The following is a 72,089-nucleotide window of genomic DNA, read 5'->3' as shown; positions in this document are numbered from 1 at the left end:
AGGATTAGGGCACGCTTGCAGCCGAATAAGCTTTCTTCTTCAGCAAGCCATCTTCCGGATCCGGTTCGCTCGGGAGAGAGTCGGATCTCTCCGTCTCGACCGGGGTCGAGGGTCGGACCAGGTATGAACCCTGTCTGATCATAATCTCTCCATATCACGAGCCCCCCAGACCAAGCGTTCGGTCGATCCCGAGGGCTTGGTTTTTAACTGGGTTCGTCGTCAGGTGATAATCTCTGCGTGCTTCATTAAATGTCATATCACATTTAATGCGGTGGTCACTTTTCCTCGAGCGTTGTGAGTGTAAGGCCACATATCTCCTTGCAGTTGATCTGTCGTGGCTCACGTCATCCAAGCGACGGTTTCCGAACGCCTATTTCGGATTCGTGAGTTCAAACTTTCAAAACGTCTTTCAATCTTGATCGCTGATTTTGAATCAATCTCGATCGTTCAGATTCCCGAACACTCGTGTGGGAGTTTTAAAAGCGATTCGTTGTCTTCGTAGGTTTCATTCTTCCTGTCTGGAATTTGAACCTTTGTTGTCTGCTTCTCGCCTTCCTGCTCTCAAGCTTCCGCCTCACTGAATCAGTAAGTTTACTGGTCTTTTTCTCTGTAGTTTACTGAAACAAGTAATGGTGGACGATAGGGCTTCTCTGGTACCCAGTGTTGGTAATAGCAGTGAGGCTTTTGCTTCTCCTGCTCTCGAACAGTCGGATAGTGATAACAAAACCCTAACTGTCCTTTGGCGCGAGTTTGCTGAAGTTTCTCAAAAAGGTTTAGAAAGAAAAACCGAAACTTCTCCTGTCTTTCTCGAGTCTGGATCTTCCAAGATTGTCGAGTCTTCTAGGCAGCCTCAAACTTCCAGGTCCGATGGTGGACCTGGCTCTGTTCCCTCCATTTATAATGAGGAAACCCTTCTTTCAGCTATCCAAGATTTTGATTTTCCTTCCTCATATCAGGTTAGGGCTCCCCACCCTGATGAGAGGGTTGATTCCACCCTTTCGGGTGAATTTTCTCTGTATATAGATGCACTGGAAAGCGGGGTTCGCTTTCCCTTTTTTAATCCTTTGTTCCCCGCAGTTCTGAATCATTGGGACATTTGTCCCGGAATGCTCCTCCCCAATAGCTGGCGTCTCATCGTCGGCTTCTTGGGTTTGTGTTTCGAACTTGGCATTACGCCATCTCTTTCTCTCTTTGTACATTTTCATGTTCTTTCCAAACGCAATAAGGCCGGACTTGATTGGAGGGGCAGTATCCTTATCAAAGGAACTTGCCCTTCTAACCACAAAAGATGGCGCGAACGATACTTTTTCTGTCGAGCGCCTCCATCAGATCTTAACTTCCCAACCACCTGGAGGAGGTGTACTTCTTCTTCCGAGAATAATCGAGGCCTTCCCTTATCCAGAGAAGACGAGGCGGCCATCAGGAAGATCAAATCCATTCCGTGGTATCAAGAGATACATGGACTTGAAGTGGAGTATAACTCCATCCTTCAGTACTGGGGCTTGGCTCATTGTGAGCTTCTAACCACCATCCTTTAATTTGACTGAAGTGATATGTTTTTAATTCCGACTCTTGTCCTTCTTCTTTGCAAGTGCCTCCAAGAATGAACCCCGAAAGCCTCGCGGGTGAAGGCCGCTAGGGCCGTTGTGACAGCCGAGCAACGATCGCCCGAGCCTTGACCGTAGATCAAGAGGCTTCTATTCCCTCTCCCGACCCCTCTTATAGGGGTATCAGGGAATATCGGGCCCCGTGGCTGATGCTTCGGGTAAAGGGAAGAAACCGATGGTGGAGAGGTCTAATGTCTCTTCCTCCGCCCGAACCAAGAGGGAGGCATGACACAATTGATGCTCCCTCCAATAAAAAATCCAAAGCTTCAACGGATGGTGAGGAGGTCTTCACCCCCGGTGGACCCCGAAGCTGATCGACAGGGGTGACTTGGGATCCCGAGAAAGCTGCGAATGGAGCTCCCTCGCTCTTGCTCCTTCGATCGCCAGGAATTTGAAGCACTTGGATGACACCTCCCTTGTTAGTCAATCTACAAGGTACCGGTCTTCTTGCTTAGTTATTTTTTCATAATTCCTTATGACTTCTTCTGATATTTTCCGCCTTCCCAGGAATGCTGTGTTGAGCTTTTATCAACACATGGAAGCATTGAGCCGGGTTGGTCGCACTAGCTCCTTGCTGCAAACTTGTGAAGAGAATTTGGCGAAAGCCAATTCTGAAATAGACCAGCTGACTGCAAATGCCGTGGAGCTGCAGAAAAAGCATGAGGAAGAAGTGATCTCCCTCAAGGAGGCCCTCGAAGGGTCAAAGATTCGTGCCGCTGCTGCCGAGCGCGAGGCCAAGAAGCAAAAAGCAGCTGCCACGTTGTTTGGTGACAGGCTTGAATTCAAAAGTAGGGAGCTCGAAGAACATCTGAAGTTGGCGATCCCTAGCAAGCCCGAGCATATAAAGCCAGAGCTTCGGAAGGAGTGTGTTCGGAAATACCTGAACAGCGTACCTTTCTCCGAGCTGCTAGGTATCTACAACCTTCAAGCTTATCGCTTGGGGCAGAACGACGTTTGGGAGCAAATCCTCGGATCAATCCCTGCCTTCGACACTGCTCCTTTTCGTGAGGTGTGCCACAAAGAGGTATTCGGAAAAGTTGGTATGGATCTCCCGGACTGGGCTCAGGAAGAAGATGATCCTTTTCCAGCTGACCCTCAATATGAGGCATACCTGGCTGACGAGCCGGCACTTCCAGAGGAGAAATCACAAGCCGAGTCTCAAGTTGCTGCTGTAGAGGACTCAGCCGATGCCATTCTTGAGGAAGGCTCTTCTCATGATCTTGAGAAAAGTCCTCCCGACCAAGGTCCCTCGGGCAACAATGAAGAAAAGGCTTAGGGAGTTATCTTTTTGTACAGATTTACCCTCTATTTAATGAATAGACATTTCTTTCTCATGTTGGCCTTTATATTTCCCCGTCTCCTACCAAAATCTTGCCTTGAATATCAAAGTATTAATGATAAAACTCATCACTTAACTTTACATTCCTCGCCGAATAATAATCTTGTAGAAATATTGTGAAGATGCGTTTCGGGAAGATGCATTAATCTTCTCCACTACTTCATTTATTGCAAAGTCCGCACGTTTCCCTTCTGCGAAGTTCAAACGTTTTCTTGCCTTTGTATACCATTCACTATTTTCAATGAATCGGAAATACATCCATTATTTTAATGGCGGTGCGACGATTGGAGGTATCTCTGCATCAGGTGCTCGCTTCCACATGTTTCCATGTGGCATCCCTCCGACCGTTGATCTTGCTTTCTGCGGATTTCGAAGCGTCATTTCGATCTAGGTCGTCGGTTGTCCTTAGCCTTCAACCGTCGTCTTAATACATGAGGCTATTTAAAGCCTTCGTGGGTACTCTCCATCTATCCTGTCTTCTGCAAGTTAGATTTGCTAAAGTGTTAAAGCGACCTTTCGTCCTTCGGCCTGCTTCCGTATTCCTCGTACTCCAACAATAGCTCTATCATCTTCTGAACAAGTGAGTTTCTTGATTACTCATCTCTTTCCCCACTTCCCCCCTGAGTAAACTGCACAGTAGTTATACTTGGGGTTTAGTTATTTGGGTTTGTTGGAAGTAATAAAAAACTAGGGTTTTCCCTCTTGTTGTTGTCGTTTATTTCTGTATCGATACGGCTTGTTTGTTTGCATAGTGGCTCCCAAGATCAACCCGAACTTTATCAGAGCAAAATTTTGCAAGAAAATCGTTCCGTCGGTGGTGGTTGGGGCCAGTGCGGTGGTTTCAGCTAGTGAATCCTCCAAGCGTAAGGCGACTGCTGCCGGTGAATCTTCAAGTCAGATTCCCACAGTTTCTATTGATGTCGTCCCTGCGCCTCCTTTGCCCGAAGTGATCGCTCGTCTTTCCCAGGAAGATCTTGATCACTCTGTTGCCGATGGTGCTGCCGACGCCCCTGCTGGTGAGACTGTTGGTGCACCCCCGAAAGAGACTCTTCGGGCATCTGAGGCAACTATGTTGGCGTCTGATGAAGGTGTGGTCCCAGCAGGTGCTGCTCCTATTTCCAACTCCAGTGCTTGTTTGGCATCCTCCTCCTCTCCTTCCGAGTTGGAGGATTTTGCCACTAGGAAGCGCCGTCGGGTGACAAGTGATGCAGCTCATCCTTCTCTTGGTGAGCTCATCCTTCTCATCCTTCGCCGAATAGTGTCAAACGAGTTGCGGCGGGAATGGGCGCGCTCGAATGACTCGAGCGCGTCTTCCAAACTTCCGGATAGTCTCGGTCGGTGAGAAGTCTTTCTTCTTATCCTCGATTCGAATTCTTCGCCCTCGTACTCGGGTTGTTGCGAGCTTGGTACTTCCCCCAGTGGAGCGTTACTGGCTCGGTTGGCATGGTTTCGGCCGGAATCTCCGGCTAGTGTTGTTTGCTCGCCTTGTCTGCTTGGGGTGGCGGAGATTGTGTTGGTCGTCTTCGGTCGACTTGGTGTGCCGGGGGAGTCCGGGCGCGTGGGTCGGCCGGTCCTGTTACCGGGCGCCGTTCCTTGCCCGTCCCTCCGTGTCGCGGCCCGTTTTCCGCCTTTGTTGTTCTGTGCTTTCTTGCGTCGGGTGGTGGCGGTTGGTCGTTTGGGGTCCTCTTTTGTCGCTCCCCGTCTTTGCCTCCTGTCGCTTGGGTTTCCTCCTCCGTGGCCGGTGTTGTCCTCCACCTTCCGTCCGGTTTTGCTTTCGGGTTCTCCTGTTTTTCTCCCTGGAGAGTCAATTATGACGCTTGTCTTGAATGCGAGTTTGGTCGAGGACCATGCTTCTCCTGGACAAAGAGTATGAAATTGCGGAGGATTTTATGCATACCGAAATATCTTTGTAATCCTCATTTCTTCTCTTCTTTTCCTTGAATCCCCACCAATGGTTGACTCATATGTTTGTTCTAGCAAAGTCGCGTTGATCTTGTATAACTTCTCAATAGTCACCTATGATGACTTTCTTTTTTGACTGAAGATTGTATCCAGCTCTTGTAATTGTTTTGATACTGGCCTCTTTGGATCTTTTGAAGAAATAAGAAATTAACTTTATCTTGAACTTTGCTAGCCACTTGAATCGCTGTTGCATTAGGTCTTAGTTGTTTGAAACAATGCCTTTACTTAAGGATTTCCGGAGAAATACAATAAGTCTGAGAAGGAACTCACTCGGGTTTTAAACCGATGCCTTTACTTAAGGATTTCCGGAGAAATACAATAAGTCTGAGAAGGAACTCACTCGGGTTTTAAACCAATGCCTTTACTTAAGGATTTCCGGAGAAATACTTTAAGTCTGAGAAGGAACTCACTCGGGTTTTAAACCGATGCCTTTACTTAAGGATAATTCAAAAATTCAATAAGTCTTGAAGGAACTTACTCGGGTTTTAAACCGGTGCCTTGCAAAAGGAACTCACTCGGATTTTCATCCGATGCCTCGACTTAAGAAAGTCCAAAAATTTCCATAAGTGTTGAAGGACCCACACGAATTTTCATCCGATGCCTTATAGTTGGATCTTGTTCTTGAATGTGGTGTATGATGCCCCCCAATCAAAAGATAGTTTGTTGAAAGCCAAAAATTGCATTGATTCAGTTGAAGTCATAGTTTCCGCCGGGCGCTTCGATACTGTAGCATGAATTTGACAGTTACCACATCGACGAACGTACTCCATAGCAGCCTCTTGGACCTTAGGCCAATATAACCCAAGTCTCAGAATTTTGTGAGCCAGGGCTCGTCCACCCATGTGAGCTCCACAAATTCCTTCATGAACCTCAGCCAAAGTTGATTTTGCTCCTTTGGGGCCTATACATCTCATAAGGGGTCCAGCATAAGATCTTTTGTATAGTCTCCCATTCTGAATGACAAATCTAGCTGATCGAATCTTGATCAACCTTGCCTCTGCTGGATCCTCAGGTAATTTGTCATCCCTTAGATACTCGATTATTGGATCCATCCAAAGAACGTTCGCTTCAATATAAGAAATTTCTTTCTCATGATAACTTGGAAAAGTTATCTCTTCAATGTAGACCGAAGGGTCTAGATTCTTTTCCTTGGCATTGGCTAGTCGGGATAACTCATCTGCCACTGAATTTTCATTCCTCGAAATCTGAGATATCTTCAAATTCCGAAATTGGTTTTGAAATGCCCGCACTATCTCTTGATATTTCGCAAGCGTGGTTCTTTAATACCATACTCCCCCTGGACTTGGTTGACTATAAGTTGAGAGTCACTATAAATAGTAACATCTGCAATAGATAATGCTTTTGACAACCGAAGTCCTGCTATCAGAGCCTCATATTCTGCTTCGTTATTACTTGCGTCAAATGCGAATCTCAAAGCATATCGAATAATAAATCCTCGCTGGACTTTTTAATAGAATTCCAGCTCTGCTCCATCTTTATTACTCGAACCATCCACATATACCTCCCAAGTGGTTGGTATAATGGGATCCTCAATGGTGGGTTCCACTTGGTGCAGTAGTTTCTACTACAAAGTCGGCTAATGCCTCGAGCCATGATTGCGGTTCTAGGCTTAAAGCTCACTTGGAACTCGCTGAGTTCAACCGAGCAGGACACCATCCTTCCGGACAAATCAGGTTTGTTAAGAACTTTACTAAGAGGAAAAGTTGTAAATACCTCAATTGGATGAGCTCGAAAATATGGCCTTAGCTTCTGGCGGCCATCATGAGAGCCGAGCCTTGCTTCTCAATTTGTGAATATCTTGTCTCCACAACTAGCAACACGTGGCTTACATAGTAAATCGGCCACTATTTTTTATCTTTTTCCCGAACAAGTACTGCACTGACCGCCGAAAGGGACGTCGCTAAATATAGCTGTAATATTTCCCCCTTCTCTCCGGTCTGGGACAGGATCGGTGGTTGTCCAAGTGCTTCTTTTAATTCCTCGAAAGCTTTCCGGCACTCTTCATCCACTTTGCTTCCTTACTGCCCTTCAGGTCTTTAAGCGCCTTGAAGAAAGGCAAACATTTTTCTCCGGACTTGGAGATGAATCGATTTAAAGCAAAGAACTCTCCCCGTTAAACACTGTACATCCCGAACGGTTTTGGGAGCCTCCATATCAATCGAGCTTGTATTTTGGCAGGATTAGCCTCAATTCCCCTCTCGTGATACCATGAAGCCCAAAAATTTGCTCGAGGAGACTCCAAAGGCACATTTTTCTGGGGTTTAGCTTCATTTGATGTTTCCGCAAGATCGAGAATACCTCAGTCAAATCTGCAATATGATTTGCTTTTGTAAAGCTTTTCACTAGCATGTCGTCAACATAAGCTTCAACATTCTTTCCTATCAGCTCTTTGAAAATCTTGTTGACGGCCCTCTCGATATGTTGCTCCCGCATTCATCGTGCCAAAAGGCATGACCTTGTAATAATAGCTCTCACGATCAGTCATGAAAGCCGTATACTTTCTCATCCTCCTTATTCATAAGGATCCGATTATACTCCGAGTAGGCATCCATGAAACTTAAAGTTTCATATCCTGCAGTCGCATCTATCAAGAGGTCAATCCGAGGCAACGGGTAGCAATCTTTTGGGCAAGCTTTGTTAAGATCTGTGTGTAGTCCGTACACATCCTCCACTTCCCATTCGCCTTTTTTACCATTACCACGTTGGCCAACCAAGTTGGGCACTCAATTGGTTCTATGAAACCAGAATTCTTAAGTTTTTCAACTTCGCTTCGAATGGCTTCATACTTTTCAATGGAGAAATTTCTTCTTTTACCGTATCACTTGGTTTCGCCTTAGGGTCTATCTAGAGTTTGTGCTCTGCAATGGCCCGATCGATTCCGGGCATGTCCTCAGCAGACCATGCAAATACATCTTTATTCTGTTGAAGAAAAAACTTCAACTCATCTTTAAATTCTTCCAGCTGTTCAGACCCGATATAAGTAATCTTTTTCTCATCCTCGATACACAACTGGATTTGTTCCAGACTTCTCCACCGGTTCGGGTCTTTGCATCTCTGTCTCTTCCCGATCATCTCGAACTTCTATGGGGAGGGCAGTTACCTTCCTCGGGCCCTCCTTGTCTTTTAAATAGGCAACATAACACTGCCGAGAGATCTTCTGGTCAAAGGAGACTTGACCAATTCCCATATCGATCGGGAATTTTATCTTCAGGTGCTTTGTCGAAACAATAGCACCTATCTTGGATAAAGATGGTCGCCCGAGGATCATATTATAAGTGGCAGTTCCCGAACCACCAAAAAATTGATTCGGACAGTTGTTTCCTTAGGAAAACTTCCAATGGATAAATCCAACTGGACCGATCCTTCCGCCACTGCAGATGACCCTGCAAAACCATATAGATGTGTGGATGAAGGTTTCATCAAGTCCTGATCCACCTTCAATTTTTGATACACTTCGTAGGAAATTAGGTCAGCTGCAGACCCTGTATCAATCAAAACTCTATGCACTTCCCGTCGTGCAATCTCTACCTTGATGACTATAGCATCATCATGAGGTAAGCAAACATCTCTTTCGTCTTCTTCGCTAAAGGTGATAGAATCTTCACCATTCAGCTTCTTCCGCTTCTAGCGTCTCTCCGGTTCCAACGAATTTGAATTTTGTTTTCAGACTCCGGAGTGATTCGGGCTCTGGTCCACCGAAGATGGTAAGGATCGGTGACCGAGTAGCTTCAATCACCTCCTTGCCTTTCTTAGACTTCGGGGCCTCCCTTGATCGTTCCGAACTAACCGAACGATTCCTTTTAGGAGCAGCCGCACGTGGCTCACGTGGCTCCTCCCTTCTTCTGCTAACGAAACTGGACAGATGTCCCTGAGATATCAATCTCTCAATATCTGCCTTCAGATGATGACAGTCATTAGTATAATGACCATAGTCCTTGTGGAATCGGCAATACTTTTCTCGATCCTGCTGCTCTCCGGGTTTCAAAAGAATTTTAGGCGGCCACTTTAAAATATTTTTTTCTTTTGAGGATATTTAAAATATCAGCCCCAGGAGCATTCAATGGAGTGTACTCACTTTTACCGGGGGACCTTTGGCGCCAAGGCTGAGATTTTCCAACCCGATCACGAACATTTTTCTTTGGCTTCTCGCTCGTCAGAGCCTTTTGTTCCTTATTGGAGACTTTATTATCTCCTTGGCGCGCATCTAGAATCTCCATGACTTCAGCCTACTTCCCGCATCTCTCGTACCAACTCAAGCATAAGTCGCAGGCATATCCCGTAGTAATAACTCCAGGAGTTTCCGATTAGTGAGTCCCGTGAATAGAGCAGCTTTTGGCTACTTGTTCATCCAAATTTTCTATCTCCATCGTCACTTTGTTGAATCTTTTCTGAAACTCTCTCGATTGATTCGCTCTTTCCTTGTTTGACAAGAAACAAGGTTTCTTCCATTTTCTTGACCCGTATTCCACTCCGGGAATCGCCCTATGAATTGGCGCGCCAATTCATCAAAGTTTACGATCCTCCCGCAGGGGAGGTTCGAAAACCACTTTGTGTGCTGCTCCAGTAAGTGATGAACCAAAACCCCGCATAAAATTTCATCGAATTACCCGAAACTACCATGGTCTCGTTGGTAATAGCCGATGTGAGCTGTTGGATCTCCGGAGCCATCGAATGTTGAAAAGGTAGGCAAACGGAAGTTACGGGGAAACCGATATCCCGCAATTGGCTCGGCAAAGGGAGTCTTCCGAATGACTCGAGTAAATATCCTCGCTTATTCTTCCCTTAGCCAACCGCCCTAATTTCTCATTGATGTTGGCCAATTTCGACCAATCTGGTCGGGTGATCTTCAGCAATATGATCACGACCTCGATTAACACGATCATCCCGTGCTACTCGATCATCACGAACAGCCCGTCCTTCCCGAGCATTCCTCTCGTCGCGAACCGCTCGATCATCACGAATGGTTCTTCCGACGGTGGGTGAGTGAGTTCTTACCCCCGTATCCAACCTTGTGTTTGAATCGGTTGTACTCTCTTGCGGTCTGTGGAGCCGAAAATCTCGCCTCGGTTGATCATCGATCCTCCTAAGTCCTCGGTCTCCTTCACGGAAATTCTGATCGATATTCCGGTCTTCAGCCAATCTCTGGTCACGTGGCAATGCACGTCTCCCTGAATCACGCTGATCAGGCTCTTGTGGTAAAACCACTCGTCTAGTGAGCATGCAGAGTGCTTGGCTCACCTCCAAGAGTTGAATCTTTACCTGATCCAATTGATCTTGGATTGAATCAGGAGGAGGATTACGTCCTCCCTGGCCACCATCTACCTCGATAGGATTTTGGCTTTCCGGGGAATATCTCGGATTATTCACTCCGGGGATCCGAACACTGGAATTGCGTTGTGCAGCGGCTACTGCGGCTGCTGATCTAGTCACCATGGCTTTTCAAGTTGTTTCCCACAGACGGAGCCAATTGATGCGTCCAAAATCTGCTCAGCCCTTAGATCTCCTCGTGATGTCCTGCAAAACGAAAGAGCCAGATGTGGCCCGACCGCTGGGGTCGGGAGTCCACCTCCGAAGGCTAAGTCGCTTGATGAACTTAATCACAAACGGCTCTGCTAGAAGCGCGAGCTTAAGGAATGAAGAACTCGGGAAGGGTGATCTAGATAGTAGATCGCCGATAGTTTAGGTCTATCGGATGTATCTGAACCTGAGTCTCAGATAGTATTCTTTTTTTTGATCCCCTCACCTTGTATGGTAGTGAGGTTTATATAGAGTGTACCTTCAAATCTCCTTCGTTGGATGCACTTGAGCCTTCTTCAGGTGGTCGTTGGATCTTATCAGTTAGATCCGTTGAGCAATAGACTTCTACTAGTTTGGGCTAGTAGAGGACTCCTGAGATAACCTTTAGGTTATGCGATGATTATCCCTTCGATAATGATTATCCGCAGCCGTCAATTCGAGTCTGCCATCATTAGGGTGATTACCCTAATCCATAAGTAGGATTAGGGCACGCTTGCAGCCGAATAAGCTTTCTTCTTCAGCAAGCCATCTTTCGGATCCGGTTCGCTCGGGAGCGAGTCGGATCTCTCCGTCTCGACCGAGGTATGAACCCGGTCTGATCATAATCTCTCCATATCACCAGGTCATCTTGCTAAGTTTTGCTATCAGAGGAATGCTAATAGTTCCTCTCATCCTGCTGTTCATCCTTCTACTACACATTGGACTCCTCAAGCTAATATGGCTCAGACTTCTCATTCTATGATGAATTGGTTACCAAATTCAGGGGCCTCTCATCATATTACATCAAATTTAGATGCTATCAGTTCTCCTTCAGAATATCTTAGTGCTGATACTGTTAGAATTGAGAACGGATTAGGTTTGTGCATCCAGAACATTGGTGACTCTAATTTCTCTGTTTCTGATAATTCATTCAAGCTTTGTGATGTGGTACATGTTCCCTCGGCTTCCCACAATTTATTGTCTGTTAATAAATTTGCCTCTGACAATAATGTGTCTGTTAAGGATCCTTGCTCAGGTCATGTCCTCCTCACAGGACCTGTTAAGCAAGGTATTTACACACTTCCAGTGGTGATGAATTCTCCTACTACTGTAATGGCTTTGTCTGCTATTTCTACTTCTCCTAAATTGTGGCATATTAGACTTGGTCATGTGAATTTTCCTACTATGCACAAAGTCATTAAGCAATACCAATTACCTTCTGTTGGTGCTAAATTTTCTGGTGTTTGTGCTCCCTGTCAACTTGGAAAGTCACATAGACTTCCTTTTCATCTATGTGATTTGCATAACACAACCCCTCTTCGATTAATACACTTGGATCTTTGGGGACCCTCTCATGTTCTTTCAAATGAGGGTCACCGCTTTTATGTGTCATTTGTTGATGATTTCACAAGATTTACATGGATATATACTATAGCCCACAAACTTGATGCTTTGCGTGTTTTTCAACTCTTTAAAGCCCTTGTTGAAAAGCAGTTTTCTACATCCATTAAGAGTTTTCAGTCTGATTGGGGGGGGGGGGGAGTTTAGAAGTTTCTCTACTTTTCTTCAAACTTGTGGTATTAGTCATAGACACCCCTGCCCTCACACTTCAGCTCAAAATGGCAAAGTAGAACGTAAACATCGCCATATTGTTGACATGGGGCTCTCCTTGTTGGCTCAGTCAGGCTTACCTCTACGTTTTTGGGGAGATGCTTTTACTACTGCTGTTTTTATCATAAATAGATTTCATCTGTTGTTCTTCATTTTGAGTCACCTTTCTCAAAAGTTTTTCATCATGCCCTTGATTACAAGTTCCTTCGAGCTTTTGGTTGTTCATGTTATCCTTTTCTTCGCCCATTTAATAGACATAAAATGGATTTTCGATCTACTCCATGTGATTTTGTTGGATATAGTCCTCAACATCATGGTTATCGGTGTTTGAATCTTTCAACTGGGAAAATCATTATATCTAGATATGTTATTTTTTATGAGTCCTCTTTTCCTTTTCATTCTATCACACCCTCTACAGTTCAACCTACTTCCTCCACTTCCCTAGTGATCCCATCTTCAGTGTCCTCTCCTTTTTCACCTATGCATTCTACTTCTCCCATAGTTTCTTCTTTAGCTCTTAATGAGATTCATAGTTCTTTGAGCATTGGGCCATGTACCGTTTCACATAATGGGCTGCATGATTATTCTAATTTTGGGCTGCATAATGTTCTACCTAATGAGTTGTCTAATGTTACACATGATGGGCCATCTACTATTCAACATACTGGACTGCATGTTATGTCAAATAATGGGCTGCTTATGTCTTCTCATGGGCCACTTGGTGAGATTCAAATTAATTATGTTACTCCTACTGGTCTAACCAATGTTTCTGCTGAGTTACAAGGCGGTGCTACTGATGGTTATAGTCATGGAGCTGAAATACAAGATGGTGTTGCTTCTCTTCACTCGGGTGATGATAGAAATGGTTTTCCTTGTGATGCTGCTGCTGTTGGGCTTCCTATTGGGCCTGCTGTTGTTGATTCCACTGTTGCTAGTCCTTCATTTTATGCTCATGGGCCTTCTACTGATTCTATTATTTTTGATGGGTCTGTAAATAATATTGATGGGACTGTTCCAGAGACTGTTGATTCACATTTACTTTTGGATAACTCTTTACGTAAAGATGGTGTACCTTCTGTTGTTTCTTTTGGGCCTACTACTAATGATGGTGTCCCTTCCCCTTCACACTTGGCCCATAGTACAACTTCTTTGGTTGGTTCTCGGGTTCATCCAATGATAACCCGATCTCAAGATGGGACTCGCAAACCCAAAGTCCCCAAGAGCTATTTTGCAACACTTCATCCATTGCCCCTTGCTCTTCTCGCCACTAGTTCTCACGATGTTGAACCTACATGTTATAGTCAAACTACCAAGTCTATTGTGTGGCGTCAAGCCATGGACAATGAATTTAATGCTTTATTAGCCAACCAAACTTGTATGCTTACTCCACCACAAGATCGACGTATTAACGGTTGCAAGTGGCTTTTTCGCATCAAGCGAAAATCTGATGGTACAATTGGTCATAAGGCTCGTTTAGTAGCTAAAGGATATAATCAAGAGTATGGGTTGGACTATGATGAGACGTTCAATCCATATGTCAAGCCCACTACTATTCGTCTCATTCTTGCCTTAGCTGTTTCACACAATTGGGTAGTTCAGAAACTTGTTTGAAGATGTTTATATGCATCAACCACCTGGATACATAGACTCTCGGTTTCCTTCATACGTTTGCAAATTGCAACGTTCCTTATATGGTCTCAAGCAAGCTCCAAGGGCTTGGTTTCAACGTCTCAATTCTTATCTTACTCATCTTGGTTTTGCAGGGTCCAAGACAAATTTTTCTTTGTTCATTCGACATCATAGCACTGCGACTCTCTATGTGTTGGTTTATGTTGACGACATACTTATCACCGGACCATCTTCTCATGCTATTGACACCTTGATATCTTCCCTTTCTTCTGAGTTTGCACTAAAAGATCTTGGTGTTGCAAGATATTTTTTAGGCATTGAGTCTATTCCCTTACCCACGGGTATGATGTTATCTCAACAAAAGTATATCTTTGGATTACTTGATCCGGCCGGTTAACTTGATGCGAAACTCATCTCGACTCCAATGGCTCCTTCTTTTCATCTTTCTTCCACTCATGGGAAACTATTGGATGATCCGACTATATATCGAAGCTTGGTTGGTGGTTTGCAAAATATTACGCTCACTAGGCCTAACTTGTTGTATTCCGTCAACAAGCTCTGTCAATACTTTGCTCATCCTACCATGGATCATTGGGTTGCTCTTAAACACCTTTTGAGATATTTGAGGGGTACTATTCTTTTTGGGCTCCATCTCACTCCATCATCCTCTTCATCCTTGGAAGCCTATTCCGATGCTAATTGGGTTGGGTGCCTTGATGACAGAATGTCTTATGGTGGCTATCTCATTTATTTTGGCTCCAATCAAGTTTCATGACAATCTCGCAAACAGACTACTGTTGCCCGCTCTAGTACAGAGAGTGAGTATCGAGCTCTTGCACTTGCTACTACTGAGTTGACATGGCTTCAGTCTCTTCTCACTGAGTTAGGGGTTTCTCAGTCCTCACCCCCACTACTTTGGTGTGACAACATTGGCACCACTTATTTATCGGCCAATCCAATGTTTCATGCTCGGACAAAGCACATTGAGGTTGATTTTCATTTTGTGCGTGACAAAGTGGCTAAGAAGGATCTTCTGGTTTGTTATATCTCTACTAGTGATCAACTTGCTGACATCCTCACAAAGGGTCTCTCCTCTACCCTTTTTAAGTACCTTCGTTCCAAACTCAAGCTCCTTGAAGGACCCTTGACTTTGAGGGAGGATATTAGAGAATAGAGTTTCTCTTTATTATGTAAACCCATATGCCCTTATTTGTAATTTCATATGTTCCCTGATCTATGATGTATGATCTTATAGCTATAAATATATTGACTGGTCAATACATGTGACTAGTGATTTCAGCAAATCTAACATATATGCTGAGCTCTCCCGTTTGACACTTTTTAACAAATTAGTACTGGTTTTTACCTATCTGTTCATTCTTTTCTTGCTCAATTAACAAATTTTGTATTAACCTCTGGATTTTCCCCTTCTTCTGTTTCTCCCTTGTTTGGGGTTTTGGCCGTTTTGCTATGGCTTAATTTTCTGTCAATCAGTAAAAGAAAGAATTTTAGTTCCAGAAAAGTACCCTTTCCTATTGCTTACTTTGCTTCTGTGTATCGTTTGGCTTCTCCACCCAAATGCTAAACTCTCTGATATCCATTGCTAGGGCCATGGTCTGCTTTGGATAGGTAGCTTATTCATAAACCACATGCATTTCAAGTTGTATTATTGTCTCTCCAAACTGGTTGCTGTCCCTTTGCTAGAGTCAAATCCCCATGGTTGCAATTTTCTCTCTTCCAAGCTGCAGATGCATACATCAGAATCCTTTGTAGGAGGACCAGTATTCTCATTCACTCTTCCATTGTACCATTGTGCCTATCCGAGTGATAGTCAGTCACCACATTTCTTCTGAGGCTTAACACTACACCTTGACTCCATCTTCAACTACAATGGAAGCTCAACTCTCCACCTAGTCACCCATGAATGTGTATATGTGGCCAGTGAGTGAGTCTCATTACTCAATCAGTACAACACATTTTACATGAAAAAAGGATAATTCAGTTCGGTTCTTGGACTGAGATTCTTTTAGCTACTGATCTGTGAAGCAAAATATGTATTTTCTTTCTCCAGATAGAAATATGTGCCATCCTTATTAGACCCATTACTTTGTTTGGCTTCAATTGCTACTTTAAGCTCTAGGGTCTCTCATGATAGAGCTCTGTTTGCATCTGAATTGTGATGTTCTTACATGCCGACAACTTTTGTAGCATGGACCTTGTTGAAGAAAGCATGCTGGAGAACTGGTGTGATGATATCTATTCTCGTTAGTTTCGTGTCATCAATGGAGATTCAGTGGAGACTACTTAATGCAGCTTACAACCTTTCTAAATTAATTGGGATGCAACATTGACAGGAAGACTACAACAGAGAACTTTACCAGGTTTAGCTGTATAACAAAGCTCTTCTAGTATCTTCGTTGTTTATCACATCCAAGTATAGATCTCACTTTCCAGCAAGTGATGATATTATATACATTTATAACAATGGAACTATGGATTATATTTTTCCTGCAGAGGAGCTCATATGAGTGTAATTCTTTATTAGGCTACTCTGTTTTCTGCTGATAATCATAGCCTCCGTTAGGAATTAATGGAGTTACGACAAAGATTGGTTCTAAGTCAGCCAAGAATTATTCAATCGAAAAAAGAAAAAGAAAAAAAGGCAGCGATGAATTTCATGTTATGCAGGGATTTATGATGCTCAAGAGAAAACCAAGTTGAATGAAATTGTGAAAGACCTGTCCTATATATATAAACAATACGCAAGTAGTCCTTCAATATCCATGAATTTAATATTCTACAAAATGCAGAAAACAAAATCAAAGACAACCCATTTACAAAAGAAGATAATCTAAAAACACACATAAATTCAAAAGAACCAAGCCGCCAGGGAAACTATAAATGCAACAATGGCTGGTGCTGACAGGGCAACTCCAACACTCTCCATAGCGGGTGATGGTGCAATCCTTTCAAAATCTTCTACTGCAGTTGTGGCTCCGAAAAGACCCATCAAAACCAAAATGCAGGTGGTGAAGACAATGGCCAACCTGAAATTCTCCATATCTTGCTAAAACCTGAAATTCTTAGAATGGAAGAACTAGATAGACGCCTAGAGAACAAGTGCTCTATAGAAGTGGATTTTGAATTCTGAGAAGAGGAATGGGGAGGTTCTAAGTTTTTAAAAGAGAGTTTGTGGAGAAAAAAGGAATCTGTAGTTCTTTGAAGGTTGCTTAACAACAAAAGCAATCATTCAAGAAGGTGGCCTGTCCAATTGTATTTTACACTTCTCAGGCTTTAATTGCCATCTCTTACCAGGCTGGACCAAGAATATAAACAACACAAGCAAAGCCATTGGATTCTGTACATCGATCTGTCCCTTATCACTTCTGCAGTGAGTCAGAGATTTTGCAGATTTCAAGGTGCCAATGATTTGATGCTATTATTCAGTAAGTGCCAATGATTTGTTCATATTATATAATTGATTGCTATTTCCAGGTAATCTCTACTTTACGAAATTATAGGTGTCAGTGCTGATCAGTTAGCTGAATCGATTGCCTTGTAGACATGGCTATTGGTTTGGGAATCATACCTTTCAAGGTACATGTGAGTATGGGACCCAATCTTCCTTTATATGGCAGTTCTAATTTCATACCTATCCGTGTAGATCTCAAGTCTTACAAACCTAGGAACAACACATCGGCGAATTTCGCTTCGGCAAGTTCGTCGGTGGGCGAAATAAAAAAGGCATTGAAATCGAAATTTCAAGATTTCGTTGTCGATTTTCTGGCTAAACTATGATTTTCCAGCAAAATTTCATAACTTCGCCGGAAAATCGTCTATTTTCCGGCACTTTTTTATTTATTTATTACTTTACTGCATTAAAACCCTTTTACCTTCGTCACTGCCGGATCATTGAAGTAGAAGACAAGCAGTAGCAGCCGCAGCCGCAGCTACTTTCACCGGAATGGAGAAGAAGAAGAAGAGAGAAAGAGAAAGAAACATAAGCCATTACAACGAACAAGACCTATCACAGAAGTCGTCATCGTCCCTATCTCTTCGAACTGCAACCACGAAATGGGTGAGGAGAAAGAGGAAGACTGAAGACAAGTTGAATGGAACCATCGAGAAGACAACAGTCTTGGCTCTAAAGTTCTCGCCAGTTCGGTGATATTCGGTGAAATTTCGCTGGGTATCGCCGGTTCGCTAGGTAGTGAACCGGCAATACCCAACGAAATGTCGTTCCTTGTTACAAACATAGAACTATATTTCGCGAATTTCCCCAAAATATCGACGAAATTTGCTTGTTTCACCCCTTGGCGAAACGAAACCAGGGGGCGAAACGACTTAAACAATATATCGCCGAGATATCGCCGATAACTCGGTGATATTCAACGATAAAGGGCGGGTTCGGTGGATTTTTTCATTATTTATCATTTGATTATCTCTCTCCTCACCCACACCATTCCTGAGCTTTTCTCTCCTAATTCTAGGTGTTTTTGCCATATTTTTGTCCGATCCTCGACATAAAACTGCAGTACTCACTTCATTCTTGACGGGTATAGCATTATTCATGACGATCAAGCGAAATTTCACACAAATCTCGGTGTTTTTCATCTGAGAGGTAAATTGTTCTTCACTAAACTGTTTTTTTTTTAAATGCATGCCATAATATTGTTGGATGGGTATGAGATTAATATATGTTGAATACAGTAGGCTGATCTACAAACTCACGGAATCGAATTTTTTTTCACTAAGTAATTTATTTATTTATTTTCGAGCGTAAAAAATTGTATTTTTATACATTTTAAATGCTTGCTTTTTGCATGATATATGTGTTGCATTGTGATTGAAAAAATATGTGTGGATCCCCATAGGTCGATCTACAGACTCACGGAGTCGGAATAATTTTCGACCCAATAAATAATTATTTGATTTTTTGAAATTTATTAAAATATGAATATAAAATATAAATAATTATGAAAAAAGAGAAAAAATTAGGAATAAATAAGGAAAATGATTTTGAAAATTAGAGAAAATTATAGAATACCTATATAATTATTTTCAAGTGCTTCTCGTATGGTTTCATTGTCGGTTTTGATATGGTAGCCTTTTCTTTTGTCGGAAAAAATTTAAATATTGTTTAAAATATTATATTGGTATCGTTTAATTGTTTATGAAATCATTTTTGTTGCAACAGACCAACAATTATCATGTCTAGCGGTGGGAGAGGAGCAGGTTCACAGGGCCAAGGATAGGGACAGACACAGGGAGCGGCATCTGTAGGGAGGGGGAGGGCTGATCCTGCATGGCACTGCATGGCAGTATTGTATTGCAATTGATGGCAACAAAAGTAAAACAAGATGCAACTTCTGTGGTAAGGACTTGAATTCAGGTGGCATAAGTAGGTTTAAGGCTCACATCACTGGTAGTTCAAAGGATGTGGCCACCTGCACTGAGGTGAATGCGGATATCATAAAGGCAGTTAGAGAGATGGAGAAAGACAAGGGGAAGAGGAAACAAGAGAGGAGAAAGGTAAATGATGCATTGGATGAGGCGGTGCGGGCACCACCATCATCTTACAGAGTTGATTCAGATTCTGATCAGGAGGTTGATCCCGTTGATTTGAGAGAGCGGGAGGAGAGGGATGTTAGACGGACGATGGCTGAGAGTAGGGCGATGTAGTACCAGGAGGAGGAGAGGGCCAGAGCTAGATTTACAGGAGTTGGTACCTCTAGGCCTGTAGGGGCTGGAGCATCTGGATCTAGGGATAAGGGTGGTATACGTGGTATGTTCAGCTGATCACAAAGTCAGAGGGTCCCTTCTACGGCTGATGTACGGGGATCATGTCCACGTGACTATCCATAGAGGTCAGATCCTATCCTAGAGCAGGATCCTGATATTTTTAGAAATAAGGGGGCCAAGCAGCCCAAGATCACAGGTGCATGGAAAGGGATGGCGAAGAAAGTGAAGAAGGCAGTGTCGAAGTGGATGTACTACAGTTCGGTTTCAGCACATACGGCACAGGGTCCTTATTATAGTAATATGGTTGACACTATTTGTAAAATCCAGCTTTTACCTAACCTTGACCCGACCCGAAAATTGTTGTGTTTGTAGGTCCAAAGACCCGAAGTGGTGGTAGAAGGGACTTGTGGACCCTACTAGTTGATGACATAGTGTCGGAACTCCATTCTATGGACATTGATGATGTTGCTCCTTCCTTGAGCACATTATCAGTGTTAAGTTAGAATCTGCGCACTGATGAAGAGTGAGACAATTGAAATATCAAACGGACTCCTGCGCACAACCTGAAGGTATTCCCCAAAACTAGACTTCTTGAGTGAACTATAGGAGAAAACCCCATGCAATTTGACCTTGTATAGCCCTCCAAGTCCATACCTTAAGTTGTTGAACTATTCTGAAAGAAATTTTGCTGAAACATGTTTGGGTCGATACCATCGACCCAATGTATCGACCAACACATGCTGGCCCTAGATTTAAAGATTCTCTGGAATATTCTTCACTCTATTTAATCATCCTTCGTGGTTGGAGCCCTATTCCAATGATTGCAACTCATGAGAACATGGAAGAGCCTTTCAAGAACACCTCCTTGGTAATGGTGAAGCATCTTCCCCATTATTCATTGCCAACTACTCACTTCCACTCTCTTGCTCTACTCTCAAGGTATGACTCTCTCTCCTAGTCTCTTTCTCACTCATCTTTACTCTCATTTCTGATGTTGGGACCATGGCCAAGGTGCTGCAACCTTGCAAACACCTTGCCATGAGTCTTCTTTACCTCGTACATTAATGTTTTCAACCATCTTGCTATGTTCCACTTACCTCTTGATCAATTAATATACATTTCCATGATTTGTTACTTACCAACTTACTTTATTTACCAAAACTGAGATGAAGCCTATGATTAACCTAATCTATACCTTGCATATGATTTCAATATTGCTCCTAAGTTATTCCCTACCTAATCCACTATGTTTTCCCCCAATTTGCATTAAGAAATAGCCAATGCCATGATTAACAACTCTTAAACTTGATATGCCAATTTGGGGATTTCTAATTTGACCATTGGATGATGTAAATTCTTTGATAATTAGTGTCTCTATATTGTGTTTAAGCTGCTCCCAAGTTTCATATCTATCCGAGACCTGGAAGACCAACTTTGAGCCAAAAACCCAACTTGCTGTCCAAGACCCTTTGGGTTGATACAGTGGGTCGATACCATCAACCCAAGGTATCGACCAACAGTGTTGCTATCAGCAACTTTTTCCTAGTTTTGATTCGTTCGATCTCCGATTGTTCTGATTTCTTCTCTAATCCTTCATATATGTTTGTTTAGGGTTTTAAGACTAATTGGGCCACTTGCTTGTGATCTTGGACCATCTTCTTCTCCAACTCAAGGTAAGGATAGTTATCACCATAATTACATAGGATGTGTGATTTTGGCCTGATGTTCCTAATCTAATGAACATAGTCTCTATCTCATATTTTTACTAGTTTAGAATTGCTGCATATGTCTTACGACAATAACAACATGTTTACGTTAGTTCCATTACAATGCCTTATTATGTTTATCAATTTCAATATATGATGAACTATGTCCATGTTATGAATTTGATTTCCACTTTGATGATGTATCTTGTAATTGATATGATGGACTTGGGCATGTGATTGCCTAAGTATAACTTTGGATTGAGGAGTGCCCTACTAGTGCTTCTGTCCTTGGACATCGGAGGGAATAGTATGGGATGTTCTCTGAAGATGCCCATCGACGCTTTCCCGGGTTATTGGATGACATATTTAGGACTTGTCTAGTGGTGTTGGCTAGGATGTCCTTGTCATGTCAGATCCGAATCGAAAGGGCATTGAGACCGAACGACCAGTGGTAGTGTATGATTTGATGGGATCTCGAGACCGGTGAGATGATCTGTGAGAGTACATAAATCATGCTACGGATACCCGAAAGGGGCCATTTATTGGTAGGGTTGCATATGGATAGACTTGGGCTCATGGGCGCTTAAGACCAGTAACCAACCCGTGAGAGGACATGAGAGGGGAGGAATGAAGGTATCTGAACCTGACTTGGCATGACTAAGTAGATGACTTGCATTGGGCTAGGCTTCACCCTGACATGCGCCAATACTTAGACCAAACGGTGATGAGAGAAACTGGTGACCAAATCCCCTACCATGGTTTGAGAGGACTTTACCTAATTACCCTGGCAGACCCAAGATATCTTGTATGATTGAGGGGGAGTGACAGACGACCTAAAGAAGTATGGTGCTATGACTTAAAGCATGTCTACCCTAGATGACAAGCAAACTTAGAGTTAGAATCATATTGCATTCATATGTCTCATATCATCTGCATTATTTTATTATTGTTATCATTTGGCTTATGTGTAGTGGAATAACTACCTTGCTGAGTTCTTTTGAACTCATTCCTTTTCTGTTGCAATGTTTTGTTAGACTACTCTACAGGTGATTATTCAGATGATATGTTCCCCGAGGCGGACCCGGATACCCCATACCACTATCCGGAGGCTAGCTACAATGAAGACTTTGGTGACGGTACCGAAGAAGATCCTTCGGCGTATGAGGGTTAGCCCTTGGATAGTTTGGGAGCAGCCATGTTGGATCTCTATGGTCTTCATTTTTAAAAAGAACTTACATTGTTGTAGAGGAGACTTATGAGTAGATGCCTACCCCCTTTCTTTTGTGTCTGTTAAACTTGGAGAATTTGTAATAACTTTTGATTTATCCTTATAACTTGGGATTGTAATTAACTAGATTTGACCACACTTTCCGCTTGATTGAAGGAGTGGATTCCGCCACTTGCCTTTTTATCTTATCTGATAAGATATTTATTTCGGCACTCTGATTATCTTTGGTATCTCATTTCTGAATTCTATTATTATCAATTGCTTAGCTTGATATTGATTGTTCATGATTGTGTTATTGTTGATGTGGGTGGTATGGTCCCTGGACTGAGGATCTTTGGGGCTGTGGATCACATCCCGGTTTGCCCAGATAGGGTACCGGTTGGGTGGATGTGACACTATTGCAAAGGCAGGTCCTGGATATCGTGGTCCTACCCCTAACGAGGTGTTGACCACTTTCCTGGCTGAGGCGAAGGAGGAGCTGCAAGAGTACATCAGTGGTTTGAGAATATTTTGGGAGACATATGGATGCACCATTATGTGTGATGGATGGACCGGTCCAACAAGAAAGTCTATCATCAACTTTATGGTGTATTGTGATCGGAAGACTGTGTTTTGAAATCTGCGGATGCTACTGGGCATACAAAAGACCATAGGTATATTCTTGGACTTTTGCAGGATGTGATTGATGAAGTTGGGAAGGAGAATGTGGTGCAGATTGTCACCGATAATGGCGCCAACTTCAAGAAATCCGGTGAGGTACTAATGAATACAGCTGGATATAACCTATATTGGACACCCTGCACAGCTCATTGTATCGACCTCATGTTAAAGGACATCGGAAAGATCAATATTATCTAGAGCACAGTGGAGAGGTAACAAATTTCATCTACAATCATACTGTTGCTCTGCATATGATGAGGCAAGCATGCGGTGGTGAGCTAGTGCGACCAGGTCCTACGAGATTCGCCACGAATTTGTCGCCCTCAACAGTATTCAAGAAAGGAAGGCGGGCTTGAGATCCATGTTTTCATCAGAGGAGTGGTTCTCATGGGTTGGATCAAAGTAATTATTATTATTATTTTTTTTATCTCTAGTCTCTACTATTTGATTTAACAATTTGTTAACTTCTTATACATTTATACTATGAAATATGAATATCTAGTATGTAGTATTTATTACTAACTTAATGTGTTTGTGATAATTCAGTACTAGTAGTGGGCGCACCTCACAGACGACAATCTCGTTTGATGAGTTTTGGAGGAATGTGAGAATTGTGCTGGAGACCTTAGATCCTATAATAAAGGTCTTACGTATGGTTGATTCCTCCCTCGGGGGCCCACTATGCCGCACATATATGCAGCCCTGGAGCGAATGAAAATACCAATCCAAAGAGCTAACCCTAGAGGTTTTGTTGCATACTTGAACATTGTTGATGCTAGATGGACTGCTCATCTAATACATCCGATGCATAAGGCGGGTAAGTAGTTATTGTGGGTCACTACTTATTATTAATAATTTGTAACTTGTAGTAAATATTAATTCTTTGACTGTGAGTTTGTGAATTGTGCAGCCTATTATCTCAATCCAAAATATCAATACACTGAAAAATTGGGATTGCGGTTAGACCTGCTCGGTGCCATTATGGAGGTTATTGGGAAGTTTGAGCCAAACGCAACGGTCCAATCAAATTGCCATATGGAAGTTAGAACTTAGAAACTTAGAACTTAGTACTTGCTTTTTATTTGTGAAAGAATTTATCTAACCATCAATACAAATTATTGCAGATAAAATACTTTAGGGATGCACTGGGGACCTTTGGTTCAGTTGCTGCTGCTCAAAACCGACAAAATTATGATCTAGGTTAGATGTATGATTACATTTTACATATAACTATATAAGTATATAATTATATAAGTAGGATTTTTGTTAAGAATTAAAGTATTAACTTAATTTATTTGTGATAATGCAACTGAGTGGGGGATTCTATATGGGGGCGATGCAGAGAACCTCCGGAGAGTGGCAGTGCGGATCCTCTCCCAGACTTGCTCTGCCTCTGGGTGTGAGAGGAATTGGAGTACATTTGGGATGATTCACTCCCAGAGGAGGAATAGGTTGGGAAGTCAACACCTGATTGGCCTCGTGTTTTGTCACTACAACATTAGGCTGAAGTTAGAGAATACCTGTATAAAAGCTAACAGTGGGACAAACAGGGACATCCAGCTCGATGATATCTTCGAGCTCACTGCAGATGACCAACATCCACTCACGGATTGGTTGTTGGATAGGGGTGAGCCAGTGTTAGACCAGCCTGGAAGTAGGTCAGACCCAATCATTGCTGAAGCTGCGGGAGTTGATGTAGATGAGTACATGGCTTCTCAAGAGGGGCAGGTACATCAGGCGGCTGCTGCCACAGTGGATGAGGGTTGGATGATGCAACCTGGCACGCAAGATGATGATCCAGATGACACCCTTGCTCCCAGTCCCAGTCATACTCGGAGGGATGATGATGACGACGGTGGTGGTGGAGGAGGAGTACAGGAGCGATATCATGTTCCATTATCAGAGGCACAGGATCCCCCCAGAGATACACTGGAGAGATTCAGTACATACATGCTACCCAGGATGATGATCATGGTGGTGAGCTTTATCGTGGTCTTCCTACGAGCTACAATCGGCCAGAGAGGGGGGAGTTTCGGGGGGGGGCAGCAGCATATGCATGGCCAGCATGGGTATGGGTCGTATGGCTTTGGGTATAGTGACGATACTCGATCATATGGCTCATACGGCCATTTCGATCCGATGGACAAGTTGTCAGGAGTGATGGGGTCCATGACCTTGGAGGAGTCTGTAGGCTCCACACCTGCTTATGGCTATGGTGTCCCTTCTGCTTATGGACACAATGATATGTCTTCTAGGAGTTCGCACTACCATGGATATAATGATGGATCTTCCATGAGCTTGGGTTCGCAGGAAGGCAACACGTATGGTGGTTGGGGTAATGATGTTTGGGGTTATCAGCATCAGGGTGTCCCACTTATGCCTCCATTTGGCTCACAGAGAACTGCTATGTTGGAGGCAACATACATATATCATTTCGATGCTACGATGTCAATTGAATAGCTCCGTTCACGTTACCCCCCCTGAGGGGAGTAGTTTTACAATCATGGATGATGAAAATTACAGAGGCCTGGTTTCCTTGTATGTCAACAACCATCAGCATGACATGTCTTGGAGTGACTTCAAGAAAATTATGGAGCGTAAGTTTAATGTTGTAGCCTATGGGCCTTGTACCCAACTATCAACGGAGACAGAGCTGGAGGACATGGATCCACCAAGGCAATGTACTTGTATTTGTATTATTGTATGTTTGTATTTTTCTTACTAATATAATAGTTTTGTGCATATTTATGTTAGTTTAATTGTTTAAAATAAGGTTGTAAAATTACAGTTTTACCGGTATATACAATCGATTATATGCCGATCAAGAACACCAATTTGGGTGAGTTTTTAGGCAAAATCAGCCATTCCATTGTGTTTATTAGCATCACATTAGGCTACCCACTAAATTTCAACTCATTTGGACCAAAATAATCCATCGAAACAAGGGGGCGAAATCGGCCGAACTGGGTGGCGAAATATCGCCGAAATTTTGGCGATATTTCTCCATTTCGCCTAGTTCGCCGCCTGGTGAACCGGGCGAAACGAACAAAAAATCGTTCCTTGCTTACACCTTGAGAAAAAGTGAAGTTTTTTTCCCAAAAAAAAAAAAAAAAAAGGAAAAAGAATCGGTAATAGTTTATAAAGTCAATGGTGTGCTTGTGTGTCCCTTTGAAGACTCTCATTGCACTGATGTTGTTGGTGATTAGTAATATAGTATTAAAAAAATCAGTATTATGGTAGAGTATGAATGGAGGGATCGGGGGTTAAAGTGGTCGAAGTCCACTTTAATATTGTTTGTTCAAGTATAAAATTTTAAAAGTGCCATGCATTGGAACAGGTAGCCATTGTGGAACTGATAGATAACCGGCATAATGCTAAGAACAAAAACATCTTATACTAATTATATTTTGAGTTCATTTATAACTCTAATGAGTTAATTTATAACTCCTTTTTTGCTAGTAAGTTCATTAAAAAACATACTTCCCTATCATTTCAGCTTTTCCTATCAATTGGAATCAAATACTCTGACTCCGCAAAAGAAAAAAAGAAAAAAACTCGAATACTTTTGTTCATAAGACAAACCAAAACCCGAGTTGACTCAAACTCAGGCCTAGCTTGGTTCAAAAATCAAGATCATCAGTTGGAACAGATACAACAGGGAAATGAACTTCAATCTTATGAACATCATTGTTTCAAACTATTATATTCATTCCAGCTCAAGTCACTGAACCAGGGCGAACCATTTGAATCAAACAAAGTGCATAAATCTGGTCCAAGATGGTTCACCCGATGCTTCTCAGATTAGGCACTTCTTGGAGGAGATGTCTGCTGAGAAGCTGAGAAGTGAGCATTGTGGTGATACCCAACTGTCATCGTGTGACTTCCGGGCAAAAGTAGCACTCATAGGAGATTCGACGTATCTCTATCCAGACGTCAATCACAACATTAATTTCAGCATTGAATGCACTGAGAATCATTAAATGCTCATTGCTGGTGGGGATGCTTCTCATTCGTCCAAGACCAGCCTCGAGTACTGCGTCATCACATTTTGTCTCCCCAATTGGGGATTGATGTCACATTAAGGACAACCTAATGTTGACCACTTGATTCTGCAATGAGATCTCCAGCTGTCCAGCAAATCACGCGGTTGGCTTGCTGATCAAATCTCTCCAAGAAGCCATTTCCACCCTCCATCCAAGCAAATGATTATCAAAGGGTTGTGAAGCGTCCAAACTCACTTGAGGTATGGACCAGCTGTATATATATATATATATATATCACTATATATATATATATATATATATATATATATATATATATTATATATATATATATATATATATATTTTTTTAATCACTATGCCGGTAAGGGTAAGACTTTTCTCCTGCCATTACTCTCCCTCAAAGAACATTCCCCTCTTCATCTTCTTGAGCATTTACTTTTCAAGAGGGAGACCCTGGATTCCTCGCCTAAACTGACTTAATCATTGGAGGTGGCTTCCTGTCCCCAGAGGCGGCCCACTCTCACTCTTGTTTTTGCCTTCAAGAACTAGGTCTGGACCAAGAACGAACCAAGGAGCTCCCAACACATTTTTACAACAACATTTGGTGCTATCTGTGGGAAATGCTAAAAAAGAGCCATCAATAGCTTTTCCATAAATAAATATATATATATGGGATAATTACTATTGTCCCCCGACTAAGCAATACTAATGTACCCCGACTTTTGAATACTAATTCAACCTTCAACTTTGCTTGAATACTATTGTCCCCCACTATTAACTCCGTGTTAATGTGATATGCATATTTTTTATTTAAAATCCCAAATTAACCCTAGGCTTATATATTTATTTACACTTTATATTAATTACATTACTATCCCGAATAATTAGGGAAAACTTAAACCTATTTAAACAATCTTCTCCTAGTCTAAAAAAGAGAGAAAATCAGGGATACACATTTTCAAATTTCGTTGTCTTTTCAATTTGATAATAAAAATAGTAATTCCTAATTTTTGTGTTATATTTAATTTTGTTTTTACTTTCTGTTTAATGTTATTAGTTTAGGTTTCTACTTCAATAGATTATTATTTATTTATCTATTTGCGTTGCTTTTTAAGGCCCTACTACCAATTGGTGCCTTTTTCTTTTATTCAAGATGATAAAAATACACTGTATTATTTCTTGATTTTTTTCTAAATGAGGATAATATTTATTTTGCTTCTTTTTGTGGGCATAGACATTAAACTTCAACCTTCGGCGCTCCCTGTGGGGGGCCGTTTCTGGGTGGTTCTTTTGTAATGCTTTCGGGGGCTGTTTTCCTATATATATATATATTGAAAAATAAAAGATGGTTGGAGAAAACTCAGGAGATCGTGGTTCTAAGTCACATGAAAACCCTCATGCCAAGAAGAAGGGGGCTAACCGCAAGGGAGGGACCTCAAAAGATACACAGGCCCTTGTGGGATGAGAGCATCAGCAAAATACTGTTGACCTCCCCCCCAAGGTGTCACTCCCACTTCCACCCCAGATCTTGTGCAGTTAATGGATCTACAACAAAAGACGTTTGAAATAATGGGTTCCTTCTAGACAATGGTGAACCAAAGGAGTCAGCTCCTACCTTCTTTCTCTCCAGCTACTATTTTTCCTGGAACCGTAAATCCTTCCCCTGTCAATTACAATGACAGGGCCCAAAGAGATGGAGCAAACACGCTTCACACTTAGCAAGCAAAATGAAAAGGCAAGGGAGAGGCCAAAGCAGCGGATGAAGGTGGAAACAGATCTGTCTTTGACAAATTAGGAACCCATGCAAACAAACACTCTTTTCCTGGAGCTGCGACAAAGCTACCTCAAACTTCAAAGCCTCGGCAACCATTGAAGGAGCGTGTGGCTAAGTCCAAGGTTCCATTACTTGATGATAAGGTTTCTAAGGCTTCTGCATCTGCTCGTGATGAGAGTTTGTATCGTCAGGTCTAGGAAATGAACAAACGTCTATTTCAACTAGACAAAAAGGTTCTTGATGAAGTTCAACTGGTGCTGAGCCAAGATCCCTTTGTATCATGGCAACACCTTTACCGGTAGGTTTCCGTACCCCACTTTTACATCCTATAATGGGACAACAGATCCCATGGCACACATCAATCACTTCACATCTAATCACTTCCCAGCTTTATTAATCAAACCAGCAACCACGTGATTCTCCCGGCTACCCAGACACTCCATTCACAACTTTACGGAACTATGGTAAGCCTTTGTGGCTAGATTCAAGAGTGGAATCAAGAAGGATAAGTTAGAGGACAAATTGCTAGCCCTTAAGCAAGGACTTTCAAAGTCTATCCGAAACCTCATCTCTCGTTTCAACAACATCTCCATCATGATCAAAGACCTTGATGACAAGGTAGCTTTTACTGCTTTTAAAAGAGCTGTGACCAATGAAAGTTAGTCACCTCTATAATGGAAAAGAAGCCCAAGACTTTAGCTGAGTTGTTAAACTTGGGGTATGAGATTGCCATGGTAGAAGAAATTCTGGAAGCAAATCCTAGCCACTACAAAGATTAGGACAGGCATTCCATCTGAAAGACTCCTGAATCAAGTTCTAAGACATGCTTCCCAAAGAGGGATCCAAAGCCCAGGCAGGAATGGCGTTGCAAGCAGGTGGTAGAGGAGGATGAAGAAGCATTCACACCTTTGAATAAGTCACGATTTGTAGTCCTGATGCGGATCCAAGACTCAAAAGATTCAGGGTTGTTGAAAACCCCTGGAAGATTACATGCGCACCCTCAAAATAGGGCTGACATGTCAAAATACTGTCAATACCACATGGACAGAGGGCATCATACCAATGACTGCCATATGTTAAAGGTGGAGATTGAGAAGCTGATTGCCAAAGGGCATCTAAATCAGCTTGTGAAGGCCACTCACCATAGCGAGGTCTTGCTTTCTCTAAGAAGGGGTAGTAGAACTCCCCCCAAAGACAGGGTTGAGTCAAGAGGGAAAGCTCCAATGGCACCTAGGGATCTGTCACATCCTCCCAGCCGATACCCTATCTGGCATACCCGAGAGTGTGATCCACAGCCCGAAGATAAGGTATCGAGTAATCAACCTCCCACATAAACAATAACATAATCATGAACAATCATAATAAAAGTGCGGAAGATAAACCATAGATCCATTAAGGAAAGAATGAATCATAAATAAATCAGAATACTAGATATAATCAGAGTGTCAAAACAGATAAGTAAAGTGAGGCAAAAATCCCACTCTACAACCAGCGGAAAAGTAGCTCTACAAGAGAATAAACTAGACAAAATCTAATCCCAGTAGCAAGTACAATGGGTAACTAAATTGTTCTCCACTTTATAGACAACATCCTTATAAGTGTAAATCTCATAAATGGCACAAGGACGCTTCCACTCAATGGTCGGACTAAGCATCGTACGGAGCATAACCACTCGCGGGATCTTCAGTGTAATTGTGGTAACCGCAATCACCTTCCTGGAGATATGCCTCTTCGCCTTGCGCTTCTTCGTAGGGACTGTCATAATACTCGGATTACCTGCAGAATAGTCTAACAAACATTGTACAATAAAGGAATGAGTTTCAAAGAAACTCAGTAAGGCAGTTAAATCCATAATAACATAAATGGCTGGATTTCAGAACAAACATAAATGCAATATGATATGAGACAAGCAATGAATGAATGAATCTAACTCTATGTATGCTGGTCTCTATTGGCAGACATGCTTTAAGTCATAGCACCGTACTTCTTTAGGAAGGTCTCAATCACTCATCATCAGTTGGTAATGGGTCCGGCACCCCTCGTGACATTCCATGGCTGGGGGTTAAGTCACCACTCTCTCACATCACCATTGGTCTAAGTACCGGCACATGTCAGGGTAAAACCTAGCCAAATGCAAGTCTTCTACTTAGTTACATCAAGTCAGATCCAGATACGTCCATTCCTCGTCCCTGACGATCCTTTCCGGTATCCTTCACACTAGAGTCCTCATAGTCCCTGACTACGGACTCATCAACCCTATTGATCATCCACATATGGTAAACGGGAAGCTCTCACGTCCTCTCACGGGTTGGTTACCGGTCTTAAGCGCCCGTGAGCCCAAGTCTAACCATATGCAACCCTACCAATAAATGGCCCCCACAATGTGATTCCTGTCCTCTCACGGGTTGGTTACCGGTCTTGAGCGCCCATGAATCCCCATTGCTACCACGGGTCGTTCGGTCTCAATACCACTCCGATTAGGGTCTGACATAACGGCACATCCTAGCCAAACACTACTAGACAATCCTAGATATGTCATCCAACAGTTTAGGAAGGTGTCCGGAGGGCATCTTCGGAAACATCCCATAATATTCCCGTAGTAGTCCAAGGACAGAAGTGTCAAAAGGACACCTCTCCTTTCCAAACCATACTTAAGCACACACAAGCATCAATTCATAACATCACATATATGGTAATTTCATATATGGAAAGAAATCAATAATTACAATCAACTTGTATATAACTGGTAAGTAAATCATACATGAGTCAATTCAATATAAATAAGTAATGCTACTGATATCAAGACAGTACCACAGTAGTATAACATTATAAGAATCTAATTAAAGAAATAAATTAACAAGATTCAAATATAGAAACTAAGATATGCAATTTATGTTGTTAAAGAAGTAACCATCCTTACCTTTTATAACTCGCAAAGGAATCCTAAGAAATCAAGTAAGATCTTGGCAAACTTGAGAAGAAGGTCCTAAACAAGTGTATACAACATATTAGGAAAGATCCCTAACAGAAAAGATACCAAAACATCCAACACAGACCAATTCTGGAGTTGTTGTACTCATTGGTCGAGTGGATTGGTCGACTGGTCCAGTCGACCAATCAATCGACCAATGCAGACAGTAGCCTAAAAAAACTGAGTTTTAAGATATGAAATCCGAATTTGGTGGTTCAAAAGGGTACTAATCAAGGGGTAAACTACATCAGTAGTATCCTAGCATATAGGGGACCTCAAAACATTAATCCAAACAAGACATCAAGATCCAAATTAGGAAACAAAAAGTTACCATAATTAGATCAACCATGGATCTTGATGAATTCAAAATAGAAATCAAAGACAAGAACAATAGGAGGATGGATCATTGCTTCAGGTAAAGGTATCATGAAAAGCATACTTAGATCCTCAAGGAAATAGGCTTAAAAGCATAAATCTAAATAAGGAAACAAAACCTACCATATATGTAACTATCATGATTCATGAAGAACACATAGTATGGTAGAAGAGAACAACTAGAGATTGATAGATCATGGATCATGAAAAGAAAACACAGCAATTAACTACTAACATGATCAATATAGAAGATCCAAGGAGATCAGAATTCAAATCAGAAGTTTAACAAAGATTAGATCATGGTTTGATCATGATTCCTTCAAAAGCTTGCAATGATCATGGTTAAGATCATTGTTCTAGCCTTTAATCCTTAGGATGATCATGAGAGACAAGTCTACAGAGATGTTTGCAACAGAGAATGCAGCATCTCCTCTCTCGTCTCAACTCAAAAAGGAAAGAAAATAAGAGATAGAGGAGAAGAAGAGAGTGTAGACATACCTTTTGATGAAAAGGAAGAGTTTTGACGAAGATCCGTCAAGAAAATCACCAAGGATGCAAGGGAGATGACTTACAGGGGTCTTTGGTTCGTTCCAAAGAGTTTGGAGGCAGCAAATACGAAGTAGACTCGAGATTGGACTTAAATAGAGCAAGAAAAACCTGATTGCCAAAGACAGCACTCATTGGTCGAGTGGATTGGTCGACTGGTCCAGTCGACCAATCGGTCGACCAATGCCGACAAAGAATTCCAAAACAGGGGAATTGAAGACCCAGATCAAATCCAATCCTAAAGGGGTTTTGCACACATGTCAAGTGACTTACCTAATAGGTAGAAATGCCTTCAAACCAAGATAGAGAGCACTCCAAGTCCATCAACTAATCCGATCTTCATCAAGATTCAGTTTCCATAAATAGAACTTCATCATCAACTCTCATGGATTCAAAGCCAGACACCAAGTCCTCCACTGGGATGGCCCAAAGCTGACTTCTTACTTTACTTCGGGTCATCGGACCTACAAATAACAAGGTTTCCGGGTCAAGGTTAGGGCTGGGTTTTACAGATGAGGATGTAAAACCCAGCCCTAACCTTGACCCGGAAACCTTGTTATTTGTAGGTCCAATGACCCGAAGTAAAGTAAGAAGTCAGCTTTGGGCCATCCCAGTGGAGGACTTGGTGTCTGGCTTTGAATCCATGAGAGTTGATGATGAGGTTCTATTTATGGAAACTGAATCTTGATGAAGATCGGATTAGTTGATGGACTTGGAGTGCTCTCTATCATGGTTTGAAGGCATTTCTACCTATTAGGTAAGTCACTTGATATGTGTGCAAAACCCCTTTAGGATTGGATTTGATCTGGGTCTTCAATTCCCTGTTTAGGAGTTGCTGAACTGATTGGTCGACTGATTGGTCGACTGGACCAGTCGACCAATCCACTCGACCAATGGGTTCTGTCTTTGGCAATTAGGTCTTGCTTGCTCTATTTAAGTCCAATCTCGAGTCTACTTCGTATTTTCTGCCTCCAAACTCTTTCGAACGAACCAAAGACCTCTGTAAGTCATCTCCCTTGCATCCTTGGTGTTTTTCTTGACGGATCTTCGTCAAAACTCTTCCTTTTGCATCAAAGGTATGTCTACACTCTCTTCTTCTCCTCCATCTCTGTTTTTCTTTCCTTTTTGAGTTGAGACAGTAGAGGAGATGCTGCATTCTCTGTTGCAAACATCTCTGGACTTGTCTCTCATGATCTTCCTAAGGATTAATGGCTAATGCAATGATCTTAACCATGATCATTGCAAGCTTTTGAAGGAATCATGATCAAATCATGATCTTGTCTTTGTTCATCTTTTGATTTGAATTCTGGTCTTCTTAGATCTACTATATTGATCATGTTAGTAGTCAATTGCTGTGTTTTCTTTTCATGATCCATGATCTATCAATCTCTAGTTGTTTCTCTTCTACCATACCATGCTTTCTTCATGAATCATGATAGTTACATATATGGTAGGTTTTGTTTCCTTATTTAGATTTATGCTCTTAGGTCTATTTTCTTGAAGATCTAAGTATGCCTTCCATGATATCTTTATCTGAATCAATGATTCATTCTCCTATTGTTCTTGTCTATGACTTCTATCTTGAATTCTTCAAGAACCATGATTGATCTAATTATGGTAACTTTTTGTTTCCTAATTTGTATCTTGATGACTTGATTCGATTAGTGTTTTGAGGTCCCCTATATGTTAGGATACTACTAATGTAGTTTACCCCTTGATTAGTACCCTTTTGAACCACCAAATTCGGATTTTATATCTTAAAACTCTGATTTTGTAGGCTACTGTCTTCATTGGTCGACTGATTGGTCGATCAGGCATAGACCAATCCAATCGACCAATGAGTACAGCAACTCCAGAATTGGTCTGTTTTGGATGTTTTGGTATCTTTTATGTTAGGGATCTTTCCTAATATGTTGTATACACTTGTTTAGGACCTCCTTCTCAAGTTTGTCAAGATCTTACTTGATTTCTTAGGATTCCTTTGCAAGTTATAAAAGGTAAGGATGGTTACTTCTTTAACAACATAAATTGCATATCTTAGTTTCTATATTTGAATCTTGTTAATTTATTTCTTTAATTAGATTCTTATAATGTTATACTACTGTGGTACTGTCTTGATATCAGTAGCATTACTTATTTATATTGAATTGACTCATGTATGATTTACTTACCAGTTATATACAAGTTGATTGTAATTATTGATTTCTTTCCATATATGAAGTTACCATATATGTGATGTTATGAATTGATGCTTGTGTATGCTTAAGTATGGTTTGGAAAGGAGAGGTGTCCTTTTGACACTTCTGTCCTTGGACTACTACGGGAATATTATGGGATGTTTCCGGAGATGCCCTCTGGACACCTTCCTAAACTGTTGGATGACATATTTAGGACTGTCTAGTAGTGTTTGGCTAGGATGTCCCGTTATGTCAGACCCTAATCGGAGGGGTATTGAGACCGAACGACCCGTGGTAGCAATGGGGATTTGTGGGCGCTCAAGACCGGTAACCAACCCGTGAGAGGACAGGAATCACATTGTGGGGGCCATTTATTGGAGGGTTGCATATGGATAGACTTGGGCTCACGGGCGCTCAAGACCGGTAACCAACCCGTGAGAGGACGTGAGAGCTTCCCGTTTACCATATGTGGATAACCAAGTAGGGTTGATGAGTCCGTAGTCGGGGACTATGAGGACTCTAGTGTGAAGGATACCGGAAAGGATCGTCGTGGACGAGGAATGGACGTATCTGGATCCGACTTGATGTAACTAAGTAGAAGACTTGCATTTGGCTAGGCTTAACCCTGACATGCGCCAGTACTTAGACCAATGGTGATGTGAGAGAGAGGTGACTTAACCCCCAGCCATGGAATGTCCCGAGGGATGCCGGACCCATTACCAACTGATGATGAGTGATTGAGACTTTCCTAAAGAAGTACGGTGCTATGACTTAAAGCATGTCTGCCAATAGAGACCAGCATATATAGAGTTAGATTCATACATTCATTGTTTGTCTCATAACATATTGCATTTATGTTTGTTTTGAAATCCTGCCATTTATGTTATTATGGATTTAACTGTCTTACTGAGTTTCTTTGAAACTCATTCCTTTATTGTACAATGTTTGTTAGACTATTCTCCAAGGTCTGAATATCATGACGGCTCGTATGAAGAAGCGCAAGGAGAAGAGGCATATCTCCAGGAAGGTGATTGCGGTTACGACAATTACACTGAAGATCCCGCGAGTGGTTATGCTCCGTACGATGCTTAGTCCGACCATAGAGTGGAAGCGCCCTTGTGCCGTTTATGAGATCTATACTTATAGGGATATTGTCTATAAGTTTGAGAACAATTTAGTTACCTATTGTACCTACTATTGGGATTAGATTCTATCCTATTTATTCTCTTTTAGAACTACTTTTCCGCTGGTTGTAGAGTGGGATTTCACCTCACTTTACTTATCTGATTTAGACACTCTGATTATATTTAGTACTCTGATTTATATATGATTCATTCTTTCCTTATTTGGATCTATGGTTTATCTTTCGCACTTCGTTTATTATTGTTCATGATTATGTTATTGTTTATGTGGGAGGTTGATTACTCGATACCTGATCTTCGGGCTGTGGATCACACTCTCGGGTATGCCAGATAGGGTACCGGCTGGGAGGATGTGACAGAGGACCTTCCCAGAATTAATACTATATTCGGAAGGCCCACTCCTGAGTCATTAAGACAGATCAAACAAGGAACACATGTCATAGGTGTCGTTGACCCCTCAGTAGTGACACGCTTTGTTCAAAGTGAACCAATCACTTTTGCTGAGAAGGAGTAGGTGGATGTTTATACGCCACACGAGGATGCCATTGTGATCAAGGTTAGGTTGGCTAATCATAAGATTTATAGAGTCATGGTCGATACTAGATCATCAGCAGACATTCTGTCTCTAGATGGTTTCCGACTACTCAAGATCGACCATGAAGCACTCCAACCAACCGCAGCTTTACTTTATTGCTTTGTGGAAATTTTCACCACTATAGAATGAAATATACAGTTGGATTTGACTGTGGGAACCCTCCCCCAACAAGTGAATCCCACCATGTTCATGGTTGTGAGCAACTTGTCAGCCTATAACGTCACTTAGGGTCGCCCAATGCTAACTGCAATGGGAGCAGTAATTTCTCCCAGACATATGATGATGAAGTTCCCAATAGCCAAAGGCATGGGAGTCTGCAAGATTGATTAGAAACAGTCTAGGACATGTTACCTTAATTTCATCAGGAAGCAACCAACAACTCTACTTGTAGGAGTAACTCTCACTGTTGAAGTGCGTGATGTCAGAGATAAGATCCAAATGCAACTAGGAGAACCAGTTGAAAAATTGCAGAAGGTTCCTTTGAGTCTTAAGCGTCCAGAGAGAGAAACAAATATTGGTTTGGAGCAGCAAGAAGACTTCAAGGAAGAACTGGCAATGTTCTTGGCCCAAAATGTAGATGTATTTGTATAGTCTATTGAAGACATTGCAGGAATCAATCGCAACATTGCTGAGAATCACTTAGGATCAACAAAGAGGCAACCCCGGTGATTCAAAAGAGAATCTTAAACTCCCTTCAAATTGTCCTATGGTACTGAGGCATTAGTCCCTGTAGAAGTGTAACAACCCCCGTATTTCTAACCCGGGATCCGTATTGCAGGTCTGAGAACCCGAAGGTCTAGCCAGGTAAATTTGTGGAGTGTCCGGATAGAAGTCCATGATCCATACCCTAAACCCATGGATCTGGATTCTCTTGTTGAAGAGCCTGCTTTGCTTGGTAGTTGGACCCTTGGAAGGCAAGTGATGTCTGGAGATGTCCAGAATGAAGGTAAGACCCCCCTGTCATGTGTTGATTAGGGTTAGGTTGTACTTGGACTTGAACCCCCTAAGCAAAGCACCCTTGTATAGCAATATACTAGGGGCGGTTGCTAGTGGTGGTTGATTGGACTAAGTGACCGCCTGGTCCTAGTTGCGGGGTTTTGCCCTATTTTCTCCCCAGACTTCTATAAATAGCAACCCTCGTCTATTTTACGAATATTATATTCGGGATTGCTGTTTTTGGTGGTTAGGCGGCAGTAGAGACGTGCTGGAAGGTGAGTGAAGTGCTGTTGGTGATCTGGAAGCTTCTCCTTTCTTTTCTAGCTGATCTGGTTGAGGTAAGTGACTCCCTGTTCACTCATTCTTTTCCCTCAGCTATGATTAAAGTAGATTTGTTTCCCTCTTTGGTTGTTCATGATTCTGTCATTACAGTACCTACCTTTTTAATGCTCTTGATGAGATCAGGTTGGAAAACGAAACCCTGCTTTCGTGAAAATGATTGATCCAATCAATGGGAGGATTTTGGGTAACCAATTTGGTGTCAATTGTTAGGTTTCGTGTTACCCTTTGGTTGTGATAGTGTTAGGTTCGAAATTCGGAATGAGATCATCCAAAAATCGGATCGAAATCGGATGATTAGAAGCCTGAGTTTCGGATTGAAACTCTTTGTTTTTGGGGCTGTCGCTCAACCTAAGCGACCAGCCCAAGCGACCGGCTGATTTCTAGAGAGCAATTAACTTCTTGCTTTTGTCCTATTTGATTCATTCGACTTACATATTATTGTAACCCTGTTTATAAGTGTCCTCTGTTTCCAATAAAAGTCATATAATTGTTTCTGGTTTGCAATCTAGAGGATTTCTACTTATTTACAGGTAAGGACATACAACCTCATCTTTATGAAATGACTTGAACATGCTAGTCCAGTGTCTTTCAATACTATTCTTTCATTTTATATATTGTTGTAACCATGAATAGCATGCTGATCTTATTATACGCTTGTTGTTTGTATTGTCTTTACATATGCTTTATCAATTATGAATGTGGCATGATGATGATGAAGGTTTGTGGTTCTGATGGAAAGGGTATTCCATTGGGATATCTTGGCTTGAGATATCAGAGGGTTGTGGTATGGGACACATGCTCGCTGATGTCTTCAGCACTGTCATAACTACTGGATGACATACCTAGGTAGAGTCTAGAGTTGCATGGCTAGGTACCCCACATACTACTACCCTTTTGGTAGGGGAATTGAAGCTGGATAACCCGTGACGATGGTGATGTGACTCTGTTTCATCCTACAGCGGTAACCAGTCCCTTGCGGAGACTCAGTGGTCCACTATTGGTCATACAATAGTAGGGTTGCATATGTTAGGGTTGTGCTCATGGATGTCCAAGGAGCTGACCGGGTGTCTTGAGAAGTCATGAGAGCTTTCCGCCCCAACAATATGTGGATGACCATAGGGTTATCGAATGGAGTCCAATAGCGGTAGCCAGTCCGTGAGGGTTCTCATTCCTAGGTTGTGAAGGATACTGAACCGAGTTGGTTGGTGCCATAGGTGATGTATCTTGACTTCATGTAGTATGTTACCATTATGACTTGCATTGGATTAGAAACCCTGACATGCGCCAATACTCATGCCAATGGTCGTGGTGAAAGAGTGTTGACTTAACCCCAGCCATGGTTTGAGAGCCAGGTGTGGACTTACCATTTTACCCAGGATCCCTATAGAGGTAGCCAGTCCTTGCCAGATCAGAGTGACTAGACCTACCTAGAGGAGGGCTGGTGTATATCTTAAAGCATGTCAATTGTTAGAGATTTGCATAGAATATCTTAGCGGTATTCATACTCTTGCATTTCATACGTATCATATTTGCATTTCTGATGGTTTGACATATGGATGAGAATTATTGTTGTTCTTACTGAGTTCGTCAGAACTCATTCCTTTATTTTTCTATGTTATATTAGCTTGTACAAATGGAGGATATACGCCGGAAGATGGATTGGTTTCTCATGAAGGAGCCTTCTTGTATGAAAAGGATGTGGCACCAGCAATGGGAAATGGAGATAGCCTTTGTGGGAGCTCCTGCAAGTGCATGGAGTGCGCTTACAACACCCATTGATGGGCGGAGGAGACAGGTTGCCAAGCAGTTTGCCCATCATATGGAGAAGAATTTGAGAACCCCTTTTCTTGATAAACATGAGAAACATTTTCTAGCTTTAGAAAAAGAAACTAGAAAGAAGATTATTTAATTCTTTTTTATTGCTTCCGCTAAACTCATTATTCTTTTGATAGTTTATTCTTTCCTTGATTATTTTATTGGAGTATTTGGACTCCTGTAATCCTTTTTATTTAATTATTGAACTTATTCTTGCTCATGATTATCTTTACTTGCATTTAATATTATTGATGGGTTAGACCGTGGATCCTGTGAAGGATCAACCCCACGGGTTATCAGGCAAGTAATCGAGACCGGTGGGTGGGGTGTGACAAGAAGTGTTAGTAGGATCATTGAGATCAACACACTTTGATGAAGTAGAAAATGAAGAAGGGCTTCAAGCAAACTTGGAGTTCATTGATGAAGTCTAAGAAGTAGCTTTCTACGAAATGTAGCTTATCAGAAGAAGGTGGCCAAGTACTATTGTCACACCCCACCCAGTCGGATCCGATCATACTCGAATACCCGTGGTGGGGATACACCGCAAGACCTAGGTTCAGTGACAATTCCATACAACACATGATATAGCAAAATTAAAAGGACAAGAATAAACCAAGTCCAAGTAATAAATTATCAAATCTGAAATAATGATTACAACCGTCCAAAACTTCAAATCAAAAGCTAAACATCAGAGTTCTAAGAAAAAAAGAAAGTCTAAAGTCTATAGCGGAAAATATTCTAAGTAAAGATCTAATGGAAGGCGACTCCATAGGAACAATCCTGACACGAACAAGAAGCATCATGTGCATCCACTTCTTCTCTTATCATGCCCTCCTAGTAACCACCCAACAAAGGGTCCTCAATGGAAGTGGGGTCCTCATAACCTGTAGAGAAGTCTAAAGAGCAAACAAAAATAAAGGAATGAGTTCACAGAACTCAGTGAGGGTAACTAACATCCATGTCATACATTCATCCAATTTCCACATCATGAATCATAAGACAACCATGTAATTTATAATGTAAATAAATAGATGCATGATGTTGATATGATGTTCCTAACTCTATCATGTAGTCTCTACGGTAGACATGCATTAAGTATAAACACCAATCTCCTTTGGGTGGTCTCAGTTACTCTCCCTCAACAAGAGACATCTATTGGGTTCTCCGCCATTGTTGGGTAAAGTTGGGTAAATTCTTATTGAGCCATGGTTGGGGTATAGATCACCACTCTCTCACATCACCATTTGGTATAAGATTTGGCATGTGTCAAGGATAATCCTAAGCTCAGTGCAAGGTCATATGGCCTCGTACTACATATGGTCCGGATATCTCCCCTCATGCCTAGTGCCCTTTTGGTTAAATACCTTCCCACCTATGAATGGAATCCACAATGGGAGGCATCTATTGGATTCCATTCCTTAACCCAGTGGTCATCCACATATAATAAACAGGATGCTCTTCATGTCCTCTCAAGGGTTGGTTACCAGTCTTGAGTGCCCAAGAGCCCTTGTCTATTCTATGCAACCCTACCTCTCTATGATGATAGTGGGCTTGCTCAATACTCAGGATCCAACCACTAACATCACGGGTTAACCGGCTTCAATATCCCTACCGGAAGGGTAGTAGTACTCATAAGGATTCCTAGCCCAACACTTCTAAACACCTGTCAATCATGTGATTTGGTATATATACAATCTTATAAGACCACTAGGGTAATGGGCAAACCCACAACCCTAGTTGAAAATAAAAGGTAAGAAGAAGAATACCATTCCTCCTCTTTTATCTCATATATTATCATACCATTTTCAGATTAATAATATACAATTCACAAGTAAAAGGTAATACCCAAACAATAAACCTTACCTTCTGTTCGCACAAAGTCACACACAAGCATATCATGATAAATGGAAACTTACAACAATTTATATCCACAATAGAATTTAGAACAACAACAATTAATTATATAAAACATGGTTAGTCATTCCTCACCTTTTACTTTGATTCTTTTCTCCAAAGTCCACAATTCACTCCCACAAGTTGGTGACTAAAAGAAAAATAAACCTATTCATGCAAGAGGATTAATAAATATAAGTTAGAGTTTAATTTGGTTTCAAAAGATATTGCAAAATCTTCCCACAAAAGCCCAATCTGAAAAGTAGGTTCAAACAAAAAGTTATTATTTCGCCACTGATTCCAAGTCAATCAAAACGAAACTTTGGGAAAGTCTACTTGGCAAAAAAAGAATCCTAAGGGTACCTTCAACTTGATCCAATTCAATCTACATCAAAAATCCCCAAATTTAACTCTCCTAAATCGCTCGTGGATGTCTCAGAGAGTCAAAATGCGATATCTTTTGCAAGGATTCACACCAACAACTGTCATACTAAAGAGCAACCTCAAAACAAGAATTCAAGAGCATCCGATAAACCTAACATGCTTCCACTACCGCAATCCCACAAAAAGAGTGACGAAATCCCCATGAAACTGTCTAAAGAGAAGGGTTTAAGAATTCTCACCTCTTTCAACGTTCCCGCAACGATCCGAATCACAAATCACCTTTGATTGGATGAGATCTACTCTTCTCCTTGGTTTCTCCTCTTCCCAAAGCCTCAGCCCCGTTCTAACATTAAAATGCATTTAGAGGTGAGTTAAAACATAAAATAGGGTTTAAAAACTCGGAATCCCGATTCTGTCCCGGAGCTGGAAAAGGGATGGGGGGGAGGGGCGATCGACCGGTCCAACCGACGGGTCCATGGTTGGACCCCCAAATGGACTCTGTATCCGGTGATTTTTTTATTTGATGGAAAGGTCTTTCGACAATCTTCGTTTGGACATATTTACCTTGTCAATTGGACTCTCCCATCACCTGTCTACGAATGTGCCAAAATCATCTTTTAATGCCTTTGTGATTGATCTTCTCTCTTCTCTTAAACTCTTGAGAGTTGTCGAGTCATCACAAGGCTTATCCACAATCATTGGATCCACTTCTAGACTTTTGGGCTTGACTCGAATGGCCCCCAGTTTGTTGCCAACTCGAGGCCCGGTTCGCGGTCCTGAGATCATGGGTTAACAGGTTAAAAATCCAGGGGATTTCACAACTACAACTCCAGAGTATGAAGTAAAAATTTTTGGCAAGTAGATCTGGTCTTCTGACAAGCCAATGTCTCTAATCCAAGAGGAAGGAATAAACTATCTCTTAGGGTAGGAAGGCCCCTACCTTGTGGTGCGTGAACTCCAACCTGGAACTTACAAGCTCAAAGACCTAGAGACTAACAGAGAAATTGTTCACATGTGGAATGTTGTGCACCTAAGGAAGTTCTACCAGTAAAAGAGAGACGTCCTTGAACAAGTAAGAGTTACCAACTTGTACAAAAAAAAACTAAAGTGTTTGCCTTTTTTGTGCTTGCTCCTCATGGGGAGGGCGTGTTCCCCGGGAACCCCTCCCGAGAGCATATACTTAGTCATTTTCTTGGTAATTTCTTTAGTCACTTGTGTGTTCCTTTGGTGGAGAGTATCTATTTTGAGAATTTTTCCTGAGAGCCAACACTTAGTCATTTCTCTAGATATTTCTGTTGAAAAATGTATTCTGGAGTATGTATTATCAGCCTATTGCTCTTGAGAGCCCACACTTAGAAAAATTTTGTAACCAAAACAAAAATTTTGTAACCAAAACAATGTAAACTCGCCATGATTACAAAAGTTGTAAAGCTAAGAGTTGAGAAGTGACAATTCAAATTGAAATTTATTGATGTATTGATTTGTCAAAAGTACAAAATTGGCCTCAAGGGCAACAAAACAAAAAACATAGGACTTGTCACTTGGCAACATCAGTAGCACCGTCATCTTCAATAGTGATGACGGTGGAACCATCAGGATTGATTTGTAGAAGAGGAATCTGATTAACAACTTCTTCAAGAGGAGGATGGCCTTCTTCAGAAGGAGGAGGATCTTTATTGGCTTCTAGATAGGGAGTCCATGGAGTTGGGGCTATGAATGAGGCAGCAGGAGGAACTTGATCTGGAAGAGACTTAGCTTCATCAGTAGGTGAAGGAGTAGAAACTTCAGGAGCAGGTACTTCATGGGTGGGCAACAACCAACTAAACACTAGGATGCTTAACCTTTTACAGGTGTTAGCACCAAATGGAGTCCCCTCACAGACCTTCTTCAATGTAGCTTCAGGCAGTCTCTTAACCATAATCCTGAAAGACTCATCCAAGCCCATTTCAAAACCTGGAAGAGCTGCCTTCAGCAATTTATTTTTGTACTCATCAGACTTCCTGAAGTCCTCTATAGCCTCTTCCCTATAAGTGACAACTTTCTCAATTAGCTTCACCACATCATCATCTACTTTCTTCAGCTCAGCCTCCAAGACCTACTTCTCAGAGTCTAGCTTTATGCAGCAGGCTAACAGGGTAGCCTTCTCCTTTTGAAGTGTAGCCAAGGAAGCCTCCAGCTCCTTCACTTGTGTGGACAACTAAAACAGTTCAGCCTCCACCTTCAATTTTTCCTGGAGAAGGGCTTCTCTAGCCTTCACTGCTTCACCTTCTTTCTTTAAAGCTTTCTCCCTGCCATCTCTATAATGGGTGCATTTGAGCTAAGCTTCTTTATTCTCTCCCTCATGGACTACATATCCTTCTTGAGTCCCTCCACTTCTCTACAGGCATCCGCATGATCAGCTTTCAAAGCATCATACCAATTGTGTTGATACCCTAATTCATTTGTAAGAGTAGAGATCTCAAAAGCCAAATGTTTACTCCTTCTCATTAGCCCCTCCACCAGATTGACAGAGTTATATGCTCCTGTGATACAAAATGATCACCTTTGATAAATCAAGGAAGGAAAAACGTTAAAGTTATGCAAAGAGGGGGATCCAAGATACTTACTATGCAACTTGAGAATGGAGGGCAATAAGGGTGAGCTTGTCATAGTGCTTCTTGTCAACTGTGGGCACCCCATGTTCTATCCACTCCTTGGCCCTAGATGTCTCACCAGCAATCCCATCTCCTTCAAAAAGCTTCCATTGTGGTACACAATATGGGAGTGGAGATTTTGCTGGTCCACTAGAGATGCCCTCTCCTCCCAGCGTGGGGATGGCACCCACTTCTACAGATTTTGTTGTTGTTGTTAATGCTTGTTGTTGTTGATGCTGATTTTGTTGATGTTGTTTCTACTGCTGTTGCTGCTGAAGGAGGGATGATAATTGTGGAAGGGGCTTTAGGAGGTGGTTTGGAGATATGGAATGCTGGGGCCTTGGTTGCTAAACCTGCCTCAGGTGCCTTGGAGGTGACGTCATTGGAGGTCTTTTCCCCAATGGTGACCCCGGGAAGTGACTTCCCTGGGGGCCCTGAAGGAATACCTCTTGGACCTTTTGTTACATCCACCCGGCCGGTATCCTATCTGGCATACCCGGGATATGATCCACATCCCGAAGATCCAGATCGAGCGGCCATGCCTCCCACATACACGATAACATAATCATGAACAATATAATCAATGTATAAAACAAGCAATAATTAGATCAATTGAATAAGAGAAGATAGTAAATCAGAGTGCAGAAATATTAAGTATCAACTTCACATAGAGGTAATCTCAAAGGGTAGAAGTGATCAGAAGTCACTCCTCCAACAATAGTGGAAATGTAGTTAATAAAGTTAAATTACAATCTATGTCAAGAACAAATCCATAAGAACTAGAGTGCAGATATCCAAATGATTACAGTCATCCAAAGAAATGGGGCCTACACATAGGTTTCTTCTATCCTAATGATTTCTTCTTCAAAAGTGTGGATGAAGTAAACCCAACGTGGCCGCTCCCTCACTAAGGTGGGGCTAACCCTGGTACGCACTATAATCCTCCTCGGTATAGCAATCCTGACTCTCCGCATAGCCATCACCCGAAGGGTAGTATGCGGGATCATAACTTGGGTCATAGGACATGCCATCGAGGTCTTATGTACCTACAGTATAATCTAGCAAATTGCACAAAAGGAATGAGTTCAAAAGAACTCAGCAAGGCAAGTCGTTTCATAATACACAGTTCATTCAACGCAAGTCACAATATGATGCAATATGATATGAGACAATGATGAAATATGATTCTAATCTTCAGTATGCTAGTCTCTAAGGTAGACATGCTTTAAGCCATAGCACCATACTTCTTTGGGTCGTCAGTTACTCCCCCTCAATCATAAGATATCTTGGGTCTGCCGTGGTAATTGGGTAAGGTCCTCATCAAGCCATGGTTGGGGATTTAGTCGCCACTCTCTCACATCACCATTGGTATAAGTATTGGCGCATGTCGCGGCGAAGCCTAGCCCAATGCAAGTCATCTACTCAGTCGTATCATGTCAGATCCCGATACTTTCCCTATGCCAACGACCAACTCGGTTCCGTATCCTTCACACTAGAGTCAGTGTATCCTATGGCACCGACCAACTCAGACTATGGACTCATCAACCCTATTGGTCATCCACAAATGGTAAACGGGAAGCTCTCACGTCCTCTCACAGGTTGGTTACCGGTCTTGAGCACCCGTGAGCCCAGGTGTATCCATTTGCAACCTTACCAACAAATGGCCCCTTTCTGGTATCCGCAGTATAGTTCAAGTCCTCTCACGGAGTGGATACCGGTCTTGAGCGCCCTTCAACCATACTCTACCATGGGTCGTTCGGTCTCAATACCCTTCCGATTCGGGTCTGATACGACAAGGAAAAATATCCTAACCATACACCTAGACAATCCTATACATGTCATTCAATAACCCGGGAAAGCGTCGATGGACACCTTCGGGGAATATCCTATACTACTCCCTCCGATGTCCAAGGACAGAAGTGTCGGAAGGACACATCCCAATCCCAAGTCATACGTAGTCAATCAAAAACTCAATCTCATCATATTATACTAAATCAATGATTCATCATATAAACAATACATATCATAACATGATTGATCATATACAAAATCATAAAGTAAAATTGAACATGATATTCTAAATGATATATACATTCTATTACTGATAAGATAACATATAACAGTCATGTATAGTAAAGGAATACTCATATGAACATAACCCTTAAGTTCCCATAATGTAAGCATGTTGGTAAAATTAACATACTTGAGTTAACGACTGTCCTTACCTTAATCAAGTTGTAAATAGATTCAATGATTACCATGTATGGTCCCAAAATCAGTGTTGATACCCTAGATAATCATACAAGTAATGTCAGAGAAGAAAGCAATTGAATTGGGGTTCAAACGGATCAATCTGGCTGAGTACAGGGCCTTAACAGCTCTTGGTTGACTGGCTTGGTCGACTGTCACTCGACCAAGCAGTCGACCAAGACTTATTAACTTCAGGACAGCAATGGAAACTTGATCCGAAACTGCCCTTCCGGTGCTCCGATTGTCACGAAATTTGGAGGGCATGCTTATAACAGTAAGAGGATACAACACACAAATTTTCAAGATGATCCAACGGTTCAATCAAAAATGCCCAACTCGAAATTTTAGGTTCTATATGATACTTAACAAGAATTAAATTGGAATTGATAGAAATTGTAAAGGATGATAGGAATCAATCAAATGAGTGTTAAGAATCAAGCTAGAATCTTAATTTCATTATAGTCTAAGTTTATCATGCATCTACATATCAGATTTGAATCAAAATAGGTTAGATTGAATAGAATCAAAGTGATGGAGTGCAATTAATCTCATTTGAATCATAGCATAGCAAGAGTGGGGGAGGATTAAGGAATTGAAAGGGGGAAACTCATGGTTAAGTGTTTGCAAGGTTGCAGCACTTCAGCCATGGTTTCAAGATCATTAATTGATAGAAAAATGAATAGATTAGAAGAGGAATAGAAGAAAGCATACCTTGAGTTGATGATTAATGTATACAATAATGATTGGAGTCAAAGATCTTCCCAAACATCAAGGAATAGCCCAAAAGAGTGTCCAACCTCGAGATCTGGAGTGCCAATGATTAGTTTAGGTCGTCCTTCACGAGTTCCAAAAAGGTAGGGGCAAAATGGGAAGAGATTTAGTGTATTTTCGAAATCCATTACTCTTGGTCGATTGGCTGGTCTACTGTCAGTCGACCAAGCCATGACAGCAACTTCAGGAGTGGATTCGGGAGGCTATACAGACTCAAATCGAGCGGGGTTTTCTCCTACAAGTCAAACAACAAGTCTAGTTTCAGAAAATACCTTCGGATTGATCACGAGGTTCCAGGAAGTGCTTCAACTAATTCAATCTTCATCGATGCGCAGATTTTCACTCAACACTGACAATGTGCTCAAGTAAGGGGCATCATTGTCAATGTCCATAGGCTCAGCATCAAGCATCGAATCATCCACTAAGAGGGCCCACAGGTCCTTCCCTTTGTTGATGGAAGGTGACCCAGAACACTTACGACTCCCTAGTTGCCACAGCCTCTCCCAAAGAAGTCTCCTGAGTACCAGCTTCCCTGGAGATAGCAGTTGGAGCCTTCTCCTTTCCAATGGCAGCCTGGGTAGCCTCCTCCTTTGCTTCTCGGGCGATCTCAGAAAGAGTCTTCTTCTCAGACTCTGGGGGAATCCTAGCGACAGAGCTGGGAAGTCTAGAGGCTAGGAGGGATGGCCCAACTCCAATACCTCTGGTTTTCTCTAACTCATACCTCGCAGCAATTTGGGAGTCCTTGTAGTGCTGGAGGAGAGCTTCTCGGTTGATGGTCATCTTGGGATCTGCAAAGAATAGAAAGACATTAATTAGTCAGAAAGTTCAAGACAGAGAAGTATCATATCCTAACTTCATCATAGAAAACAAAGGAAGGAGGAAGGATAGGGGACTCACCACCCATGAATTCCCAAAGGAATAGGGGAGCTTCAAAGTCCATCTCTCTGGCCATGGATGGGGACCCCCGTCCCTAGACGAAGAGCTTGTAAAAGCCCTTTTTCCTTTGATCCAGGGGAGATTTGAAGTTCACCCTCCTTATGTTGCTTTTGGAGGAGGGCCAATCAAGAATGGCACATTCATATGGTAGGTGGCAAGAGATATACTTGTCCCTATGGGGATGACTTGTTGCTTATATAGTTCTACAATTTGGATGGGCAAGCAATGTATAGCTCTATGGGTGTTCTCTAGAAAGATGTATCCGCATTTGACCTATATATATGTTTCTAAGGGTCTTTTTGGTATCAATTCTCATTTTTGTGTGTGTGTGTGTGTTTGGTATCCATTTTAAACTCTATTTTAGTTCAGAAAAATAAAAAAACCCCAAAAATCCATCCATGACAAACTTTTTGTCTAATATGAATATGAATTCTGGGTCAAAAACTCATTCTAATCATTTTTGCGCAGGCCATTTAAAATCCAAACGCAAATTGAAGGTATAGTAAGAAATAATAAATTATTTTTTGAAATTTTCACTTGAGGCCCCTCTATTTCCATTGAAAACAAGACGCACCTCCTTTGATTCAAAACATTACATAGACCTACTTCCATCCTTCATAGTGTTAGTGATTGTACATGATTAATTGTTTAAATACAAATTGGTTTTTTTCTATGACCATATTATCCCTATAGGGTTAAAATGACCACAATACCCATTATCTTAGATTCTATTTTCCCTTCACCATTTTCTTCCTTGCTTTCTTCCACCATTGGATAATAACCTGATTGACAAAAGCAAACATGCTCAAATTCATTGTTGGAGAAGATAATCTCATTCAAGCTACAAAATCAATTTTTTGCCACCTTTAGACCCTCATCGGCTTCTTCCATCTCCTTCAACCACCATTTTCCTTTTTTCATTCATCTTCGCTTCCTGCAGCCTTATTGCCCCCCAATTCCATAGGCTCAAATTTTTCTCTTTTTGTTTTATTAGAATTAAAACATATGTCACAGCCATGGGATTCACTCGATGCAATTGCAAAGCTTACATTCCATCTAGATTCTATATGGATTGTAGACCCACATCAAGAATAAGGAGAACCGGTTTCTAGAATTGAACTTCTTGGAGAAGTTCATCGTATGAAAATTGTCAATAATAGTTTTATAACCCAAAAGTTCTATTGAAATAGTTCATTAAATTATTGCACAAAATTTGCACATGATTTTCATTACAAATGACAAGTGTTGGGGATACAGATGCACAACCATGAATAGAGAAGAATCGCAAGCAAAACACACAAGAAGGATCTAATGTGGTTCGGCAAAACCTTGCCTACATCCACCATAGAGAAGAAATTTCACTATTTTTAAGAAACCTCACACCACTCTCACACCCTCAAAGTGCTACCCTTTGCTTGCCTTGTTGCCTAGTTTATCCCACATAGACTATTTATAAGGAAACCTAAAATCTTAATCCCAATATAATTACAATTTTAACTCATTACTAATATTTAGACCAAACCATGTTTCAATTATAAATATAACTAAAACTATAATCACATGGACCCACAGAATATAAGACACCTAAACCCAACAATCTCCACTTGGCTTGAATTTTGCAAACCACTTGAAGAAAATCTTTGATTATGTTTCTCTGCAATCACCCATCTCTGTGCATCCACACATTACGGCATGGCCCACATCCCCTCCAGAGAAGCTTTTCTAACTGCCATCACTAAACTAGCATAGCACACACACCCCCACTTGGGGTGTCCCGCTCGTCGCCGATGTACATGTGACATGGCTCCACCTCTCCTTTTGTCACCACAGACTCTGAGAGATCACCGCCACTCACCAAATCTGAAGGGAAAGTCACCCGCTTCTTTCCATATTTCCCTTGTTCGCGCGCCTAAACAACCTGCAAATTCGGCCTACCTGTACCCCTTGCATGAGTGTCAACTCGAGCTCCACCTGTTTCAAGACTTCCTGCAAGCTTGTACAACTTACTAACCATCTTTTCCCGCATTACAACCATGGATCCTCTTAAAACCTTGAAAACTCCACCTTCAGATGACCATCTGAAACCTTTATAATCTAGAGTACTCAATGAAATCAGATTCTTCTTTAGAACTGGCACATGTCTAACCCCAGTTAAAGTTTGCACAATCCCATAAAAAATGCGAATCCACACAGTCCCAACTCTGACAACCCTGTGTTTTGCATTATTTGTCATCTTGACAGTACCACCCTCACATGCATGATATGTAGCAAATTAATCCCTGATTGAACACATGTGAAATGAACACCTAGAGTCTAAAATCCAATTTGAAGTATCCAAACCTGATGATGAAGTCAGAAGGACATCATCTCCTCCATCATCGCTCCATAATACAATGAAAGATGATTCATCACTCTCCTCGTCCTTCCTTTTCCTATCCTCCTGACGCCTTGGACAATCATTCTTAATATGACCTTCCTCTTTGCAATAGTAACAAGCTACTTTGCGACCAACAGACTTTGAGCAACCCCTTGGCTTGCTAGACCCCTCCATTCTCTCGCTTGATCTTCCTCTATTATGACCACCCCTTACAACCAAGGCACTACTTTCATCTGACTCCTTATCACCGCTATTTTTTTGTCGTGTTTCATTCATCAGTAGTGCAATAATAACATTGTCAAGTTCTAAGTATCTTTACCAAAAAGTAATGTGGTCACAATGTGATCAAATGACTAATGCAATGATGCCAACAAGAGTAACGCCTTGTCTTCCTTCTTGATCTCCTCATTAAGAGCCGACAACTTTGTCAAAATCCTGTTGAACTCATCTAGGTGTTTGTCAAAATTTTCTCCCTCTGACAACCAAGGGCCATATAATTGTTTCTTTAAAATGACTTGGACTTATACTTGCTCTCCAACTTTTCCCGGACTTCCTTTGGATCAGCCAACCCGATGACTTCACGAAGAACATTATCATCAACATACAACTGGATCATACTATTTGCTAGATCCCATAACTCTTGCTGCTCGTCTTCTTTCATCTCCTCTGGCCTTTTTTATTTATTCCTGAATGCCTTAACAATCCCTTCCCATGTAAGGATGTTCTTCACCTGTTGTTGCCACAAGGTTGAATTGTCATAACCATTAAAAAGTTCTATGGAGAAATTAGAACTCTTCAACACCATTTGATTTTTTCCCTTCATATTTGTCATCAACCTAAAGACCTATACGTCGATCTCTGTATGAACCCACAAAATCAATACCAACAGAGCAAAATTTCCTCGATCCGTTACTTCCACTGAGTCTGAAACACCCAAAAGCCTCAAGAATACCTAAGCCATTACAAAACGCCTTCACACAAAATCCTGTGGAAAAATCCTGTACGACACCAATTCGATAATAAAAAATAAAAAGAATCTTTCCTTTTTTGTCTTTTCTCCACCCAAATTTATTTCTTCCTCACTGTTTCTGTTCCTTTACCTTTTTAGTTCCACGTTCCACCACCAACTGTGAAACCCAGCCACGACCACGACCTGAAACCCTTTTAGGTGTGTTTTGCTTCGGTCTGCGACCCGAAGTAAGACAAGAAGTCATCTTTGGGCCATTTCTGTTGAAGACTTGATGGCTGGATTGGAATCCATGAGTTTTGATGCCAGTGTTCCAATTTTGGATACTGCACCCTGATGAAGATTGGATTAGTTGATGGTCTTGGAGTGGTCTCTGTATTGGTTTGAAGGCATTTCTTACTCCTAGGTATGTCACTCTACGTGTGTGCAAAACCCCTTGATATTTGGACTTGATCTGAGCCTTCAATTCCCTGTTTTGAAGTTGCTGTCTTGATTGGTCGACTCATTGGTCGATTGGACCAATCGACCAATCAATTGACCAATTGATTCTGTTTTTGAAATTTGAATCCTGTCTCTTCTATTTAAGTCTAATCTCGGGAATACTCCGCCTCCTTTGCCTCCTAAGCCTCTGGAACGAGTTAGAACCCTAATCCAACCCATTCCCTTGCATTCTTTGGTGATCTCTTTCAAAGACTTGAAGAATCCTTCATCTTTCTACGGCAAAGGTATGATCTCAACCACTCTGTCTTCTATCTATGATTTTCTTTCTTGTATTTTGTTCTTCCTTGAGATCAGAAAGGTGATGAAGCATTCTTGTAATCATCAATTCTCTGATCTCACCATATTCTTTAAGACTCATAATCATCATCATGATCTTAACCTCTGCTAGTGAATCCTTTGAAACCCTAACCCTAATCCTTTGAAATCCTTACCTGTGTGATTGTCTGGAGAACTTTTGGTAACCTACCTTGTGTAGGGAAAATCCTTTTTGGGTGATATTATGTTAACCTAAACTTGATCATCTATATTTTCCTGTTTTGATTTGTCTTTGTTCATCCGGAGATCTCAACCTTTGTCCAGGGAGCAAAAAGGGTGAAACCCTAATTTACTGGAATCAAACCCAGGAACCCCCTTGTTGATCATGTTAACCCAATTATTATGTTTTCTTGACTAGATCTGAATTCTTTCATATCCTAGTTCATTATCTTTAATCTTTCTATTTTTTTTCCCTCCTAACCTATGTTCAACCTAATTAGGTTAACCTCATGATTTCCAGGTTATAACTTGAGAACTTGTTTTGATCTATGATTGATGTCCCCTATACCCTAGGATACTACCATAATAGTTTCCCTCTGATTGTACTCTTTTGAACCACCGAAATCGGTTCTTGATTCTCAAAATTCAGATTTCTTGAAGGCCACTGTCTGCATTGGTCGACTCATTGGTCAATTGGTCCCACAGACCAATCAATCGACCAATGAGTACAGTAACCTCAGTCTTGGTATGCTTTGATTGATTTCTGATCTGTTCCTGTATGCATCTTTCCTAACATGTTGTATGTACTTGTTTAGGACTGTCTTCTCAGGTTTTGTCAAGTTCATACTTGATTCTTTAAGTTTCTATACGAGTTAGAAGGTAAGGACAGTTAATTCCTAAACTACATAGATTGCTTGTTCTCTGGTTTCTACTTTGTGAAACTATGAGATTACTTACTGTTATTGTAATTTAATTATGATCTCTTACTGTGAGATCAGTAGCACTTGTTTATATTATCTTTTTCATTTTTATGTTATATGAATTACCTATTATTGCCTAACCTGATTTTGCTTTTACATTCTCTTGTATATGATGAACTGTTGGTTGTATATGTTATGACTGATCTGAGAATGTGTTTGCTTAAGTTTGGTTTGGGATTGGGGAGTGTCCTTTTGACACTTCTGTCCTTGGACATTATCGGAAATAGTATGGGATGTTTTCGGGGTTGCCCATCGACGCTTTCCCGAATCATTGGTTGTCATACCTAGGGATGTCTAGCAGTGTTTGGCTAGGTTTTACCCTTGTTATATCAGACCCGATTCGGAAGGGCATTGGGACCGAAGGACCCGTGGTAGCAATGGGGATTCACGGGCGCTCAAGATCGGTGAAATGATCCGTGAGGGGACGGGAATCACATTGTGGGGGCCATGTATTGGAGGGTTGCATATGGCTAGACTTGGGCTCATGGGTGCTCAAGACCGGTGAAATGATCCGTGAGGGGACATGAGAGCTTCCCGTTTACCATATGTGGATAACCAATAGGGTTGATGAGTCCGTATTTGAGAGAGTCGGATACGCTGACTCTAGTGGAAAGGATACCGGAAAGGATCCCGAGAGGGGAGGAATGGAAGTATCTGGACCTGACTTGATGTAACTGACTAGATGACTTGCATTGGGCTAGGCTTTTCCTTGACATGTGCCGGTACTTATGCCAAATGGTTGTGAGAGAGTGTGTTGACTTAACCCCTTACCATGGTTTGTCCGAGAGGGATGCAGGACCCATTACCAACCGGCTGCCCAAGATATCTTAAATGGTTGAGGGAATCCAAGATATCTTAAATGGTTGAGGATGTGAGTGGACTTTCCCAGAGAAGTACGGTGCTATGACTTAAAGCATGTCTACCATAGAGACCAGCATACATAGAGTTAGATGCATTCATACTTTGTTTGTCTCATATTGCATTGCATCTTGTTATGTTTTGTCACATGTTATCTATGATGTTATGGATTAACTTGCCTTTACTCAGTTTCTTCGAAATTCATTCCTTTTGTATATTCTTTCTGTTAGATTATCCTGCAGGTATAGATTATCATGACGAGTAGTACAACGAAGCACAAGTTGATGAAGCGTATTACACGCAAAGTGCTGGCAACGATCAAGATTACTTTGATGATCCCCCGGCGGATCAAGCTGCGTACTACTTATGAGAACAGCATAGAGTTGGAACAGATCAGTTGGATTGATGAAGTCCACACTTATGAAGACGTTATCTATAAACTAGAGGATTATTGTTCTTAGTTTATTTCTTAGCACATTATTTCAGTTGTAATTCCCATTTTGACTTTCATACTACGTTCCGCTTTGTTTGTGGACTGAGTTTCCGCCTCAATTTACTTCCTTTGATATCTTTGGATATCTGGTATATTTCCGCACTCTGATTATACTGATTATTCATTATTTGTTTTGAACCTTTATTTAAAATATTAAACCTTGATTAATTATTGTTTATGATTATGTTATTGTATATGTGGGAGGATGATTTCCTCGATACTTGATCTTCGGGGCTGTAGATCACACTCTCGGGTATGCCAGTTAGGGTATCAGTTGGGAGGATGTGACACCAACAAATTCTTCTACAAACTATTTTTTTCTTCTAATTTTCCACTATAATCATTACATTACACTAAACAAAGAAAATTTTTCCAAAAACCACATCAAGTGAAACGCTAAAAGTCTGGCCGTCTAGCCTCACAATCAAGCCAATCACAGGTCTTTCCCTTTTTGCACTGCTGATTTCAATCCAGATTGTTTGCACTTTTTTTTTCTTTCACCGATCTAGTCAAATCTAACAAAGCACAAGAAAAGAAAAAAAAGATAAAAAAACATTCACGATTCTAGATCTAGAATCATACCTTTGATCAATCCGTCGAAGCCTTCCTTGTTCCCCTATCACCAATCCTCTCCTCCCTGGATCTTCACACACCTCCGGTGACGATCCACCGAACCTTGCTCTGATACCACTTATTGGAGATACAGATGCACAACCACAAACAGAGAAGAACTGCAAGTAAAACACACAAGAAGGATTTAACGTGGTTCGGCAAAACCTTCCCTACGTCCACCAAAGATAAAAGAAATTTCATTATTTTTAGGAAACCTCACACCACTCTCACACCCACAATGTGCTACCCTTTGCTTGCCTTGTTGCCTAGGTTATCCCACAGAGACTATTTATAGGGAAACCTAAAACCCTAATCCCAATATAAATTAATTTTAACCCAGTATTAGTAGTTAACCCAAACCCTGTTTCAATTATGGATACAACTAAAACTATAATTACATGGACCCACAAAATACAAGACATCCAAACCCAACAACAGGCTGGATTACTTTATGATTTTTGAAGTTTTAACTGAATGTGTGATTAGGTTTCTTTTGTGGTCCTTTCAGACAATGTATTACTTCAACCTATCAATCACTACACCACATTCCCCTCTAGTTAGTATCATTTGAAACAACTTTTCCAAGACTAAAAGTGCATGATGTACGAAATCCTCAATCTCAATAAGCCTGCAAACCATGAAGTCGTCATTTTTCTTTGAGTTGGTTTACGGAAAATCAATAACTATTTTTTAATTGCAAAAGACTTTGCACGATCTTCAACGACATACTATAAGGTTGGATACCTACTTTTTCTGACTAAACTAAGAATCTATTGCATACACATCTCTCATGGGACTAAGGTGTACTGGGTTCGAGGAATACAATAAGAAAAGAACCTTAATTGTTTGTGGAATCATTGAAGAACCACCCTTTTCAAACTTGGTTCTAATGCAAAAATCAAGGCCTCCATAGTCCATCAGACCTCTTTTTCTTGTCCTTTCTCTTTCTCCAGTCTACTTCCCTTCCTTTGGTTGCCTCATAAAAACATTTCGTAATCGACGAGAATGAGGAAACGAAAATAGAGGGAGGGAGGGAGGGCATGTTTGTAATTATAATTATATTTTTTGCTTTCATATAACTTAATCTTTTGGGTAAATTAGTAATTATATTTTTAAAGATAATAGTCCTCCAATGGTGTTAATGTTGGAGGGAATTCTTCTAAGGTTTTGATATTGGGGGTGGTATGCCCCGTTTCCAATGAAAATGGAGTGGGCTAATGTAATTTTTTTTCTTCCTCTTTATGAAAATTTTATTGTTTCATCATTTTTTTCACTTCCAAACACTAAAAATCTGTTTTTAATTTTTTTTAGGGTAAATATTACTTACCTCCCCCTTTTAGTTGGATAATATTACTTACCTCCTCTTTTAGCTAGCAAAGTTATCAAACACCTCCCTTCTATTAGCTTTTTTCGTTAAATTCTATTTTTACGTCAAATACTTTTTAAAAACCCCAAATTACCCTCAATTGAAAATATGTTTTAATTTAAATTCTAAATTACTTTCAATTACTGGAAGAGTTAAAATCTCAAATTACCTTTAGTTAATATTATTGTTAAAATCTAAAATACCCTCAATTATTTTAATAGTTAAAACCCTAAATTAGTTTTCCTATTAAAATTTCAAAATGCTCCTATGTTCTTTATCTATATGATTCTTTTTCATTAGACCCCCCCCCCCAAAAAAAAACAAAAAAAGAAAAAAAAGAAAAAAAAAAGAAGAAGAAAAGAAAAGAAAGAAGGAAATTAATCAAAAAAAATTTAACCATCTTGCTTAGGTTTTCCTTTTCCTTTTTCTCTTCTAATGAAAGAAATGCATCTAAATTAAAAGACAGGGGTATTTGTGGGTCTTGGAATAAAATTAATTAAGGGTAATTTATAGTTTTAACAACTATTATGGTAATTAAGGGTATTTTGGAATTTTAATACTAAACTACTTGAGGGTAACTTGGGATTCTATAAAAATATTTAACGGTAAAGTTAGAACTTGGCGGAAAAAGTTGACAGAAGGGAGGCATTTGGTAACTTTGCTGGGTAAGAGGGGAGGTAAATGGTATTATCTAACTAAAAGGGGGTCCAAGTACCATTTGGTCAACTAAGAGGGGAGGTAAATGATATTTACCCTTTTTATTATTCTTTACTTTTTTTAATATACCATACTTATTTATCATCCATAATTTATTTTGGACAAAGTAATCAAATTGATTATTATATTTATTTCTTTTAAATATACAAAATAGAGAATGATGATTGATACCAAAATGACCCAAGGCAATCAACTTTGTTTTATCATAAGAAAAGAAAAGGTTTCGAAAAAATGGAGTTGCAAAACCAAGGGCAGTGTGTTGCTCCAAAATCTGACTATAGATCAACTGGTTCGTTAAAAGACCAAACCTGGTTCCTAAAAAAAAAGAAAGTGAGTGTGGGCCACCTCTGGGGACGGGAAGCCACATTCAATGATTAAGTCAGACTCTGATGAACACACATCCTCACAGGGAGGAGTAAATGCTCCCAGAAGAAGAAGAGAGAATGTTTTATTCGGTAGTTGTAGAAGAGTAATGACCAAAGTTAATGTTCATTAACTTACCTTAATTCGTATAGAGTGTTTGTATATATATCGCGTTCATACCTCTGAGGTGGTGAAGATGCATCGTAGCCCTTGGATATCTTGATCCCCGAGGGAGGGTGGCATGGCCTCTAATGAATAGCTTGATTAGCAAGTCATATGCCCAATCTTCGTGAAGAAGCTTCTAGACAATTGTACACAATCTCACCAAATCAAGTGGTTAGAATCATGTTGACATGGACGTGACAGACATCCCTTACTTGAGGAAGCCTTGAGCGAATGAGAAGCTTCTTTGCAGGCAATGAACATTTAATGAATCTTAGTGCATTCAATGCTGAAATTAATGTGTTGATTGATGTCTCGAAGAAGATACTTACGACTTAACTTTAGCCGAGATGTGACTAGTCGGGCCCTTAAATTGAAGATCATCCTAGAAGTCCTCCGTGATAGTTGGCCATCACTATGAGGCGCTCTTCTCAGGAAAGTATTCTGCTTGGAAGTGCCTTGCCAAGAATTGCCCTACGTACTCCACGTACTCCATGAACCGAAACTAACCCAAACGCATTGGTTCACATTGTTCACCTTGGTTCAAAGGTTCAAACCACAATGTTTATAACATTAACCCCCAGTCTTCATGGCAAATCTTGGTATGAGGATTCCTTTAGTAGAAACAAATTGAAGAAGGGCAAGGGCTGGACGAGAAGCATAATTGTTCCCTGAGAAGTGAAGGTGTCTTGATAAGCATGCACTCATAATATTAATTGCACTGATGGTTGCGTTAGTTAATTGCGTGCTCCATAATGATGTGCATGTTGCTCAAAGCATCTAAAACGTTGCCACATTCCTTGAATAATGAACCATCGCAAAAGTGGAAACGTTATTCATTGATGGCCATGGATCCAAAGAGATCTGAGCCGCTGATTCCAACTTGTAATGCCTATAAATTGAGCAACTTCACATTTTCTTCCTTTTCTCTGCTTACATCTACTGCGAACTCTACAAATACCTTAATTAGAAACCAAGTATCCTACAAAGCTTCTTGCTACCTCCAAACTTGTAAGTCCCTTTTCGTAACTAATAGCATGGGTAGCAAATTGGTGAAGAAGTATGACTCCTATGGAAACCCAAGCCCTAGAGCCCCTCCAAAACCTTGGAAGGATGTAGGAATTAGTGGTGACCCGTTCGAAGTAGGTTCCCATCTTCTTCTTCTTCTCCTTCTCCTAACCTTGCCTCTGGTTCAACTAGTGAACAGAGGGCTCCACTACGTGATGATGCAACCCAGGAAATACTGTTGAAGGAGAGTTATCTCTGGATGCAGGTTTTGAAATCCCCTTAGACAGTAGGCATTCCTCATTTTCTTCCAAGTCTAACCCTCTGTATTTTCCCAGTCTGTTTCATACCCAACACCTCCAATTGATTAAGGCAGCTTTTTGTATTCCAACTGACTTCAAGATTAGGCTCCCAAGACCCTGTGAGAGAGCATATATGTTGAGAGAGGGGGAATTCCCACTGTACTTTGACTCCATGCTGGGAGGGATGAGAGTACCCTTTCATCCTTTTGTAATGCAGGTCCTATACCACTTCAACCTCAACCTCAACCCTAGGATGTTGGCCCCAATTGGGTAGAGATGTCTTGTTTTGTTCATAGGGTATTGTCATAGTGTGGATGTTAATTGCAATCTGAACGTCTTCATGTGCATTTTTTGCATTGAGAACCATAGAGAGAGAGAGAGAGAGAGAGAGAGAGAGAGAGAGAGAGAGAGAGAGAGAGAGAGGGGTGGTTCAGCTTCAGTAGGCGAGGGACCTCTAGTACTAAGTTCCACATTTTAGAAGACAACACCATACCCACCAACAACAAGGGGTGGAGAGATAGGTATATTGCTTGTCTCCCGCCTCAAGAGTGTGCCATTATAGAGTGGCCAAACATTACCAGGAGCGCCCTGCGAAGAATGAATGTCAAGCCAACCTTAGATCTGAGAGACAGCTCTCTCTATGAGATGTTTGTACAAGGACAGGGGGTCCTAGTCCATGGCAAGGAGATGGACTTCAATGCTCCACTGTTTCTCTGGAAAATCATAAATGGTGAGCCCCTGCTCCTTTCATTCTTTGTTCTCTCTTTATTTGCATTCTTTCGTGCATAGTGATTGATATGCTCTTGTTGTATGCAGATCCAAGAATGGCGCTCAGTCATGAGACTCTCACCCAACAATACGAGGCTGCCAAGGCTGCAACAAGAAACGAATGTGAGAAAACTAGAGGTTCTGGATATGGGCCAACCCTCCCAACCTCTGATTTGCCCAGCCCTGTCACTAGGGTCCCTCCAGAGTTCAAAATGAAGACCTTGGCCAAGATTGCCAAAGAGGCCAAGGGGGAGTCAGCAAAAGCTTCAGCAACAAAGGCTTCTAATGAAGGGAAGAAGTCTGCTACTCCTCCTCCCTGAGAAGGTGGTCTTGCTCAAACTGGGGCCTAGGCAAGGGACTTGGTCACAATGGAGAATCGCAAGTGTCCCGGTTCACCTTCAACCAATAAGAGCAAGGAAAAGGTGACCTGCATTGGTGGGTCTACACCCTCTTCAACAGCTACACCTCTAAGAGGTCTTGGAGGTCTCCCACCTCAAGCTCCCGGGAAGTCATTCCCGGGATAAGTATAGGTGAGATGACCTTTGGGGATGCAACAACCAAAGCATCAGGGATAAGTTCAAAGACCAACAACCCTACCTCCCAAGCCTCCAAAACCACCACCTCCACAACAATGGTACCATCAACAACATCAACAGTAGCAGCAGCCAAAGAGACAACAACATCAAGAGATGTAATGGTTGAGCCTTCCTCCTTGCCTCCTCGACAGGCTCCCCAATGGAATATTTTTTAGGGAGATGTCCTTATTGGAGAAGTAGGGAGAGCCAGACAGTGGCTAGAGCATGGGATCCCTACAATTGAAAAGCAACAATTGCAGCGAGCTATCCCTTGGAGGCCTCCATGCTCAACATCTCAATAAGTCCATCATCTTCACATGGTTTGAAATTCTCCCACTCTCCTTCACTTGGATAATCACTAACTGTTTTGTGTTGCAGGAGCGTATATAACTCTGTTAGCCTAGTGGAGGCATTGATAAGGAAGAGTAGGAGCATGGTCATAGATATAACTAGACTCAATAGCGATGTAGGCTACCAACACAAAAGGTATGAGATCCTATAGGCCAAGCATAATGACACTTATAGGGAGTTGGGAAAGTTCAAAAGGACCTAGAGCTTATGAAGAAAAAGCTGGGTGAAGTTGGTGCCAACTGTGAACATTATAGACTTGGGAGGGACGATGCCCAAAAAAGAGAGGTAGAGGCAGTGAAAGCCAAGGAACCTGCCATCTAAGATAAGGATAGGTTGGAGGTAGAGTTGGTCAAATTGAGAGTTGAGGTGTAGAATTTGGAGGCCACAGTGACGAAGCAACAAAAAGAAAATTCCAAGCTTTCTATCTGCTGCTCGAGACTTGACTTTGAGAAGCAAGAGCTGGAGTTGGAGTTGAAGGAAACAGACAAAAAGGTCTTGAAACTGACGGAGCAGGCTGCTACCTTCAAAGAAGATGCGATAAAGGAGTTCAGGCTCTCTGCTGAGTTCCAGCAGGAAGTGATGTAGGCAACTCTTCCAAGCTTCGAATGTGGCCTGGATGAAGCTTTCCATCTAATGGTGCAAGGCTGCCTGAAGAGACTTTGAAAAAGGTTTGTGAGGGAACCTCCTTCAATGTTGACACCTGTATGAGGCTGAAGATCCTTGTGTTCAGCTATATGCTACCCTCCGATTCGACTCCTGCTCGCACTAGTGAACCTTCAACAGATCAAACTCCAACTGCTGCCTCCACACTGCCACCTCTAGGAACTCCTTATCCTGAAGCAAATAAGGACCCTCTCCCTAAAGAATTCATCAGCCAAGTTCCTCTCCAACAAATCAATCTTGATGACTCCACCATTGTCACAATTGAAAGTGATGATGCTGCTAAAGGTAACCCAGTTGCTACTGAAGGATCAAACTTTGTTTCTTCTTTTTGTACCTTTTGTTTGTTTTTTGTTTTTTATAGCCCTTGAGGCCTTTTTCGTACATGACAGTGATCAATGAATCCAAATTGAGTTACTACGTCTTGTGTCATGCCATTACAACTTTTGCAATCAAAATTGATTTACACTACCTTATACATTTACATTTCTTGAAATTTCTCTAAGTATAAGCTCTTGGGAGAGGTTGATTGTTGATGTCATACCCCACCCAGCCGGATCCGGTCATACCTGAATACTTGTGGGGGTGATACACCGCAAGACTTAGGTTTAGTGACAATTGCATACAACATATAATATAGTAAATCAAATGAACAAGAATAAATCAAGTTTCAAATATAGAGTATCAATTCTGAAATAATGATTATAATCATCCATTACTTCAAATCAAAAGCTAAACATCAGAGTTCTAAGAAAGAAAGAAAGTCTACAGTGGAAGAAATATTCTAAGGAAAGATCAAATGAAGGCGACTCCATAGGAACAATCCTGACACGAACACGAAGCATCATATGCATATGGTTTTTCTTTGATCATGCCCTCCTAGTAACCATCCAACAAAGGATCTTCAACAAAAGTGGGGTCCTCATAACCTGTAGAGAAGTCTAAAGAACAAACAAAAATAAAGGAATGAGTTCATAGAACTCAGTGAGGGTAACTAACATCCATGTCATACATTCATCTAATTTCCACATCATAATTCAGAAGATAACCATGTAATTTATAATATAAATAAACAGATGCATGATGATGATATGATGTTCCTAACTCTATCATGTAGTCTTTATGGTAGACATGCATTAAGTCATACACCAGTCTTCTCTGGCGGTCTCAGTCACTCTTCCCTCATGGCACTCAAGTACGTCTGTTGGGTTCTCCACAGTTTTTGTGTAAAGTCCTGTCAAGCCATGGTTGGGGATTAGGTCACCACTCTCTCACATCACCATTGGTATAAGATCTGGCGCATGTCAAGGATAATTCTAGGCCCAATGCAAAGTCATATGGTCTCGTACTACATATGGTCCGGATATCTCCCCTCACGCCTAGTGCTCTGTTGGTTCAATACCTTCCCACCTATGACTGGAATCCTCAACAAGAGGCATTTGTTGGACCCCATTCCTTAATCCAGTGGCCATCCACATATAATGGACAGGATGCTCTCCATGTCCTCTCACGGGTTGGTTATTGGTTTTGAGCGCCCAGGAGCCCTTATTTATTATATACACCCCTACATCTTTATGATGATAGTGGGTCTGCTTGACACTCAGGACCCAGCCACTAACATCACAGGTTTACCAGCTTCAATACCCTTGCCGAAAGGGTAGTGGTACTCATGAGGTCACCTAGCCAAACATTTCTAGACATGTCATAGGTATGTCAACCAATAATCAAGGAAAGCGCCAAGGGCACCATAGGAATGCGTCACATACCACATCCACTGGTGTCCAATGACAAAAACACCAAAAGGGCATTCCTCATTCCCCAATCACAATCTAGGCAATCTAGGCAATCACATAAAGTCACTAGGGCAATGGGTGAACCCACAACCCTAGTAAGCAACATAAAATAAAAGGAGTTATTTAATTCAACATCATCCATATATTTTCATATCAATAATTTAAGATTTAAAAATAAAAGAAAAACTCAATCCATTCAATCTCATCCATCTCATACATTCTCATATCACCATTCAAAGGATATTGAAAAATAGAAAACATAATCACAAGATAATACTAAAGCAAGTTAAGATATCAATAATAAAAATTAACTAACATCATTATACATGTAAGATAAGGTTAAGTATATTCATCACCTTTTACTTGATTATTTTGTTAAAAGTTCAAGAATTCACTCCCACAAGTTTGGAGACTAAAGATACATAAACCTATTCATGCAAGAGAATTAATAATCACAAATTATAGTCAATTTGGGTTTCAAAGGATATCCCAAAATCTTCTCACAAAAATAGAATCCTGACCACTAGTTTAAAAAGGGTAGTTCTCAACCTCACTAGTGAATGGTCTCTAATTTGCCATCGATTCGAAGTCGAATCAAAACGAAACTTTGGGAAAGTCTAATTGACAGTAAAAGGATCCTATGGGTACCTTCAATTTGATCATTCAATCTAGATCAAAAAAACCCCAAATTGGCTCTCCTAAATCGTCCATGGCAACTCGGAGAGTCAAAATGCAAAATCTTTCACAAGAGGACGTACCATTACTCTCATATTCAAGGGAAACATCAATACAAGAAAACGAGAGCATCCAATATACCGAACACTCTTCCTTTTCAAGATAGCACAAAAGAAGAGAAGAGAAATTCCCACCAACTATGATTAAAGAGAAGGGTTTAAGGATTCTCACTTCCTTCAACGTTCCCGCAATGATCCAAGTCGTAGAGCACCTTTGATTGGATGGAAATACTCTTCTCCTTTGTTTCTCCTCTTCCCAAAGCCTCCGCCTTGTTCTAGCATAAAAAAATGCTTTTTTGGGTGAGTTACAACCTAAAATAGGGTTTAAAACACCAAAATCATGATTCAGCCCCGGAACTGAAAACTGGGTGGGGGTTGGGTCACCCAACTGCCCAACCTACCGGTCCATAGTTGGACCCCCATCCGAATTCCGATTCCAGTGATTTTTGGCTTGTTGGAAAAGTCTTTCGACAATCTTTGATTTGATACCTTAATATTGTCAATCTCGGACTCTCCATCGTTGATCTATGGATGTTCCAAAATCACCCTTTTAATACCATCGTGATTAATCTTCTACCTTCTCTTAAACTCTAGGAGAGTTGTCAAATCATCACAAGGGTCATCTACCAACATTGGTTCCATTTCCAAACCTTCTGGCTCGACTTGAATGGCCCAAAGTTGCCGCCGACTCGAGCCCCGAGTTCTTGGTCTTGAAACCACGGGTTAAAGGGGTAGAAATCTGGGGGATTTCACAGTTGATATCTTCTTTCTCATAAAAATGACTAAGTACATGTTCTTGAAAATAGTTCTAATAATGCATGTTTACAAAGAGAGAATGTACATGTAATACAAGATAAGTAATCAACAAGTGAACATATTGTTAACTCTTACTTGTTTAAGACATATTCCTTGCTCATTGATAAAACTTCTTTAAATGCATTGCATTCCACACGTGGCAAGCTCTCTATTAGCCTTCAAATCTCTAAGCCTATAGGTCCCAAGTAGAAGCTCACGTATGACCAAGTAGGGGCCTTCCTATCTAGGAGATAATTTTTTTTATTCCTCTTGGGGCTGAGATGTCAGCTTGTCTGAGGATTAAGTCTCCTTGCCGAAAACTTTTACAGCGTACTCGGGAATTATAATACTTTGCAATTTTTTTCTGATAAGCTATATTTCGATATAATGATGTTTCTCGAACTTCATCAACAAACTCAAAATTAGCCTGAAGACCCTCTTCATTTGCTAATTCAGCATAGTGGGTTGCTCTGAGTGATCCTGCTAACAACTTTACGGGAAACAAAGCCTCAGTACCAAAAGATAATTTGAAAGGTGTTTCCCCCATTGGTGTTCTTGATGAAGTTCTATAGGCCTAAAGAACATGAGGTAATTCTTCAACCCATTGTTGATGACTTTCCTCCAAACGTCTCTTGATTCCATCAAGTAGGGTGCGATTGGTAACTTCGACTTGCCCATCGCACTGAGGATAAGCTACTGCAGCCCTCCTACAGCCAATGTGATAATTTTGACAGAACTCCTTGAAAGCTGGATTATCAAATTGAGTTCCATTATCTATCAAAAGGATATTTAGCAAGCCAAAACAATAAATAACTTTGTTGAGGGTGAATTTTTCCATCTATTTCTTTGTGATGGTTGCAACTGGTTGCCTCAACTCATTTTGTAAAGTAATCAATGGCAACAATCAAGAATTTTCTACCATCTGAAGCAGGTGGGAATTGACCTAAGAGATCCATCCCCCACTGTGCAAAGGGCACTGGACTTGGAATAGACACTGTTGGGGCTCTCAGTATGGATGAATGTAGTTGACATGGTTCACAGTGGTGAACGTAATCTTGAGCATCCTTCACCATAGTTGGCCAATAAATCCCTTGTCCTTAGGATCACTGTGTTATAAACATTGTGATTTGAACCTTTGAACCAAGGTGAACTATGATTAAGTCAGATTCTAATAAGAGGAAGCCACCTCCAATGATTAAGTTAGACTCTGATGAACACAAATCATTGTAGGGAGGTTTAAATGCTTCCAGAAGACAAAGAGAGAATGTCTTCTTGGGTAGTTGCAGGAGAGTAATGACCAAAGTTAATGTTCATTAACTTACCCTAATTTGTATAGAGTGTTTGTGTATATATCACGTTCATACCTCTGAGGTGGTGAAGATGCATTGTAGCCCTTGGATATCTTGATCCCCAAGGGAGGGTGGCGATGGCCTCTAATGAATAGTTTGATTAGCAAGTCATATGCCCAATTTTCCCGAAGAAGCTTCAAGACAGGTTGTACACAATCCCACCAAATCGGGTGGTTAGAATCATGTTGACATGGACGTGACATACATCCCTTACTTTGGCAGACAAAACGTAAGAGTGCGATACTCGAGGAAGCCTTGTGCGAATGAGAAGTTTCCTTGCAGACAAATGAGCATTTAATGAATCTTAGAGCATTCAATGCTGGAATTAATTCTCTAATTAACGTCTGGAAGAAGATATGTAGAATCCTCTTACGACGTAACTTTACCCGAGATGTGACTAGTCAGGCACTTAAAAGGAAGATCATCTGAGAAGTCCTCCATGACAGCTGGCTATCACTATGAGGCGCTCTTCTCAGCAAGTATTCTGCTGAGAAGTGTCCTACGTACTCCACATACTCCATGAATCAGAACTAACCCCAACGCATTGGGTCGCATGGTTCACCTTGGTTCATGGGTTCAAACCACAACATTGATAACACAGTGAATATCAATATAGTCCCACATCCACTGGAAATAGAAAATGCATGGTATAAGACTCCTATAAAAATACAGCTGAGAACCTTTCTCGGCCTTTTGGCTAAGATCAAGTGTAGTATCTGTTCTTATCGGTTTAATATCTGATACGTGGGTCATCGACCCACATGATATTAAATTAATTTTTCTAGGGGGAGGGCTCACCACGGTAGCTTGCTGCCGGAGTTCTCATGCGTCGCCTATGCGTTGCACTGCTGCACGTAAGGGTGTCAATTGGTACGGTTTCGGCAATTCGATACGGTACCAATTTTGAATACTGAAAACCAGAACCGTACCGTACCATTTAAATTCGGTACGGTACGGTTCCGGTATTTACAAAAACGGTTCGGTACGGTTTCGGTATTAAATCGGTATGGGAAAACGGTTTAAACAAGGTATCTAATGCGGTACAATTTTGGTACAAATGAACTTATGCCACTTTTGTGATTAGTTCATTAAGATCCTAATGAAATTGTGATCAACCAATCGATATAATTTGAAATTAACATAGATAAAACAAATAAATCTAATTAATAGAGACAAAACAAGTAAATCTAAGAAGAAGAGTAATGATGAAACAAAAAATTAAAATAGGGAATTAAGGATAGGGAAAAGGTTAAGTGTTTTAATTGTAAAATTACAATTTATATCTCTTAATTTGGTACGGTACCAATTGGCATCGGTCTCGATGCGTATCGACGATGATGAGTACCTAAAATCGGAACCGTATCGAAGAAATTCGGTTCGGTATGTACTGTACGGTACGGTGCGGTTTTAGACGGCGCGGTTCGGTACGGTTAAACAGTTTCGGTACACAATTGACACCCTTAGCTGCACGAGCATGGCGCACCCCATCAATTCTAGTTAAATGCTTTCAGGGAACATTTAATGCTATCGAGTAACGTTTAACAGTTAATAAAATGATATAGAAGCGGAAAGATTCAACATAATCGGTTAACGGCGACGCATGTAACAGCTTGAAAACCCTTGCAGAATCGTCTCCGATTTGCTTCGTTGCTTCATAAAAAGCCTGTTTCTAGACACAAAACTCAAGCCCCACTCACATTGGGCGGATATACTCCTCCAAAAAGGGAAGATCCGAAGCAGGTATTTGTTCCAGAGCCAAAATCTACACATTTACACAGGAAGACATGAATTCGGTATTGCTAGGGCCCAAAGGTGTTTCGGGAAAGGAGAAATAATAGGAGAGATGCGAAGCGACTGAGGTTGTGCTTTTTTAATCCCACATCGGTCATCTCAGAAGAAGCAAAGGTAGAAAGAGGATTAAATATGGAGGAGGCCTGTATGATGAACATACTTACCTGGACGGGGTCGATGGCTGACCAAGAAGGGCCATGTCTTAGGTTGGTGACCTCCATTGCACTTGGGAGGGGTGCCCGCCTAACATCTCCCCAAGTGGGAGAGTGTACGTCATAATTTATGGCAGAGGGGGTACGCGTTCGCGCGGCCCCTACCAATCTAGTATCCCTCAAAGTTTTCCTGATTTACGTCTGTTTGTGTTGATTATCAACGGAATTGACCCATGGAAGCCGCAGCAATGTTTGAAATTGAAGGTATAATGATCTTAACAGGAATTTCAATAGTGAGTCTCCTGTGTTGTTTTTGCATGGTTTAAACATGATTCCAACTTCATTGATGGTAGAATTGTTTTGCTTCTTTTTGAAGGTTATTAAACCCTGAAGAGGAGCGGACTCTTCATTGATGGTAGATAATTGTTTTATCATTTTACGATATAATGCTACCACACTCTTATGTTCCATGATACTTCTACCCCCAGCCTCTTATTCTATGTGGAATGACAAACATCTGGTTGCCTTACCTCGTGCATATAATCCTCTCTTTGCTCGTACAATAGATCATTCTAAGGGATCCACTGTTTTCTGTTGTTTGATGCAGTCCTTATCCGCTTTCCAAGAATAGCAATCATTATGGGTAGGCTTTCTTTTTCTTTCATCTGTTTCATATTGGATGCGATGAGGATTTTGATGTTCATCCATTTATTTTACATCCTCAGAGTTCAGAAATTTTGTGATCCTCACTGACTAGTATAACCTTATCACAGGAGTATAATATGGTTTTCAGCTGCTATAGTTTGTGTTTACTACTCTAATGCCCTGGCCACTTTTGGAGTATGCAAAGCTTTTGTCCCATCCAGTCAAGCTGAACAGATGAATTCTGAGCTGCTAAAAACATACAATCTTGCTGAGAAGAAATCCAAGGGATTGGATCAAAATTGAAATGTATAGCCAAGCATTAATATTTTCTTGATGCATTTAGAATTCAACCATACCTGCTTATTGTTCTTGAGATTGATGGAGAGTGAGAATGTTGGAGATGTGCAAAAGATGGGGGCAGAAGAAAAAATAAGAATGGCTTGTGAGATGATCATAGCATGAGAGGGTACCTATTTGGCATGGATGCATTATACTAGTATTGTAATTGGTGTCCACACAGTTGTCAGTGTAGGGCAGCAACTGTAGAAGATGTGAAAGACTAGCAAATAATATAGCAGCAAATTATGGTAAGTAACTAGGGGCAAGCATTGTCGGCAGACCACAGTTGTAGCGTGAGGTGTGGGCGTCGAGACAAACACCTAGCAACAAATTGCTGGGGTAAGGTTGCAGAGAAAAATTACCCCTTGAACTCTGCTTGCATGGAAGCTTTTCAGCACTGGCTTTGTCTTTTTTGGCTATGGAGAGTAACTTTAGCTGGCAAGCATATGACCAGATAGACTAGAGGGCCATAGGAGCATTTCATAGCATGTTACATTCACCATGCCATTGTATTCAATTTCAGTTTTGAGGCTATATAGATGAGATTGCATGGCTTGAGGTTTGTATGACAGATGGCTGTTGCAGTGGTAGGATGATATTTGGATCAATGGTATGTCAATGTTGTTGTAGCTATGGAGATATTGATTTCACCTTGAGTTGACTTACCATGCTCAAGTCAAAGTAACTCTCAATTTCCATAATTATCCAAATAACATAGAAGTTCTAGCAAATAAGATGCAAATCCGTAGACTTTTATTGAACCGAAAAGGGCTAGTGGTTGGCTTTGACGCCCTTGTTTGGTTTTTTGATTTATTCAGTTTTTCTTATAGAGTTGGATGGGGCTTCCAAAGGTTTTTTTTTAGTATAAATTTATTTGTAGGCAAGAAGCATAGTTTGTTTCCAAGCCATCTGGAGACAAGCTACAGTGTTACTAGGTGAAAAGCGTGTAAAACAAATATAATTGATGGTCATCTAAGGGTTGATTTCTTTAATGGTTGTTGAACTTCCAAGCTTCCAAATGAGATATTCTTTTAGATTGGAGAAACTAGCTTTTATTTTTTGATGTTTAATTAATATTATTTTAAATTTTTTTCTTACTTCTCAGTTATCAATTATTAGAATATTTTTGAAGCTGGAATCTATTTAATGTTATGTGACTCAATTGTGATCTAAACCAGGTCTAGAGTTTGTATTTTAATAATTTCCCTAGACCCAGGGCTTGCCCAGGAAATCCCAGAAAAGGTAGAAGGGTTTAAGGATTTTTAAGGGGGTCTTAGAGCCTTCTAAAACTTAACTTCATATCTGAATCCTTTTGTAATTTTTAATTTCCGATTTGAAAAAAAAGTCTGCAATTCTGAAGGTTAAGATGAAGTACAGAATTTTTAAGTCAATGGAATGCAACAGAAATGCAGAAAATACGTTCCACAGAAATGCAGAAAATACTTGTAGGACTTGAGTCTATGACCTCCTGTGATCTTAATGGGAGTGAAAGGGGTGGAAGTTAGGGTGTCCTAATGGGGTTTGAATGTGGCTACTGTGGGAGAGGAGGAGGAGGAGGGAGGCCAGCGGGTGCTACGGTAAGTGGGGGCAGGGGCTGGCGAGATCGTGGGGGTTAGAGGAAGGGGTTTAGGGAGTCGTGTAACCTAGGCAAGGCTGCTAGATTGATGCAGTTGCAAGGTAGGGACTTGGGGAAGGATGCACAGGGCAGGGGGAGGGTTGCGGACAAGAGAGAAAGAGCTGGGAATGGGTTGGGGATCTTGAACTTACTTGAATGCTTACTAGACTTGATGAATCAATCTCTAGAACTTGCTTGAATGCTAGAATCAAATTAAGAATCTCAAAGACAACTGCAAAGTCCCCCCCTCAAAGGAACCCTACCACTCACTCAAGCAATTCACAATCAAATATTGTCATTCATCAAATCTGAAAATCACAATGCAAGATGAGGCTATTTATAGCCTAAGTAGATTCTGACTCCAATTGGGATCTCCTTACTGATCGTATCCCATTACATATTGGATTAAACTCTGATCCAAAACTCATAATGGATAAGATAAGGAATAAAATACCAAATAAGACTCCTTAAAAAAAAACTTCAGCTCAAAATAAAATACTCCAAACAAATCCAAAATAGTGTTGACTTCCGAATAACAAAACCTTTGGTTATTGGCTATTCCATATCAACAATATCATGTGAATTTGATTGTTGGATAAATGTTTTCTAATTGAATAACGTGCCCTCTTAAATTCCATTGGCCAGCTCGCCAAAGCTGTTGGTAAGTCCAGAATCCAGATACTGAATATAAAAAGATTTAATTATGTTTGAGACAGTGGTGGCTGTGTATGCTTGTGGTGAATGGTATCTGCTATCTATGTCTTCAGCTAGTAGATTCTTTGTGACAAGTGCTTCAGTTTTTGCTTATGCAAGAACGCTGATTTCTTGTTTTGTTGTAGTTTAAACTTCTGGTTGGTTGGGTTATTTCTACTATAGATACAAAGATCTTAATATAATTGTTAGGTTGAGAACAAAATAGAAGAAAATTGAACCATTGAGAAGAACTTTTCAGTTGTTTTCATCTTTTTGTAGCTGCATTCGACTATTCTCTGGTTTTATGGTTAAATTTTTCGTTCAATG

At 41.1% G+C, this 72,089-nt stretch overlaps 2 non-coding genes across 2 annotated transcripts; both read left to right on the top strand.

The window, feature by feature from the left end:
- The first annotated feature begins 67,204 nt into the window (after nucleotides 1-67,204).
- LOC149001814 (U2 spliceosomal RNA) lies at nucleotides 67,205-67,398 on the top strand. Its single transcript, XR_016170497.1, has one exon. It is a non-coding gene; the product is annotated as a U2 spliceosomal RNA (small nuclear RNA).
- A 1,076-nt stretch (nucleotides 67,399-68,474) lies between these two features.
- LOC149001813 (U1 spliceosomal RNA) lies at nucleotides 68,475-68,634 on the top strand. Its single transcript, XR_016170599.1, has one exon. It is a non-coding gene; the product is annotated as a U1 spliceosomal RNA (small nuclear RNA).
- Nucleotides 68,635-72,089: the final 3,455 nt, after the last annotated feature.

This window comes from Hakea prostrata, chromosome 10, assembly GCF_041222555.1.
Source record: "Hakea prostrata isolate BN-2017 chromosome 10, UWA_Hpros_2, whole genome shotgun sequence".
NCBI classification, from domain to species: Eukaryota; Viridiplantae; Streptophyta; class Magnoliopsida; order Proteales; family Proteaceae; genus Hakea; species Hakea prostrata.
This window is presented reverse-complemented; position numbering and strand designations above follow the sequence as displayed.